Here is a 72,089-nt window from a genome sequence, read left to right as displayed (position 1 = left end):
AGCAAAGAGTAAATTTAGCTCTAACATTGGCAAGTTGGATCAATTTGAGAAATAATTCATCAAATTGTTTTTTTAGTTATGAATCGTGTCATGTGCGTTATTTTATCACTCATTAATAAGAGATTACAACCATATGAATAGACGTGAAAATTTAAAAAAAAAATAAAAAAGTATAATGTATTTTGTACGAGTCGGAAAAAATCCAAATATTTCGTTGAATTTAAAAAATATTAATCTCAAATTATATTATTAAATCGCATTTTTTTTAGAACCAAACTGATTCAGAATAAGGAACACAATATCCACATTTTATATTGATTTCTTAAATTGACTCAACTTGCCAATTTTAGGGATAAATTTTCTTTTTGCTGCCAATGTTAAGGGTAACATTACCATTTTAAGCGTTTGGGGTAAAATTTCTTATGACTGTCAATGTTAAAAGTATTTTTGCACCTTACCTCTTTTTTATTTGGATTTTTTTGTAGTGTTTTCTTTCAAACAAGACGGTTGATTAATCTCAATCATTAAGTAAATTTTAATTTAACGGTTGATCTAAATTCTAATCTAACTAAAAATGTAAAACTAAATAAGAATATGAAGAGACGTAAAAGTGTAAGACGTTAACAGAATTCACTCATTCTCCACTACCTCGACATAAGAAACACAACCAGCAAAGAGCTGGAGAATTTGCTTAATAGTTTATTGGGATAAGTTAGGTTAAGAATATGTCTCGATAAACTTATTAACTTGGTGTTTTTTACATTTAATATTATGCTTTTATTATGTAATTTTGTTTTATTTGTGTGCTTATAAGTATGTCTTTGGTCATCGTGACTTGTGTTTTAACTAGGAATAGAGTATTAGTGATATTAATATCGAAAATTGATATTTAAATTTTGTATATATATTTTAAAAAATTTATGCGCCTCCTGTTCACACACCTTACGCGTAGGCTCCAGGCTCTCTTAGCGCCTTAGTGCGCCTTTAATAACTATGGTTTTCTGACACGATTTATATAGATAATCTGTTGAATATACATGATTATCATTGTTTGTTATATTTATATATTGTATATAATCATGTGGAATATACATTACATAACGCGATTATGAGACGACAATCGCGATTATGAGACGACAATCCGGTTTGATAGATACCTGAATAAGTTAAATGCACAAACATTCTAGAATAAACAAACTTAACATCGCATCAACTTTACGTGTCAAAATCGATACTAACTAACCAATCTCTTTACATGTAAACCTTTAAACCTGACACGGTTCAAATTGATAGTAGGTTAGACTAAGCTTAAGGGTTGTTTACTCCGTTTTCTTTTCTCTTTCTGTTTGTCTTTTCACTTTAAAATGAAGATTTTTAGGTGTTTGGTTAGTGACTTTTTATTTATCTTTCATACATGAAAAGTAGTTTTTTGGGTTAAATGCATCATTGGTCACTGAACTTACATGGTTGTCTTAAAATGGTACTCAACTTTGAATTTTGTCTCAATTAGGTCACTCCACCGATTTTAATGGTTAAAAAGCATCGAAATAATAATATGGGTGACATGTCAACATGAGTTAACTCAAATCTCTGACCGAAACGAAATGTGACAGCCACGTGTCGAATATTTTTATGAAAAAAACTAAATTTTATTTTTTTTCATAAAAATAATCGACACGTGATAGATAGCGCATATGTGGATGTCATGTGTCATTTCGGTCACAAATCTGAGTTGTCACCTATGTCATCATTCCGGTGTTTTTTAATCACTGAAATCGCCATAGTGACCTAATTAAGACAGAACTGAGACAAATTGAAATTGAGTGACCATTTTGAGACAACCATGTAAGTTCAGTGAGCAATGATGCATTTAACCTGTAGCTTTTTTCAAAAGTAGAGAATCCCTACTTTTTGGAAAAGCAATTTTTCCAAAAGCAAACAGCAGGTAAACCAAATGACCCTTAAACTAAGTGTTTCATTTAGATGTAAACCTGTAAGATCAGATCCAACCCGACTCATAAACATGTCTAGTAATAATTGAGTGATTTTAAGTGCATATAACTTGAATGTAAGTTATTGAGAGTAAGAGTTGTTTGTTATGGTTGTTGAGTTCATTGAATGTAAATTTATAAATTAATCGATACAAAAAAAATAGGAAAAAATGATAAATAAGAAGAGAAATGAAAGAGTACCTTGAGAGGACCATGGTGAGAAAGAAACAGAATTTGGATCTCCTGTATTAGTAAGTGCTGTTATTGATGAATATTCTGGAGGTGCCTTAAAATCATGCATCTGCATCGTATAAAACCCGGTTAACAGAGTGATTAATCTAAACAAAAATTAAGTGAAAGTATGTGAAAGTATATGAAACATTTAAAATGGAATCAGAAGAATAAAGTTAGACAAATCCGAGGTCGGTATTAACAATCTCCTTAATACAGATTTCGTCTATTGACAATCGTTGATACAACAGATTGCGTACACAAATTCTTACTGTGGGTAAGGCGCATCATTTAAATTTGAAATTTATATTTTTAAGAGTTTAATTTTTTTTTTTATGTTTGATGAGGTTTTAAAAAGATTGTACGAACCTTATTTTGGATTGAAAAATACATTTCAGACGTAAATGAAATGAGTTATGTTTTTTTTTTAACTGAATTAGATGTTCGTAAAAACATAATTTAATAAGCATGATTATAATTGTTTGAGGATATAATGTGCCTGAATCATGATGTTTTCAAAGTGTACGGACTAGGAAGCACCGACACGGATACAGGTACAGGTGCAGGTGTGGTGCGGAAAACAATATTTTTAAAAAAATATGAGACACATATAGTAAGAATAAGCTAATTATATATATGTAAACTATAAATAACATCCATAATAAGCAATTAATTCATAAAAAAATATATTTGATACTCTAAACTACTTATATTACCCGTTTAATTGGGCAGTTGCTATATTCTTTTCTTTAGATTTTGCTTTCGTTTTTTAATGGTTTTATTTTATTTTTTTTGTAAATGTCAACCCATCTTTTTTCTAAAATTATTTAAAAAAAACTCTTATATTTTATTTAATTAACTCAGAAGTCGTGTTCCTCAAGTGTCCCCATATTAAAAAAGAAAAAAAAGAGGATATTTATTTTGAAGTGTCAGGTGTGTGTCCCTAAGTGTTCCGACACTCGTCCTACACACGGAATAATCAGCCTCTTAATTTGAAGTTAGTAGTGGTGGTGCCAAAAACAAATTCTTAAGTGGTCAAATAGTAAAATATAAAAACTTAGGGTAAGATTCATAAATTGTAAAACTTAAAACAACAAGAAGGAAAAATCATAGCGCCACCTGTCACAGCGGTCCAACTAATTTAATTAAGATGGACCAGATTTTAAGATTATTTTTTAATATTTAGTCCCTAAACTTTATAAACTCTTCATTTTCAGACTTTTTGGATATAAATGTATTTAAATAAAAAGATATAGTGCCAAATGCATGAATGATTCGAAGCTCAGGTATCAAAATTGAATTTTGCCAATACATACCCAACTAGGTGCAGAAGCAGCAGAAGCACCACCATCCCAACCTATATGAGCCACATGCTTCACATCTGTTGGATACCCAATTTCCATCTCTCTTTCCTTCACAACTGCAATCCAAAAAGTTCGTGTCGTAATCGTGTTAACAAAAAATAATAATCGTATGAAATAGATTGTATTAGACGGGTAATTTCGGTAAATCATGTCAGAAATTGACACTCGTGTCATTTGCATAGAGAGAATTTAGAAATAGAATCAAAATCTAGAGGATCTCGAGGGTCTGTTGACTCTTCAGCTCTCGGGAGAAAATAGCGAAAATTAAATTTACCACAGAAATTTCTGAACCTACACATAAAAATTCCATAATTTCAAAATCTCTGACAAATTTAACGTCACAGACAAAATAGGGGACGAACATTACATCTTAAATCCCCCAAAAAAATTGTTTTTTTTTTTGCTAAATTTTTGTTCATTGATCCTCGGAATATTTGGCTATGATTCCGCCACTGCTAATATAGAGTAGTCAGAGAAAGCTTCAAAAAGTAATATATAAAAGTGGTTTATACATTACTCCATACGACCTAAAATTAATTACACTCATGATCATCCAACCATCATAAATAAAACCGAATTAGCAGAACTAGAAATCCTCGCAGTTTGACTTTTGTTTTTTCGTTATCCTTTTGATGAGAGATTACCAAACTCATCATTTGCCGAATGTACCACGTGTATGTGGGTGTTGTTTTTAACCACGTGAGTAGTGATTCGAGACTCATCCAATATCTCTGACAAATGGGTTTATTGATTTCTTACCAAAACGACAACAGAAGAAACAAAAAATTTCTCGGAAATATTATGACAATTCCGTTTCATTTCTGACCTCTAACCTATGGAGACTCCAATAATAAAAATTAATGATCCTCTCCACTAAAATGATGCCACGTGAATCCAACCTCATGTGGCATTATCTGAATGGAGGAATCAGTATTGGCCATGTTCCATAGAAATCAAACCCGGATGGAGTGTCACAAGAGTCGATTCCAGCCGAAACTTCCTTACCCCTATGCCTATCCTCGTACAAACATATATATACATGAATAGAAACATAGGACTTACCAAAGATTTGTGCAATGTACTTGAAGCCCTTAGAATAGATGCCTTTGATCTTAGTCGCCATGAGAAAACAGATAAACTTAAACCTTGCTTTTGATTAAATGTCGTTTAGCCTGTGAAAAAAGAATACAAACATAATTTGCTAATACGCGCAGTTTCTCACAATAATCCGCTAATGTGCGCATAATCTGCTAATATGCGCGGTTTAATTAAACCTGTACTTTGCTGAGATGTTCGTTTTTGCCTGCGAAGAGAAAACAATTTGGACTTCCAAATATTATTCTGCTAACATGCGCAGTTTTCTTTGATGAAATATTCATTCGACTGTGAAGAGAAAACATTTTGGACTTTCATACAGTAATATGCTAACATGCGCTTTTTCTTAAACACTGATTTGCTAATATGCGCTTTTTCTTAAACACTGATTTGCTAATATGCGCTGTTTCTTAAACATTTCTTTGACTTCGTTGTGCCTGTGAACAGAAAACATTTTGGACTTCCAAACATAATTTGCTAACATGCTAACATGCGCAGTTGCTTAAACCTTGCTTTGATGATGAAATGTTCGTTTTGCCTGTTGAACAGAAAACATTTTGGACTTCCACACATAATTTGCTAACATGCGCATTTTCAGTCAAGAACATTTGCAAAAAGACAACAAATAAAGACAATATAACCATGTGAATCCCAAATTAGAGCTTATAACAACAATGGAAATAAAAATCATTAATCAGAAAACAAAAAGGAAATAAAAACCATTAATCAAATGGGTATGAAATTAAGATACATACTTGTGAGATTCTCAAAAGGAAATTATTAATCTCTTCTTCTCCATCTCCTCCTCCATAAAAGCTATGCTCTCCATTTCTTCAAGAACCCATCAAGAAGAAAATGAATCCAAAGATGCAAAATTCAGAAATGAAATTGAAATTTAAGAAATGGGTTTTGTAATTTGGGTAAAAGGGTGTGAAAAAAACAGTGCTTTTGTTGTTGAAGAAGCAGAGGTTGGGACTTTAGAGATTGGATTGAGCTTTATGTCTTAAAAAGGAACTTTTGTCTGAGAAAAAAATTCAGAGAAACTATCTTCTTAATATGTGGAAAAAAAGAAAAACAAGATTCAGAAGAGAGAAAAAGACAACTGTTTTTTTTTAATTTAGTTTTTTATTTTTTTATTTTTTTTTTCTTTTTGAGTGTTTGACTTCTAACTGTACCTAGGAAATTGGGATGTGTTTTGATAAATAGGATTAAAGTTGTAATAATACATACAGCTCAGAAAAAAAATATGTGAAAAAACTAATTCTGTTTTGATTTGTCAGAAAAATGGTTACTGTTTTTTTTTTTTTGGAAAAACAAAATATTGCTTACACCAAAAAAAAAGAAAAAAAGGAGGAGTGGTTTAAACCAGATCGCGTATTAGTTATTGAATCGTGCATGAGTATACTGATTCGTTGATCTTTTAACAAAACTATAGTTTTGTAAGTCTTGAAATATAGACTTAAAATCATGAATAATAATACTAAAGTTGGTCGTACTAGAAGAATTACTATTTACAGCATTAACAAGGAGTTGTGAATCTGCATCGAAGAGAACGACATTCCATTTTCAGCACTAGGAAAGTAACGGCCTCTCGACAAGCTAAAGCCTATACTAGAACCACGTCTTGAGCACTTGAAAGAATCTCATTACACCCTGCAATAAAAGTGTCAGCATGATCCTCACAACAATACAAAAAAGCATCAAAGCTGATTTTGAGGTAGTGAACTAGCTGCGGAGACTAGCAAGAAGGAAACGGGCCGGAGGGTGAGATACACCATTTGTAGAGGGCTTGCGCTAGCTTCCATTTAGAGAGGAAGGCAACAACTTTGTTGAAAGCGTTAGATGATGGCAATTACGCTGGTTCCAAACCCAATTATTTCTATCCATCCACAAAACCTAGCAAATTGTAGTTGCCAAATTTACTGCTTCTCGGCTAGAATTATCAAGAACATGTTTCCAGAAATCATTGAAGGTAGAAAACAAAGCATTGCGACACCAATTTATGTGAAGTTCCAAACATGTTGCGCCTTGTTACAATCAAAAAGAACATGGAAAGTTGGTTTCTTCATCATTAACGCACAAGGGACAAGCATTAGAGATTGGCACAAAGCGAGACTGCAAGGTACTCATAGTGGGGAGGCAGCCATGAATTGCTCACAAAATGAGATATTTGGCCTTCGGAGGAGCTGTCAAATTCCAAATCGAGTTCCAGTTCAAATCGGACGAAGGATGAAGTTGAGTATTAAAATATGTCATAAGCTGCAAGTAGCCACTTTTAACATTGTACTTCCCTGAGCCATCCTATAGCCAATACTAATCATCGTGGAGCTATCGGTAGGAAAGAGGAATGGCTCTAATAATTAACAGTATCCCGCTCAGAGAATAGATATTGAAGAGTTGCTTCATCCCAAAGACCAATCTCTAGATCGCGAAGGCTAGAAACTTTATCAAGGGGATTAGCCGAGATAGGGACGTGCTCGATAAAAGGATCATGAGGGTCAGGCAGCCAAGGTTCTACCCAATGTTTAATATCATCATTGCTTGCAACAGATCTCCATACTCTAGAAGTGATTAAATTTTTTGCTGCCATGATGTACGCTAAATGTAGCTTGGATTATTCCTCACTTTAGCTTCTAGGAATGAAGAATTGGGATATTAAAGGGCTCTAAACACACGGGCAACAAACGAGTCGAGATTAGAGAGGAGGCTCCTACTCTATTTAGCTAGTAGAGCCAAATTGAACTCATAGAGCTTTTTAAAACCCATTCCTCCAAACTTCTTAGGGACACAGAGCCTATCCCAAGACTGCCATCTGATGCATTTCCTGTCAATCTTATCAGCTCCCCACCAAAAGGAATTCATCATTTTTTTTCAAATTAGAGCAAAGTAATTCAGGCACTAAAAAGAGACTTATAACATAGGAAGGCAAAGCTTGAAGCACAAACTTAATTAAAACTTCTTTGCCAGCATGAGAGAGAAAATGAGACTTCCAACCCTTTAAGCTATTTGCAAATCTTTCAACAAGATAATTGAAGACTTGCATTTTATTCCATCCACCAGTGAGGGTAAACCAAGATACTTCCCAGGCACAAAAATCATCGAAATTCCCAAAATTGAGCTCAAGGATTAACTAACAAAACTGGAGCAGTTTTGGCTAAACAAAATTGAAGATTTTGAACAATTTATTTGTTGCCCTTATGCTTTCTCATACTCGGACAAACAATTCATTATAGCATCAACTTCGGAGGACTTTGCTCGAAAGAAAAAATAACTGTCATCGGCAAAGAACATATGAGAGATAAGAGAAGCTTTATGGGAAATATGATAGCCATGAATCGTCCCATTCCTTTCTAACCTAGAGAGGGTCGTAGAGAGGACTTTTGCACAAATAAAAAACAAATACGTGAGATTGGATCCCCTTGACGAATGTGCATTAGGGCACAATAGGACCAATTGATGATTGTCATTTACAATATGGTACATGGCTTTGTTAACGCACTGCAAAATTAAATCAATCTAGTTACCATAAAAACCCAATTTTTGCATCATCAGTTTAAGAAACACCCACACAACTCTGTCATACACCTTAGTCATGTCACGTTTCAGCAAAACATAACCTATTTTTCTTTGAGTCTTTATGTTAAGATAGTGGTTAACTTTAAATGCAATCATAACATTGACAGAAATAAGATGCCTAGGAACAAAAGCACTCCGGTATTGAAAGATAATAAGATGAAGGACCTGCTTCAAATGGTTGGCTAGAGTTTTTGAAATAATATTTTAAATGACATTGCATAATGCTATAGTGCATAAATCACTCACTAACTCAGGTTTCAAGACCTTTGGAATGAGCACCAAGGTCGTGTTATGAATAGTATTAGGGAGGATACTTGTATTCAGCCATTCTAGGCGGCATCAATAAAATTTGAACCATCAATATCCTAATAATGCTGGTATAAGCAAAGATTAAACCCATCGGGACTTGGGCTCTTATCCATATTCATACTGAAGATTGCTTATTTGATCTCATCTACGTAAAAATGGATGCATTAAAACATCGTTAATATCATCGATGACTTTAGGGAAACACTTTGAAGGATATAATCAGCATCAGAACCATTGGAAGCAAATCGAATTGAAATAATTCATAAGGTGTAAATCAAGATCAGCGTTCCAATCAAACCAATTACCTGACTGATCATGAACCCGATGAATAAGATTTTTCTTCCTCCTATTTGTTGTTGAGGCATGGAAATATATGGTGTTCAAGTCCCCTGTGCTCAACCAAAGTTGTTTAGGCCGGTGACGCCAGAAGGTTTCTGTTAAAGAAAAAGAGAGTCAATAAGTTTTCGAGATTCAAGGAAGGAAGCCTACAAACTATAATTTATTCGCTGCTTTAAATGATGGAGCTCATCGCGGCAATCATTGATCTGAGATTTAAATTTTCTATTAATCTTCTCACCCCAAACCAAGAGCCTACAAACTAGAATTTATTTGTTGCTTCAAATGATGGAGCTCATCGTGGCAATCATTGATCTGAGATTTGAATTTTCTATTAATCTTCTCACCCCAAACCAAGAGTTTTCCCCACAAGTGTGCTTCCTACTAACTAGGTAACTAGAATAATTAAAATTACAGGCCACTTTAATTTGATTCAGCAATCAGATTCACGCACCCAAGAATTTTCAAAGCGGAACCGACGGAGACTATGAATATCTGTTGGCAATGGAGTAATGAAAAGGGGCATGTGATATGAAGTATGAGCTTCCTTATTAATCACTTTAAAAAATGGAAACAGATTAAGAAAAGAATAATAAACGAAAGCCCAGTCAAGCTTTTCCTTAGTAAAATGGTCAGTGCCCCTACCCTTTTCCCACGTGAAACGGTGGCTAAAAGCTTTTATTTCAAGCCCACATGAGTCAATAGTATTCGATAAGCCATGAAGAAAAGAATTATGATGTCTAGCGCTAGCCCTTTTTATCCGAATGAAGAAGCATGTCATTAAAGTCTCCGATTATAGCCCATGAAAGAGAACAACTTACATAAAGATTTTTAATAAACTGTCAAGACTCAGTCCTATTAGACCTCTCTAGAAAACCATAGAAACCGATGAATCGATACTTAGGCAAACCTTGGGCAAAGAATTTAGTATCAACATCGTTTTTAGAGAACCCAATGAGACTAACAATATCAGAAAGTTTCCAGAGAAAAGCTAGACCACCATCCTGATTAATAGGATCCACCAAGAAAAGATGTGTGTAAGGAAGTTTCTTCTTTATTGCTTCAATTTTTAAATGATTACATTTAACCTCCATAAAAAAAATCAGACCTAAACTTGGACACAAGCTCAACCAGAATGCCCATCCTCTGACAGTTCCAACTCAAAGCACTCATGATGACAGGTGGGTCTAGATACCAGAACCCGCTGAATACAAGTTTTTTTTATAGTATCATTCTTTGTACCACCTACCATGTCACAATCCATATTGGAAATGGTTTCATTCTCAAGCCCACCAGCCACATCATCTTACCATCTTCTTTCAGACTCAATAATGACCACCTCATTTTCCTTATGATTGGGAATAACTGATCCCTCAACCTAATATATGACAACTTGAATTTCCAAAGTTAACTCTTTGTGAGCTCCTATAATCGTGGGATTACTAGAATCATTAGAAGGTTCCCCATTTTGTGGGTGTTGTTCCGGAAATTTAGGAGCTTCCTTTGGGGGAGGAACACTAGCAGTCGAAACCCTAACAACAGGCCTTGGAGAGATCACAATGGCGCAAAAAGTAAGAACCTGGATTGTTGAGGCATAGAACTCCGACGAGACTAAGCTCTCAACCACGACCCTCATACACGCCCACCATTATCATTGCTTGTATGCTTAAGCAAATTAGCACAAATTTTATTGGCATGGCCGATCCTACCATAGTAGAAACAAAACATGGGCAACCCTTCATGCTTAAAATGTATCCATGAGAACTCCCCCCTGCTTTAGTGATCTTCATCTTCCTCTTTAATGGCTTAGTCACATCAATTGAGACAAGGATCCTCATATATGTTCTTCCAATACTAGAGAAGTTATTTTCATTTTGAACAATTGAGACACATATTCAATATAGGAACCCAGAAAGTTACCACACTAGTTGCTAACTTCTCAGACATAAAACCCACTAGGAGATCAAAGATTTTAATCCAGAACTCTGTTGAATTTAGTACGCATCGGCAGTGATAACTTTTGTACCCAACTTATTAATAATCAATTGTTGTTCGTAGGTTCATAGACCTCATTTGAGCACCCTCTCCCTTTCCAATGGATGAAAACCTCGAACTTTAAAAGATTCGACCTTACCTCATCGATGCACAATCCCTTCGCGAACCTCTAGAGATCAGCAAAAGTATTTTTCATGAAAAGCAACTTAAAACCGCGATTCGTAAGCAAATGCTCAGTAAAATCATAAAAAATTTAAGGGTTTAATTATAGATTTAACCGGTTAAATACTCTCTTACTCATTTTAAGAACTATAAATATATTTTGAAAGTATTGCAATATTAGATTTAATATATAAATTTGAAATCAATTTCATACTTATTGCTAATAAGTATAATTACAATGTTAGTCTAACTAAATCATTGTCAAAAGTTATGCTTCACATTCACATATTGTGTACACCTATATCTGCATTTATTCAATTTATTAGGTTTTTTTTATAGTTTGTTCGGTTCGAGACTCGCCAGGCACCTTTTAGGTGGATCCTCAATTAAAGCTTTCCGCGTACACTAAGACACGAATTCGAGAGTTTAAGCAACTTGAAACTCGTAATCACTAAGTCAACCTTAATTGGTAATTTATTAGATTATTTAGACTAAATAATGGTGTAACTATAATTATTGAAGTGAAATATATATCAAATATAAATGTTAAACTTAAGGGTAAAATACGAAAAAAATGCCCGTGGTTTGCCTTATTTACAAATAGATGTTCGTGGTTTAAAAGTTTGCAAATAGAGGTATGTGGTATGCTTTTTTACAAAACAAAGTATTTAAAATTAAAATTTTAAGTAATTGATGACAATAAGAGCATTTTTTTATTTTTTTCGATTACATTTATATATTAACAAAACACAGATCCCAAAATCAAATCGCAACTGTGTAAATAAACTTAAATATCAATTTAGTTCATAAACTGTAAAATTAGTAAAAAACGTAAAATTTCACCATATTATTTATTGTTTCGATTTAGAAAGTTGTTTTTTCAGGGGTTGTGTTTTGCTGATATGTAAGAATAATTTTTTTAAGATAAAAATATTTTTAGTTGTAATTAGAACTTAATTGTGTAATTATAATACTTTCTTTCGTAAATAAAACATATCACAAACCTTTATTTGTAAACTTTTAAATCACATGCCTCTGTTTGCAAATTAGGCAAACCACAAGTATTTTTTCGTACTTTTCCCTAAACTTAATATTGAGGTGTTTAATAAAAAAAAATTTTAGAAAAGTTGTTTAATATATTTAAAATTCTAAAAAGAAACAGTAGGAATATATTTGATACTTATTCCAAAATTATAGTTGGGTAAAATAATAATTAAAAAAATAGGAAGATAATTTATTTGATTTTATCTAATTTCATTTATTTTTCTTTATTTTATCTATACCATTATTTTTCTTTATTTTATCTATATCATTACCAAATAGACCGAGGTGAATCTAGAAAGTGCGTATATAGAAATGAATCTAGAAAGTGACGTAGTCTATAATTATAGTTATCGGATCTTCTTTTTAACTTATCCGGTAGTTAGTTTAAATATATTACTATTTGTATCGCTTAAAACATTATTTACCATATAAAACACATTCGGTTCTGATAATCATCGCCCAAATAAATTATTATAAACGTGATAATCTGTTCGGTATAAACTCTTATATATAAGCTGAGTTAGTAAAGAAAAAGTATTTTATAATGATAAAAAAAATTCCAAATTTCTAATATTTGTAAAAAATAAATACCTTTAAAAAAAATATAAAACTCATTAAGAAAACTACTAGTAAACTCTTGTAAAATGATATACAGAAAAAAAAAAACAATACATTAAACATATAGTTTAATTTAAATAGAAATTTTAGAATTTATTTTTAGTTGATTTTGTCTTTTAAATTCGTGCAACCCACATGGAAAATAATTACATCATCAAATATTTATTTATTTTTTTCTTATTTTTTGTCTTTATTTTTGTAAATGAATGACACATTTATGGGGTAAATTACATTTATGGTTACTAAATTTTAACCATTTTAACATTGTAGCCACTGAACTTCAATTCTTAACGGTATGACTACTGAACTTTACACATTTTAACATCAGTGGTCACTAAATTCTAACTAACTCCTCAAAATGACTGTTAACGATCTCAAAATGAAAATATTGAAGAATTAAAGTTGTTCAGAACGACATTTACCATGACACCACATTTTTTATTTTTCAAAATCACATTTTTTGAAGTTTTCTCTCTCTAAAATTCAGTCTCTCTTCTAACCAAACAACACATGAATGACATCAAAACGAAAATTTTCAATAATTAAAGTTCGGGTAAATTACATACATGACCACTGAACTTTATCCATTTTAACATTGTGACTACTCAACTTTAACTAATTCCTAAAAATGACCGTTAACGACCTCAAAATGAAAATATTCAAGAATTAAAGTTGTTCAGAACGACATTTACCATGAAACCACATTTTTTATTTTCCAAAAATTACATTTTTTAAACTTTCTCTTTCTAAAAATTCAGTCTATCTCCTAACTAAAAACACCTAAATGACATCAAAACAAAAAATTTCAAGAATTAAGGTTCCTTAGAATATCATTAATTCTTCGAATTTTTTATTTTGAGACCGTTAACTGTCATTTTGAGGCATTGAGTGGTCACCAATGTTAAAACGTACAAAGTTCAATGGTAATATGGTTAAGAATTGAAGTTCAGTAGTCATAATGTTAAAATGGATAAAGTTCAATAGCCATGAATGTAATTTACCCCACACATTTATGGTATGACTGAATCTGATCCGATTCATATATGATATAAATCATTCTAATTTTAATCTAAATAATATTTTAATATGTCATTCTTAATTATAATCTTTTTTTTTTTTTGACCAAATAATGATTTTTATTAGTAGAATATTAAATGATAATTTAATACGTCATACATAATTAATAATTAATTATTCTATAAATGGATGGTTGTCTGGCAAACCTGGCAATTGTTGGAAGCACGTTATTGGTATAGCTGTTTGTTAGAGGGAAACATAATATTGGAAATTAAGTTAATTAATTTGATATTTATGGAAATTGACTACTCAGCTTTACATAATTGTTTTTTTCTAGATTAGGAAAATCTTTGATGATATTATTATTTTTTATTCAATTTAGTTATTGAGCATAGTTTTGACATTCTTTAAAAAAAAAAAAAATTAATGACAATGTATGATTATTTATTTTTTTTTTATCAAACAATAAATGATTATTATATGTAAGATGTATAATAGATTAGATGAAACAAGCGATTTTACTGTAGGTTATTTACATGAAATTCATAAATATAATAATATTTATTGTTTGTTTAATATTGGTAATTTAATTAGTATAATATTTTTTTTGAATAAAAAAAATAATGCAGGAGCCAGATCATGACAAAATTGTAACAATGAAACAGAAACAGAACTCGGTAATAAATTAAAAAAAGAAGGGCAAGTGGATAAACGAGAAGACTGTGCTAACACATGTACAATCACATTCGCTTGCCACCGTATCCATTTGACTAAGTAAGAGTCATTTGATATTAGAATCGATCGTATTTGAATAATTATATCCCCAAATTCAGAATCATCAACAGAAGTAGAATTTATTGCATCAATCACCTGTTTAGCATCAGATTCGAAAATCACATTCCTTATTCCATCAGCTTGTAGCCATTGCATAGCTTGTAATAGAGCTTCAGCCTCACATTCTCGTGTTGTCGGACAACATAACAGACCCGCACATCTCCCCATTACAAACTGCCCATGTGCATCTCGTACTGCTGCTCCCATCCCTGCACGACCATCAGCGTTAAAACATGCAGCATCAACACAACACGAGAGAAATCCTTCCGATGGCAGGTGCCAAGCCGTGCAACCAGCAGATGAAATATTTCCTACTACTATATTCCTGATCTGTTGTTCTCCCGTACCAGTCCGATTTCTCAAGGCATTTGCTTCTGACCAATCATTAAGTACTGTGGAAGCTTGAGCTACTATTTGATCTATTGTACGAATCTCATACTGTCAAATACGGGTATTTCTAGCCTGCCATAAACTCCAAAGGTGCATCAAAAATATTTTCACAATTTGTTCCGGTGCTGCTCTAATCATATTATGAAACCATGCTGTCAAGTTCTCAGCCACCACCGCCTCCGCATTAATTCGATCCAGAAGTCCCGCCTTTTGCCACACTCTTATTGCTCCTGTACATTCAATAAAAAGATGCCATCCATCCTCCCAAGGTTCGTTATATATTACACAAGTACTACATACCTATAACCCGCGTATTTGGAGATTCACCCGTGTTGGGAGACAATTGTGTGCTAGTTGCCAACCAAAATGCCAGACCTTGTGTGGAATTTCAGCATACCACAATTTTTTCCAAACTCCCTGAACATGAAATCTCTCTCCTGCTTCCAGCGTTGTAGCCAGTCGGTAAGCACTTTTTACTGTATAACGTCCTGAAGAATGGGATTTCCATATTAACCGATCCTCACTACTCAAAGTACCAACAGACAGTTTATGAATTTCTGTAATATCTCTATGCTCAAAAATTTCCTCCAACAGCTCTTCATCCCAATCCCTGGAATTATGGATAAACAAATCATTGACTTTCAAATACTCTAACCCTTCCACCATAGGGGTTCGTATATAGCCACCCTCCTCATCACGCAACCATCTCTCAGTCCATACATTTATTGATTGACCGTTTCCAATTTTCCATCTGATTCCTTCTTTAATGATTAGTTGGGAATTCCAGATACTTCGCCATATAAAGCTTGGTGAATGTCCCAATAAGGCCCCCATAAAATCCCCTATTGGATAATATTGAGCTTTGAAAACTCTACTAACAAGCGAAGATGGATTAGTAAATAACTGTCATCCCTCTTTTCCCAATATAGCAAGATTAAACGCTGTGAAATTTCAGAAACTCAGTCCTTCCAACAATTTTGGAGCATATAATTTGTCCCATGCCATCCAATTTAGTCCTCTTTCACCTGACTTTTTATTACCCCATTAATTAGTATAATATTAAAAAATATGAATTTTTATTTTACAAATGTCAAACTCTTTAAGTGGTTTAGTTGGTGAAATGATGATGGAAATTGTTAACGGCCAAACTTGACATAATGTAATTCAAAATATTTATTAACAAAGTTATAAATAAGTTTTAGATTTTGTAAATTCCCCTTTTAGTATTAAGGAATAAGTTATAAATACCATTAATTGTTATCATGCTTAAACGATATAATTGAAAGCTTAAATTTGATGAGTTGAGTTAATTTTAGATATTGGTAGATCTATAAAAGGCAAGTTGCATTCACAATAAATGTAAGAATAAAAAAAAGTAAGTGTTTATGCAATTAGTATAGTTGGCATTTTGTTAGCGAACTTGACTTGTCAGATGAATTAGAGAAAGACATGAACCACACGTGTCAGAAAAATAAGAAGTTAGTTAGTATAGTTTTTTTTGTTACATAGGTAGAGTTAGGACCCTGTTAGACGAGGTGCCGCGGTCTAATCTCCCGGACGGACCGGGGGGTGGACAACCTCATGGCGACGTAAGCGGTGATTGGCGCCGAAAGCAACCATTCGTGGAATCAAGCTGCTCGGCAGGACCGGAGCTCGGAGATATGGAAGAGTCGCCACCCACGAATGGGAAAATGAACACCGATCCCTTGCGGGAGACCGGTGTGGGTTCGGGAAACTTAGGTACGAGCCGAGAAGGCTAGCTCCTTTCCGGAGAAAGGCTACTAGGCACCCCGACATCGCCCGGTTATGAACCACCGGCCTCCTACTCAGCATGTTAGGCGATAACGGACTAATCGTATACTTCTTTAAGTTTAAAATTCATTTGAAACCCTTTTCTTTCTCTTTTTAGAAACCATTTTGAGCATATATTATTGAAAAGCCACATTAGTAAAGAATCACCCATTTATGTTTATACATACACAGAGAGGGGGGAAAAAGAAGTGATTTATTTACAACCGTATTTAAATGTTATGTTGTGTGTTTATTCTACGCTAACTTATTTCCCCAAAACGAGTTTATTTACATGGTTCGCACTTTAATCGCCGTTGGAACGATTTAGGTGCGTTTTAAAACCCCGTTTGATGAAGCTTACCCGAATCGCCGTTGGAACGACTCGAGTAATTGAAAACGTTAAAGTAAAAGCCTTTTAATAAGAAAACGTGGTTAAACATACAAGTCAATTTTATTTTGTACAAATTCATTAAGAAAGCGATTCAAAATCTCCATTATTAACAAAGAAAACGATTTTGATTACAATGTTCGCTTAATCCGTCGTTGGAACGGACTAAGGTTTTAAAACGTGGTGTTTTGAATACGATTTGAAATATCAACCAAAATGACTCTATTTATCTACATTAGAGATCTAAGAAAGCTCATTAGCTTAAATAATTTAATTGAAAACTCTCTTTTTGTGATTTATTTTCCCCACTTATTTAATGGACTCTCTAGCTATTATAATTACAATAAGACACTTATTTAAAGCAAGACTTATAATCAAACAAGGCCCATTTGAGACATGGACCCATGAATGGGCCCAAAAGAATAGAGAAAATAATTTAGACATATATATATATATATACAAGTAAATAAAAAAGGAGGATATGAAAACTCAAAAATTAATATAAGAGGAACTTTATGTATATGGAAATAATAGGTACTATATACTTATACTTTAAAAATGCTAAAACAATAAGTAAATCTTATGGATAAGAAAATAATATTTACCTAAAAATAACTTCCCTCAATAATCAACAAAATAACCCAAATGTTCCCAAAACTATACATATATATACATAATTAATATAGTTTAAATACCAAAAATGACATATACTAATATCCATCCATTATTTCTCAAAATATCAAATAACTAATATTTAAACATAGCCTAAGTTAATAAAAAGGAAATACTTATATATATATTTATACTTATATTATAAAATAAAATAAAAATGATATACCAATATTCTAAAATAAATGTATATACTAAAATTCTAAAATAATTTGAAAAACATGTATTACATAATTATATATATATATATATATATATACTAAGGATTAAAAGTCTAAAAGTTAAGAAAAAGGGACCGAAATGACATTTTTTACATTTTGGCAGATTTACCGACGGAAAATCCGTCGGTAAACAGCATTTAGTGACAGAATTGACAAATTACAGCAGCACTCCAATATTTTCCAGATTTATTCAAAAGCTTTAAATTAAATCTAATTCAATCGTTTTGGACTTCCGAACTACCAAAGATGGATCATAGTCGAAAACGGAAGTTCCTAAAATGATGTTTTTATTTTAAAACGTTATTTGGAAACCTCTTTTAAATTAAAAAAAACTTATAATTACAACATTTTCGATACCCGAACTACCTTTTTATCGGATCACGGTTCGTATTGGGATATCCAAAATGAGGTTTTTATTTTAAAACAAAACCGAATTTTATTTAACACGAAACGAAAATTAAATAAATACGCTAACTAAATAAAACGTGACAAAATAAATAAATAACTAAAGGAATAAGAACTATAGCATAAAAAAAATAAATAGAAGGAGAGAATAAATTAAATAAAATAAAGAGTCTAGTCCTCGGATAATACCTTTAATTCGGTATCTGACAGTCGAAGCCGATTGATTCCACGAACCGCGAGCTCCCGTTTTTAATGAAAATTTAGTAAAAAATTGAACTTAGGAAATTTGGAATTTTTGAGGAAAAAAATATTTTTCTCAAAAAATTCACTCACTCTCTCTAAAAATGTTTAGAGTGAGAAAGTTTATCCAAAAATCCCCCCACCAAAAGCCTCTCCTTCACCTTGGGATCCGTGCCCTTATATAGGGAAACGGATCCCGGAACAATGGGCGACGCCCAAAAAAATTTGGGCGTCGCCCATTGTGGTTGGGCGGCCACCCAACCTAGTGTTGGGCTACCGCCCAACAATGTTGGGCGATCGCCCAACTTTCGTTGGGCGATCGCCCAACGGCGTTGGGCGAGCGCCCAACGCGAGGTTGGGCGCCCGCGCCCAATCCTCGTCGGGCGTCCGCCCGACGCGTTGGGCGTTCGCCCGACGTGGTTGGGCGCCCGCCCGGTGACCCTCGGGACGTGCCCCGCACCGTCGGACGCGTGCACTCCGTTGCCGCCGAGCGCGCGTTCCGCGCAGCCAGACGCTCGCACGTCGCGGCCGCCGAATGCGCGCCTCGCACTGCCAGACACGTGCGCTCAACGGCCCACAAGGGCGCGCACCGCCAGCGGTCCCAGGCATTGCTCGAACGTCGAGAGCGTGCCACTCGCGGTGCGTCCGACGGACGCCGCGCGCACGTCTCGAGCCGTCGAGCGGGCGTTCGACCATCGTCGTCCGCGTGCGGGATGCCGTTGCGCGCCCGCGCCGTGCCGTTAATTTTCCTCCGCTTATTATTCTTTATATATTTTTTAAAACTTCCGGAATCAATCGCTTCGACCGTCTTGTTTTCAGGTTTTCGTCACAGGTCCTCCGACTCGGTGTCTACAACCCCCAAAACAGAACAAAAATATAAAGATACACTAGCTTTGAGTTATTCGAGAAAGACATGAACCACACGTGTCAGAAAAAGGAATATCTTGGATGCTTGTAGGAAGCACATCATACTCGTGGCAAACGTCCTGCATAGTTAGTCATCCAATCGGTAACTCTACTACCTTCACGAAGAACATACATGATCTTCACCTCTCAATCCCGAGCAACCATCTCACGACATTTACTAATATTCCAATAAAAATGATGTCCATGCTCGTGCCATTATTCACCAACTGAACCACAATCTTGGAATCGAGCTAAAAAAATCGCGCATATAACCTTCAGCCCAAACAAGCTCCACCCCGAAGAAAATACACTATAACTCAATAAGAGCATTCGTTCACACTTCAGTATTAACCGCAAAAGCACAAAGCCACCCATAATGAACATCCCATAAAAGACCACATGTTGAGGCAATCCCCGAGTGCCTTTTGCTAGCACCATCGCTATTAACCCTCACCTAATCCAAATTCGATGGCTTCCAACCAACTGACACCACTCTCAATGCACCTAATAGTTGAGGTGTTGAATAAGCATGAAAGCACATCGAAACTCGTTAACTTGGGACCGAAGAAAACCAAATTTTATCAAAGGTACTCACATAACCTGGTTCAAAAACCCTCGTATGCCTCCATTTTCACAACCACAACACAACAGTAATGGAAACAATAACCCAATTAGCCATATACCATTGGCCCCTTCTCAAAAGGTTACTATGGAACCGACCCACCATATCATAGTCAAAGAAAATAGGCCGAGCATTAATCGGAATCAACTCATTCCACACAACCTTTGCTTCTCGACAATCTCAAATGATATGTAACAAAAAAATTGAACATGAAGCATCAACACTAAGATGTCGATTCAAGTTGGAAAGAATGTCATTTTTGAAAATCAGTTAGAGAAAGCACTGAATCCGCTCAAGAACCTCAAGGCGCAAAATAACCTACCACATAGGCAACTCTAAACTATAGTTGAACTCATAAGAGATAAACAATGTGCCAAAGCCACACTGAATTTTCCAGGATTATCTAAACGCCAACACCAATCATCCTCCACCTCGGCATCAAGAAATAAGACTGTGGAAGCTACACACATCAAATTTTATATATGTAGAAAAATCGATAATACTAATCAGTCCCAACCCCCATCGACATGCCAATAAGAAGAGACAGTCCGCTATAAATCCATTGTAGAAACAGGGGTACAAACTGAATTGGACAACAGAGTATCGTCAACCTATGGATCCAACCAAAATCGAGTATTATTCCTATTGCTAACTAAATGATCAAGACCCTTCTTCAGCAACCCTGAACCCTTTACAACACACTTTCAAATGTGACTTTGAGCCAGATGAGCATGGAAGACATCTAGACCAGACATCCCCCAAGCATAACAATTACGTAAAACATGAACTCATAAATTAGAATCCTCTGTAATTGTAAGCATTGTTGAATTCAATAAGAAAGTTACAGATTTCTTTTTTTATTCTAGTTTCTAATTTCCTATATTGTATAATAGTTGTATTGTTAGAGTTTCTTTTGCTTCATATTTGCAAAAGGAAAGCATGAGTTATTTGCAAGAACTACAAACTTAACAAGCACATGATTCATCTTGATCCACAACAATAATGAGTAACAAACTTAAATTGTTTATGTTTGAAAGAAAATACGTGACTAATATTGCCTGATAGGGTTGCAAATCGAGCTATTCATATTGGTGATATAATTTTTAATTATGGGTTTCAAATTACAAACTTGTTGTATGTTCCTAGATTTAAGTACAATTTGATGTTATTAATTAAATTGATGCATGAGCAGTCTTTGAAGGTGTCCTTTGTGACTAAGAAATGCGTTTTGCATAAATTGAAAGTTAAGCAAGTGATAGCAATTGGAAGTTTGCATCATTATGGGTTATATTGCGTTTATAATACTTCCTTTGATCAAGAAAATTTAAGTTCAGTTGTTTGCAATTATATAGCCATAGATAAATTTGCTTTATTTAGTACTGATATCAGAGACAAGACATAATTGTGGCACAAAAAAATTAAGTCATATATTAGTAGGGAAGTTAAGTCATGTATTTTATTTTTATAAATTTGTCACAACTTGCAATTTGTGAAGTTTGTCGTAGATCAAAATAAGAAAGAGAGCCCATTTTTAAGCAGTATCATACAGTCAATGAAAGTATCTAATTGTGTGTACATGTTGACTGTTGAGAGACATGCAAACAAACATCATTAACAAGAGAGCATATATGCTTACAATAGTGAATGATTTCACTAGAGTAATATGCACAATTTTTTTTAAAACAACATATCAAGTTTCTTGTTTACTTGATTGTTTAATTACGTTGATTAATACACAACTCAATATTTATATAACGATGATTGGAATAGCCAATAGAATGGAGCTCTTGGGAGAAACAACTTGGTAAGTATTTCGAGATTCTAGTATTATTCATAAAAAGGCATGTACATATACTCCACAACAAAATGGACTGGTGGAAATGAGACATAAGTCCCTAATGATGGAAACCAAGTCATTGCTTAAACAAGCAAATTTACCACATCATTTTTAGGGGGAAGAGTATGTTTCATGCTACAACATTGTTAAACATCATTCCAACAAAGGTTCTATAAGGAAAATTCTAATTGGAGTTTTATATGGAAAGCCACCAATGTATGATCAACTAAAGGTCTTTAGACGTTTTTTTATATATGGCAAACACACATCAGCAAAAAGGTAAGTTTGATGATAAAGCTTACCAAAGTGTATGTGTGGGAGGTTCTGCAGGGAAAGAATGGTGGAAAGTATTTAATTTTCACTCATAATAGTTGGTAGTCTCAAGGGATGTTTAGTTCTATGAAGGTCATTTCTCATATGCCACCAAAATACCAAATTTTACAATTCAACGAATGAACATTGTTTAATACCTATTATTTTGCCTAATGAATCTTCTCTGCAACTTGCTTCCAACAATCATCTATTACCAGAATCTCTAGTTGCAAGCTTATCGTGACCATGACTAGGGTAGTTGCAAGATAACCAGAAGACATATTACAAGTTTAGATATTATCTTTGGATCCTATATGGTGCTTGGAACTCCAAAAAGCAAAATGCAGTCAATAAACCCTCTGTTGAGACAGAGTACAAATCCACGTCTACCACATCTTTTGAACTAAAGCGGTTCGTTTACATTTTAAATGGTATGAAAATCAAACATCTACTACATGTACATATGCATTGTGACAACCAATGACTTATTCATATAGCAGCAAACTTTGTGTTTCATGAAAAAATGAAACATGTTGATGTTGATTGTCACAATGAGCTCTTGAGTCTTTTCTTCATTCAGTAATCCCTTTAGGGGTTCTTTGTACTTGGATCAAAATTCAATTGGATCTGTGAACATTAGAGATGTCTCATTAGCCGTGAACTTACTAAAAGTGATATATTGATCCCCAACTTGCTTAAAATGACATGTTAATGCCTAATTTCTTTGAAGTGACCTATAGTTCCTTGAACTTGTTTCAACTGATACGTTCTTTAACTTGCTCAAATCGCATCATACTTTATAACGTAGCATTAGGGAATTAATAATGACACTTTAAACAAGTTCGAGAGCCTAACGAGTCATCCTTGAACTTTAGAAGGTCGGTCGATATTTTTGAACCAAGTTTAAAAGCTCCTAAAGGATTCGACATTTTTTTTATCTTTTTTTCACAATGTATTATGTATTATGTTATCACTAATCATAGTTCAAATACATAAAGAGCCGTTTGAGTCTCTCCTTCATGGAGTGTTTTTTGTCTTCTCTATGTGAGATGCAGCCCTAAATCTAGTTTTAAATCCATAATCACAAATTATCCTTATCTATTCCTATTCAATCACCGCATATCACCCATTGGAAAACATACTTATATTCTTTTGATTATACAATTTTAAACCTAACCTTATTCCTTTGATCATCGCACATCATCCCATCCACCTAACCTATTCCTTTGATTATCCCTGTTTAAATAATTTCTGATTATACTGTTAAAAATCGAAACCTATCCCTTTGATTGTCGCACACCATTCCATTGGAGCCATATTCGGATTTACTTTAAACCTAACACCTAGCCTTTCCTTTTTCGCCATTCACCTATTTTTTCAAATAAAAAACACATTGTGAAAAATTATCATGGAGAATGCCAAGGAACTCACAGCCACGTACGCCAGATTACAAATTAATCCGTCTTAAACCGACGAACTGGAGGTTGGGGATGAAGCTGTAATTAATGAGGAAAGACAATTCTGGTTTGTGGTGGGAAGATTTCTGGCTGCACGTGCAATTCACTTTGAATCTATGAAAAATACATTGGCTTCAATCTGGAGTCCAGTAAAAGGAGTTACCATTACTAAAACTGGTGAGAAAGGACGATATCTGTTTCAATTCTATCATGAACGTGATGCTGCTAGGGTGTTAAATGATGGACCATGGACCTTTAACCAAAATGTATTGATCATCAGAGCCCTAGACATACAGGAACAAGCAACACAGGTGGATCTATCAGAATTGATAATATGGGTGCAAGTATCAAACTTGCCTATTGGTTTCCAAACTCCGATGATATGTACTATACTGGGAAATAAGTTAGGTACTTTTATAGAAGCAGACCCAAGAAACTTCATAGGTCAGCGGAGAAGTTATCTTCAAATCAAAGTTGCTATTGATATTACTTTGCCTATCCGCACAGGTCAGAAGATGAAGAGAAGTGGAGGAACCTGTTTTTGGGTAGACTTTCGATATGAAAGATTACCACAATTCTATTTTTACTGTGGAGTTATTGGACATACTGATAAATTTTGTAGCTTGTTGTTTGATAAACCTAACAATCCTACAGAAAGAATGTATGGCACTCACTTACGAGCACAATTGAGGAAGACAGGAGTGCAAGTGGGTCGGGAATGGTTGAGAGAGCAACCTTCAGATGGAGAAGTGCATTCTGAAACTGATGGAGAGGCACAAAATCGAAACCAAAGTGATAAAGAAATGGAGGAGGCTATAACTATTGATCCTAAACGAATTAGAAGAGATGGAAATACAAGTAACAACACCACAAATTGTACCGTACAGTTAAAACACGGTCAAGTAGCGGGTTCTGGTGATCAGACCCGTGAAACCTCATGAGTTGTTTAAGCTGGAACTTTCATGGAGTGGGCAATCCACGAACAGTAAATGTCCTCCGGGACTTAGTTCGAGCCCACAAATCGTTGATTCTATTTCTTATAGAAACAAAGGTTAAATCAGAGAAAATAAAAAGAGTATGCACCCAATTGGGATTTCAACAATATTTTAGTGTGGATAGTCAAGGAATTGGAGGGGGTTTAGCTTTGATATGGAAAGATTCAGTATCAGTACAGATTTTATCCTCTACACAGAATTATATTGATACACTGATCTCCATACCTCAATTACAATCGTGGAGGTTGACTGGTATTTATGGATTCCCTGAAAGAAACAGAAGGCGAGAATCATGGGATTTATTGAGATCTTTAAATTCCAATCCGGATCAAGCATGGTGTTGTATTGGAGATTTTAATGATCTTCTATCATTTGATGACAAGCGTGGAGGTAATCGACATCCGAATTGGTTATTTGAAGGATTCCGTAATGCTGTTGCGGATTGTCAGTTATCAAGTTTGAATATGTATGGTCACCCATATACGTGGGAAGTAGGGAGAAACACGAATCGTTGGATTGAGGAGCGACTTGATAGGGCTTTGGTTAATCCGGCTTGGAAGGAACGGTTTGCAGATTCGAAATTACACAATCTGACCACAATAGCATCAGATCATTCAGCCCTATTTGTTGAAATAAGAATATGGATACCAATCAAAGGAACTAAACGTTTTCGTTTTGAAAATGGTTGGTTACGTGAACAACATTGTGGCGATGTAATTAAATCGACATGGGAAAAACTGGGTACTGCAGATTTACAGACCAAAATCAATGCCTGTCAGGAAGCGCTACAAACATGGAGCCGAAAATTGGCACTGAATTTCCAAACTGAGATTGACATATGGCGACGTCAAATGGAAAGGTATCGGGGCAGTAGGTATCAGTATGGAGTTGAACAATACAGAATCGCATCAAAGGAATATGATAGAGTGATTCAACAACAGGTCGATTTCTGGCAATAGAGAGCAAAGTTATTTTGGTTACAGGGAGGAGATACAAATTCCAAATATTTTCATTTATATGCTTCATCAAGACAGAAACGAAATAACTTCACTCAACTACGTGATGATAATGATGAATGGCGGGGATGGAATACCGGAATGCCGCAACTGCTCAGCGATTATTACAGTGATATTTTCACCTCTCGGGGCTGTTCAGACACCTCAATTCTCCCATTAATCTCGTGTAAGGTTACTAGGATGGATAATGAAGCCCTTACTGCAATAATTACTAAGGAGGAGATTAAAGCAGCCTGTTTTTCCATGCATCCAAACAAAAGCCCAGGGCCTGATGGGTTGAATCTGGCCTTGTACCAACACTTTTGGGGGATAATCGGGAATGATGTAGTCAAAACTTATCGGATGATACTACAAAATACACACATGCCAATGCCGATGAACGATACATTAATTGTTCTAATACAAAAAAAAAAAGTGGCTATTGACAAGGTAACTGATTTACGCCCTATCGCTCTATGTAATGTTGTTGTTCGGATTCTTTCTAAGGTTCTTGCAAATCCCTTTAAACAAGTTTTGCCTAAGCTAATTTCAGAATTTCAAAGCGCTTTTTTATCTAATCGGTTGATTACTGATAACATCATTGTGGCATATGAAGTAATACATAAGCTGAAAGGCATGAGGCAAGGGAAGCATGGTATTGCTGCCCTTAAATTAGATATGAGTAAGGCTTATGACAGGATAGAATGGAAATTCTTACAGAATATGTTGGAAAAAATGGGTTTTTGTACAGAATGGATTAATTGGATAATGATGTGTGTCAGCTCAGTTAGATATACTATTACTCATAGCGGTAATGAGATTGGTCCAATTATACCTTCAAGAGGTATACGTGATGCGCCTCGCGGCGTTCACCGCAAGGCTCACTAAGGGATAAGTGTACCCCGTCGTTATCAAGTAATAAAATTCTGGAAAAGTCCAGGTATCGTCCATAGGATTTATTTCTGCAAGTATCAAGCTACTTGGTCTCAGGTGTTATCTAGGTTTTGTGGGTTTTGAGTTTGGTTTTGTTTAAGTTAATCTACTCCTAGTTGAATTATACTACTCCTAGCTAAGTTATTCTAATTCTAGCTAAGTTATTCTACGCCTAATTAAATTACTCTACCCCTAATTAAGTTAAACTACTCCTAGGTGATGTTTCACTAGTGCAATTACCCGAAGGAACATGGTATGAACAATAATAATGAAGATAGATTATTAGGTCTATTGATTAAAAAAACCTAATCTAAGTCACTTGTATTCAAGGCGATTAACCCTACTTACCCTCCTGATGTTCCTAGTGCGTGATTCCCTTGTAAGGCCGAAACTAGGTCTAAGGCTCGGCAATTTGGGCTTAATCAACTAAGAGGTCGTCAATCTCCTAGGCTCTGACTAGGTCAGATTCAGCTCGCAATATGTGCCTACTAGGTTTTGGGGTTTTTGAACGAGTTAAACTAATTGAATAAAGCGTAAGACAAAGATTAAACAAATAATCATAGAATAAAATAAGAGCTAAAATATTATTAAAGGCGAAGAACAATGTCACAGGATACAATTAGCCTAGGATTCATAGACTGTATCAAAGAGTACAAACAAGGAAAGATAAAAGGAGATACGAGAATCCCTTTCAGGGAACCTGTCTACTCTGCAGCCGGCTTCCTAGGTCTTAAGGACGGACCTTGAATATTCCTCGGTGAGCGGAGCTTCGAAGGTGCTTCAATGGAGGTTGAAGGAGATGGAGGAGGTGGAGAGGAATCTTCAAGGGTGAAGGCTAAGGTAAATTTACAATAATGAAAGATATCTAATTTACAATTGAAAAGTCTTATTTATAGCTGCGGTTCGGGCCCTCATTCTGACCTAACTTGTTTCCTTTTGCAGGTGGGAAGTCGTGGGACCGATCGTGGCTTCGTGGGGCCGGGAATCATCTTTTTGACTGAAAATTATTTACACAATAGTTAGGACAAAAAAATTATTTACAAGTGTCTCAAGTTCTGAAATAAATTTATTTAAATATCAAATTTGATGGTTTTTTTAAAACTTTCTTTTATTTCCTGCAACTGATTAACTGAAAATTTGACAAAAATAAAAATAAAATTATAATATTTTAAGATTTAAAATTATATAATGATAAAAATAAATAAAAATGATTTTTATAATTATAAATAAAAATTAAAATCTAATTTTTTTAATGTAATTTCCTCTATCAATTATATATTCTCAAAGGCCTTTTATAAAAGCAACCCCAGCAGACTTCAACCATGGGCCTGAGCTCTGAGACCAAGAGGGCTAATGTGGTCATTGAGATTTGTTTAGTACAGTAAAACCTCTATATAGGAATACACTTGGGACCGAACTATTTGTATAACAATTGGGAGGTTATTCCTATATAGAGGTTGGTATAACAAAGACTCTCAGCACTTGGGACCAAACTTTTGTATAACAATTGGGAGGTTATTCTAATATAGAGTATTCCTATAGAGGTTCTACTGTATTAAGGGAAATTTACTTAAAATTCACTTTAAAAAAATTATTTATATCAAATAATAATTTAAATTATGTCAAATTAAGTAAATCGTTATTTATGAGTCGGTTTGGACCGAACCTCATCAGTATACATTTAGAAAATATTTAGCTCAACTCTATCTTAGTCTATTAATAATTTAATTGGACTCCGTTAGACTAGACTTAGGTTTAAGAATTAAATCTCAAATCCAATCTAAACCATGGAGATTTCATATATTTTTCATTTTTAAATTATATATAATTCATATTAATAAAGGATAATATGAAAAAAAAAACTCTTAACGTTAGTAGTCTAGAGCAATTTTATTCTTATCGTTTAAAATTGTGTTATTTTGACCTCTAAAATTGGCAATTAAGTATAATTTTATCCCTAATTTTTCATTTTGATTGGATACCTCCATAATTCTCTTCTCTGTAACTTGAATCATCAACAACTTCTCAAATATATACAACAAAAAAGATGCCAAAAGACAAAATTCATCTACAGAAGTTATCTAAAAATGGCTCTTAAGCCGTTCACTGGTAAAAATCTAATCATCTCTGTCTTCAATTTTTTTGATTTCCCCCTTAAAAAGTTCATAACATTCAAAATAAATCCAGAATTTGAATGTTACGGGCAAATTTGACAATATTATGGGTAAATTTGGTCGGTTCTACCAACGTTAGGGGTAAAATTATACAATTTTAAACGTTAGAGGTAAAATTGCTCCTGACTGTAAACGTTATGAGTATTTTTACACTTTATCTCTATTAATAAATTTGACGGAATATTCGAAGAGCCTGACTCTATTTATAAACTCAAGACTAGCATAGAAATAGACGAGGCTCGCTTCTTACCAAAAAAAAAATAGACGAGGCTCGCTAAAGTAATCAGTGGAGTTCAGAATATTCTAGCTGAATTTTATCATTTTTCATGAATTTCATCAGTATTTACTTAAAAACGGATAAAATTAAACCATATTTCAATCATTCAGTCAATTCCATAATGTAGCACTAAAATTATTTTCCGCAATAATTATAAAGATAAATTTATATTTATTTTAATTTTATTCCAAAATGCTAATCTATAGAGGTAAGAGTCAAATTTTTCGTTATAGTTATTCGGAAAAATCAATTAACCGATATCATATTGTTTCAAAAAAAAAAAATTAACCGATATCATATAAAATAGCCCAATTTTGTTTTTATGGTAGAAATTTTAGCTCAATTTTACCCTTTTCAAAATAAATACCAACAAAGATAGTGAGAAAATTCCTTAAAACTGTAAAATTAAACTAAAATTTCTATCACGAACATAATGTTGAACCGTTTTATACAATAAAAGTAAAAGGCCTAATACACAAATAACCCCCTAAACTTGTCCAAATGTTGCAACTGCCCCGCTGAACTTTCAATTGTAACAACTTACCCCTTAAACTTGTCCAATTGTAAAACATAACTCCTCAAACTTGTCCAATTGTAAAATATAACCCCAAATTGCTGACATGGACTGCAATTGAAGAAACACGTGAAATACAAAAATTGCAACGCTCGTGGAGTATGATAATCAGATCTTTGGCATGATACGAATCCGGAGAAACGTTTTTACGGTTGCTTCAAGTACGGAGTAAAAAAATTCCCAATTTGGGTTTATATTTTACAATTGGACAAGTTTAAAGGGTAAGTTGTTACAATTGAAAGTTGAAGAGGGCAGTTGCAATATTTGGACAAGTTCATGCGGTTATTTGTGTATTAAGCCAAAGCAAAATTAACTTTTGCCGAAATTGACCTTTATCTCTAATTTATATATTCTCAAAGGCCTTCTATAACAGCAACCCAGCAGACTACAGCCATGGGCCTCTTTGAAGGAGCTCTGCGCCCAAGAGGGCTAATATCGTCATTGTCATTTGTTTAGTATTAATCAGTTGTATATAGATATATTTATGGACCGGCCCAATCCGGACTTCGTTGGTATACCTTTTTAATTATCAAACTAAATCATACAGTCAAACCTTCATAAATTAATACTCGATAAATTAATAACCTCTTTAAACTAATAATTTCTTCTGGTCCCGATTTGGACCATATTACTAATTTTATACTCGATAAAATTTATAGAGGTTTTACTGTATTATCAAATTTAATCTTTAATATATTATTTTTTTTTCTGAAAAATTTATGCACAATGCGCTTACATTAAAGAAAAAAGAAAAATCATCACCCCAGCCGGATGTGATTCGAACCCATGACCTCTCTAGTCATAGGCAAACTCTCAACCACTAGGCTAAGAGTTTCACCACAATTTTTTTTTCATATATCACTATTTTCTATATAAAGTATGATTTTACACTATAATTTAAAAATTCTAAACTCCAATTCATAAATCTTAAAACTCTAGATAATATATCATCGATCCTTAATTTATAAACTCTAATTTTCAAAATATATTAAAAATAATGATTTTATTAGTTTGATATAATTCAAAATTATGTCAAAAAATTATGATTTGACATAATTGTAAATAGTTTTTTATAAGTGAATTTGTATATAAATTTCTCAAAATATTATGCTCAAGTCTACCCTAATCTATTAGTAATTTAACTAGCTCCGTCAGATTAGATTTGGGTTGAAAATCAAATCTCAAATCCAATGGGATCGAAGGCCTGACTCTATTTATAAACTCAAGATTAGTATAAAAATACATAGTTGGACCTATTGTCAATTTTTTCTTGTCCAACCATAATTCTTCAGACGCGTTCTGAATTAATACACGGATCCATAAACATGTTTAATTATATATATAGCTCAGATATAGAATGAAATATATGAGATTCACATAAAAAATAATTGAACTTTATTTTCTTTCAATAAACTATAAAGTTCACATTTGATTTCACGAAAATCATTTCAGATAACTTTTATGAAAAAAAACCCATCAAAATTTTGATGTGACATATAAGAAAGTTGATTACATGTCAAATATTCGCCATGTTGAATAAGAATGTAACCTTTCAAAAAAAAAAAAAAAAATTTAGTTTAGGATGTGCAATGTGAGAGACATATTAAATGATCTAACATGACTTATAGTTTATACCATGTTAACATTATTGAAGTTTTGTAAACAAATTAGTTCATTCACTTTAGTGTAAATAATTAAAATTAAATACTATATATTATTATTATTATTATTATTATTATTTTGATAGAGGATAATACTATATATTATTACCTTAAGAGAAAAGTATGTAAATAAATCTTGTAATTTGATTAATTTGTAAAAAAAACAATTCATGTGGTTTAAAAATTTGAAAAAAAAATTGTACTTTATGAATTTTGCAGTTAAAAGATAGATGAGTCAATTTTTTGACCAAACAATACTTATGCTTAAGTTATTTTATAAAGTTAAACCGTATATTTTGGATAATTTATAAAGTTAGTCTTTCTAATTTTCCAAATCGCTTAATTTTATGATAAATAGTTATGACAACAATTTTTAAAGGAACAACTGAGTTTGTAAACTGTAAAAAACACAGACCCTCATTATGGAGGATTGTTTTGCAAATCGGCCGAACCATAATGTTTATTTTTATAATTTTTCCATATATATATATATATATATATATATAGGGTAAAGGTTATGGTTACTTTGTTTTTTTTATAAAGTAAAGCTTATTTTGTGTGTTTTCACTATTAGATTAATTTTATACTCCATTATCCAATGGTAAAAACACACCAAGTAATGGTACTTTGTCAAAAATAAAGTAACCATAGAAGGCATTATGATTACTTAGTTTTTGATAAAATAATACTATGATTACTTTGTTTTTTATAAAGTAATGGTTACTTTGTGTGTTTTTACCATTGGATGATATTATGTAAATAGAAATTTTTTTTTTTTCATAAACAAAAGCAAAAGATATAAAATTACTGATTTTTTTGCCTCATTTGAATTAACATTGCCTTTATTTTATCCAAGTAATTAAGGATAAAAATTACAACTTTAATTTGCCAATTAACAAATAAAAATCAGCCGTAATTGAGACGAAACATGTCATTCTGCACGAACAGCACTCCTTGTATCGAAGGTACCAAGTGAAACATCTGTCAATATTTCAACAAAATTGCTACATTAGTTACTAAGAAAATCATCATTTTTAATATATTTTAAAGACTAAGATTTATAAATTATGAGTTAGGATATATTTGTTAGGATTACAATTTATGAATTGAAATCTAAAATTTATAAATAAGAGTATAAAATTATATTTATTTTGTGAAATATAAAAATAATGCTATATTAAGAATTAAGTTTTGTGATATGATGTAATTATAATTTTTATATCTAATGTGATTTTAATGTAACCAGCTCAATAAAAAATGCTAAGCCTGTATCGGACCAAATCCTTTAAAATGGGTACATCATCTATCTAAATAAAATGGGTCCATTGATTTATTAATATTAATTATATATATTTTTATGAATTATTATTTATGAAATAAAAAATATTTAAAATTTAAATTCTAATCAATATAATTTTTATTTTTATTTTTAAATATAAATTTAATTTCTATTATCATTATTATTATTATTATCCAAATCTAGACTAAAATTGTGAAACTAGATTTTGAATTTAATTTTCAAGCTCGGTCTGATTTGAGTCCATATTGCTCAGACTTGGTCTATTATTTATCTACGAATTAAAAGGTTGTTTGTTTACCTACTTTTGATTCTATATTTATTTTTTTATTTTAAAAGGGAGAGTTTTAGATATTTGGTTAAGAACCTTCCTTTTACCTTTCATACACGAAAAACAGCTTTTTTTATAGAAACAAGGAATCCCTTCTTTTTGAAAAAATAAATTTTTTCAACATCAAACAACAAATAAACCAAACGGAGTCTTAAATTTTTAATTTTAATTCACATTAAACTTTTAATGGAAAAAAATCAATTTTGAAATTCAATTAACAGTATATTATTCATTTAATATGCATTTGAAATTTATATTTTTTTACGGCTTCAGAGTAATTTTTTAATGTGTAAAGTGATTATAAAAAATTTATTTTAAACTGTAAAAAAATATAATTTCAAATAGAGATAAAATGAATAATATATTTTTAACTGAAAATGTTCATGGCTAATTAATTTGTTAAAGTAATGACTTAATTATACAAAAAAAAAATGTCTCATTTAAAACTCTATCAATTATAATAGTACACGTTAAGTTAAGTTTAAAATTTCCGAATACTATTTGTGAAGATAAATTTAATTAAAATAGAATTATCAGCAGTATTCATATGACCCTAATCACGAAATGAATTACTAGTTCAGTTCATTAGCTTGTTTTTATTATTTGTTGTAGGCTGATTTTTTTTAATGGAAATTTATTTGATTCCAAAAAAATGATAAATAATAAATTTATATAATATCTACAGAATTATAATTAATTGATGTAAATAAATAAATAATTTAATTTACAAAACCTGGCTAAATCTTAGAGGATGATCTTCTCCGAGAAGCTGGAGGCTACCACTGACGAAGACAACAATTCCACCGGCGAAAGAAGACGGCTGCGAATCAATGGTGCTAACTACATGCTTACATTGCTCAAACGGCAAGCCGTTTAGCTTCCCGGTGATATTTTCACCGCCGAGTATCTTCTGTCCTTCAAACGTAAGCATTGAGGTTGGCTGATAAAGAGAGGCAAGAGAATTCCGATCGGTGTCGAACAGGTGATAATAATGGTCGACGAAAGCTCTCCCCACCGTCTCCAGCTGCTCTTCCATATTTTTCCGATCAACTTCTCCGTCGTAACCTCTCTTGCAATGGTTTTATAATGTGTTACTTTCCATTGTTATGACGATAATGCCCCTCTGCTTTTTAATATATGGATGGGATGATGGAGAAAGGTGGAGGGTAGAAGGGTAAATTAATGGCGCAGAGAATCGTCTGATCTGCTGTATTCTTACGCAAAGTTAGAAGAAAAAAGAGGTATCAAAGAAAGAAAGCTTTTATTCAATGTTTTCATTTTTCAACAAGTTAATGATTACCGGTAAACATTAATATACGATAACACGATTTATAGAAATAATTAATTTGATGCAATATTAGGCGGCCTAATGAGTTATGAATTATAGGTATTAAGGAGTGGATAAAAAACCTGATCAAACCAGTAATTGAACCGAAAATTAGTAATTTGAATTGAAAAAAGCGGTTAACCGAACTGATGGTTTTTTTAATGGTTAAAAAAATAGATAGATATCAGTTTCGGTTTCGGGTTAGAGTTTTTAAAAACCGTGGTTAATGGTTAACCGAATCGTTTAATAAATATAATTTTTTTAAAAAATATATAGGCTTTTGACGACAAAAGCAACGCAAATATAAATATAAATACATAGATTATACTGCTTAATATAAATACATAGATTATAACATAGATTAATATAAAGGGTAAATAATTACAAGGTCCTTATGTTTTTACTTAACACGTTAGTAAGTCCATCATGTTATTATAAGGTCCTTAAGTTTTATCGTAATCAATTCTTTAGTCCTTCCATCTGTTTTTGTAAATGAAAGTCCAAATTTGCCCCTAGTTATATACATTAAAAAATTAATCTTTTAGTTTCAAATTTAATATAATTAGTTTTAATGGAAATTTTAAACTACATATACATCGAAATTAATATACTTGAAAAATGTATTATTAATTTTCTTAAATTATAATTATTTTTTTTGATATAATATCTTTAAACTAACATTAAATATTATTATAAATTTTTTATAATTTTTTAAAAATCATATATTTTTTTCTTCATTCGTAAAATTTATTAGAATTGTAAAACCTTTTTACAATGATAGTCTTACTCCTATTTTAATAATTTTTGAAATATTTTTCATTTATTTTTTTAGTCAACAGATTTTACGTTATTAAATTAAAGTTCTATAATTTTATAAAAATTAATAAATCAATTACTTTATATTGGAGTTTAAAATAAAGGGTAATTTTGGTATTTTAAAATTTATTTAGTATAGTTTGACCATTGACCCAAGCATAAGGACTAAGGAGTTAACAAAAACAAAAACTGAAGGACTATATAATTATTTCTAAAAAACATAGGGACTAAGTAGTGTATTAGGTAAAAACACAGGGACCTTATAATTATTTATCCTAATATAAATATATAATATAGTTTATACTGTTATATTGTAATAAGTACTCTGATGAAATATTATTTACATGTAAATTTGATGGATTGTTTTTTAGTTCGGTACTTATGTTAGAATTCTGAACTTTTTATATGAATTCGTTTCGTTTGAATTTTTGAAATTATGTGTATTTTAATATTGTTTAAAAATTTAGGTTTGGGTAAAAATTATGGTTAACCGTTGATTTTTGGTTAACTAGTGAGAATTGGTTAAAAACCGTTAACCGAAAAACCTAACTGAAATTAATGGTTAACCAGTTGTATGGTTAACCGATTAATATGGACCGATTTCGGTTTGGATGGTTAAAAAACCGTTGATAATGATTCGATTAATTTTTTTACCTAATGAACCGGTTAACCGAACCGTACCCACCCCTCATCCAAGGCCTACCAACTAAGGTGCTCCAAAATTCTTAAATAAAAAATGTAGTCGAGTAAAAAGACAAAACTCTTTACTTTCTATAGATGATAAGTAATAAAAGATTATATACATATTGCGTGGTAATCTTCTCCCAAATATCTTTTTATGTTAAAAAAATTTAGTATGTATAAATAAATGGGCAAAATTTGTTATCTCGATCTCGGCTTATAAAAGGTCACGACTAATGAGGGCATCGCCATTAGCAATCTGATATAAGGCTGAAGCATGGCTCATGTTGTGTGAGCAATTGAAGAAAGAAGGAATCAGTGGGAAAGGGGCCAAACGATATGTCAGAGAGACTACAAGTTATATGAACAAGCACCAAAGTTTTTGCCCAAAATTACTAAATTCACACACAATGTGTGACCTATTCAACACGTCATGTGAGTCAACTGAAGAATAGCCATAACGCATTCCAAAACTCATCAACCCGTTGAGTTAAGATCCAGCCACACGTCATGTCAAATAGACCACACTTTGTGTGGACTCAACTTCATGCCCAAATTTCTAAGCCTGCCACTTAGGGGTGCACGTGATCGGTTAACCAGTCCATTAACGTTAATTCGGTCGGTTAACCATTTTATCGATTTTTCAAAAACATTAACCATACACTAGTCCACTAAATTCGGTTAACCACTAATCGGTTAACCAATTATTTCGGTCGGTTAACCTTTATTTTGATTTCTAACCATTAGTAAATAAAATAATAAAAAATTTCTGATTTTTATTGTGAGTGGGACGACGGGTCAATGGCGAGTTGAAAAGATTAACAACGTAGAGGAAGATGTGCGTGCATTATGTACGTGTGGACTATGGATTGGACACTGCATTTTCCCTTTATAAGAACTCTTTAAGGCATAAAATTATTATGTGTTTTGGACCATGATTATTATCCTCTGTGTTATACCAGCTAAGCTTTGTCCAGGTATATTAATCTCACTAGTTATCTACTTTGTGATAAATTTGATAATACAACGATATTTAGGATGAAATATTTCATCGTTGAGTCTTAGTCACTGAAAATAATTAGTGTTTCTTATTAAATTTTTGCTATTGATTTCTTGTATTTATTTTAAGTGAGATAATATATGAATTTTTAAGATTTTGTGGTGAAGCTCTTAACCTTGTGGTTGAGAGCTTACCTATGCCTTGGGAGGTCATGGGTTCGAATCACATCCGGGTCTGGTGGGGATTTTTCTTTCTTCTTTAATGTAAGCGCATTGTGCGAAATTTTTTTTTTAAAAAAAAGATAATATCTAATTATATGTATAAATATAAAAATATATATTTATATATTTAATTGAATTCGGCCGGTTTCGGTTAACCGCGGTTTTTAGAATATGAAAACCGTAACCGTAATCATTAACCACTAATTTTAAAACTAAAAACCGTACAATAGTCCAACGATTTCAGTTAACCTTATTTTTTTGTTTGGTTTTTCGGTTTTTCGGTTTTGCGGATTTTTGTGTGCAACCCTACTGCCACCGATCTACCACTTGCTAATTATTGTTCGACCACTACATTATTGTTGTTTTGCACATATTTACGATGTTTTCATTAATTTAGTCCCTCCCCTTTTTTATCTGTATTGTCTAGGTCAAGTTTGTAATAAGTAGTAAGGTCATTTGATCTTTTCCTAGCTAAGTTTAGGGAGGTATTGAAGGCTCGTTTTGTAAGAATGAGAACTTTTTTTATTCAATCAAACATATTTTCCTTTTGGAAGTAAGGTTTTCAACTTTGATGGGAATCATTTCTTTTAGTTAAGCTAGAGAAGAGATTATTTCTTTATTGGTTTAAGATCAAAACCATCATTATCGTTATCGATCTGTATCAGTTGGTATCAAAGCCGATCATTTTGCTAACACAAGATATCTTTGATAATGGTTCAACCGAGGTTACTACAAGAAACAATGGAAGTAGTTGATAAAAAAATAGAGGATTTCAAAATCGAGGTGAAGGAGCTACTAAAGGATCATATTCGGGTGGAGACAAACAGAAGAGCAAATGAGAGAGTTAAGAGCCTCAATTGAAAGACTCCACATGGAGGTGCAAAATATGGCCCAACAACCCGCCATAGGCCATCAACAGAGAAATGAGGAGATTCTGATCCCTCAACCACATTGGGAACCAAAACTGCCACCTTCACCTCCACCAAAGAAGGAACCCGACACCACCAAACCCGCATCAAAGGGGCCCAAGGGCTCATGAGGTAAGAAGACCCACTTTTGTAGTTGTTCATAATGAAGATAATGATAGTGATGTGTATGATGATGTTAGAAATGTGGAACGTGTTGGTTATAATGATAATAAAAATGTTTGAATTGGTTAGGAGAAATCCATATGTTGATGTTGATTATGTAAGGGGTGACCATTTTAATAATTTTGATAGAGACGATGCTTTTCAAATTGAAAATTGATTTGCCTTTGTTTGGGCTGAATTAGATAATGAACGATTCTTGGATTGATTATCGAAAGTGGAACGGTTCTTCGAGTATGTCAGTATTCCGAAAAAACATAAGGTTCAGTTAGTGGCTTATCGATTGAAAGGGGTGCTTCGGTATCTTGAGAGCAATTGAGGGAGGAAAGAAGAAAGGGTGGAAGGGAACTGATTCAGTCTTGGATTCGGATGAATTCGGGAGAGGTGTTTACTGCCGGATTATGAACAATACATTTATAGCTCATATCAGGGACGTTCAGAAGGCAATATGAGCATCCACGAATACACTTCAGAATTCTTAAAGCTTTCAACAAGGGCTAACCTATCAGAAACCAAAAGCCAAACGACTTCGAGGTACTTTGAAGGCTTGAGGTACAATATCCAAGATCGGATAAAGACATAAATGGTGATCTAGGTGCAAGATGCTCGAAATTTAGCATTGAAAGAACTCTCAATTGAATGTATGGACCCAGTTTAGTTATTGTCGGTTTGGGGGAGATGGTCTGTCCATGGGATGGGATGTGTCTAAGTCGGTGAATAAAGGGAAGCAAGTTGCAAGTTCTAGTGGAGTGAAAGCTCTAATTTTGGGGAAGGCACCAATCAGGGATGTGGGGGCTTTTAGGGGAGCACCACCACCTTCTAGGGGTACAATCCTTATGCCAATATGACTATTTTTAAGTCCTTCCGATGCAATGAGTCGAGTCATCACTCTAATGAATGTCCAAAGAGGAGAAGAGCCAACACGTCGTGTGAGTCAACTAAAGAACAATCCCAACTCTGTCCAAAACTCATCGACCCATTAAGTCAAGATTCAGCCACATGATGTGTCAAATAGACCACACGCTGTGTAGACTCAACTTCATGCCTAAGTTTCTGCGCCTGCCATTGATCTACCACTTGTTGATTATTGTTTTTCCACTAGATAATTGTTGTTTTGCCCTTTGGACTTAGTTACTATTTTTTCATTAATTTAGTTCCTCTTATTTTATCCCTATGGTCTAGGTCAAGTTTGTAATAAGTATTAAGGTCATTTGGTCTTTTCCTAGCTAGGTTTAGAAGGTATTTCGTTTTTGTAAGAATCGGAACTTTTTTTATTCGATCAAACATATTTTCCTCTTGGAAGTAAAGGTTTCAACATTGATGGGATTCATTCCTTCTAGTTAAACTAGAGAATAGATTATTATTTCTTTATTGGTTTAAGATCAAAACCACCATTATTGTCACCGATCTGTATCAACGATAATGTGATCACATGGCACGATTATAATGATAATCTATTTTAACATCCCAAAATCAAATCCAACCAAAAAACCAAATTATGATTTTAATTGAATGGAAAAATGTTTTCAATTTGCCATTTTGTAGTTCAAAACACTGTGTAGGAATTATTCGCCCGTAGAAATTCGAATTTGGGTGGATTACAGATTCTGGTTTCAACTCATTTTGTTATTATATGATTAGAAATCCTAATTGAATTAATCTTATCTAATTAAGTAATTATTTAATGGATATTCTAGTCTAACAAGAACTTAGAATACTACTTGACCTACGACTAATATGGATTAATCCTTATGGAACAAGAAACCCTTAGTCTATATAAATGGAGTAAATTGCATATGTGGTGTACAACCTTTGCATTGTTTCACATTTTGGTGTACAACCTTTAATTTTGCACACTAAAATATATGATTTTATGGTTGACCTCTTAGTATAGTGTACAGTCAGTAAAAATGACTAGTCAACTTGGCACATCATCATTTTTAAGTCTTTATTAATAAAATGTTGACCCCCCACTTGTTGTTGAATTACTTTTTTACCCCTTATTTTTTCTCAAACTCATTCCTAATTATAACTTTCTCTCTCATTCTCCGTTTTTTTCTTGGAAACTCCTATATTCTCTTGTTAACTGTACAACTTCTTCTTTCTCTCTCGAATTAGAGATAATTTTCTCTCTCTGATTTTTATCTCTAAATTACCCGTGATTTCATTTGCATTCGGAGTTTATTTCTCGTTGATGTTCGAAAGTCGAAACCCAATTGATATTCAAGTAGGAAGGAGGAGAGAGAGCTAAGTCAATGTGCTTGCTGATATTGGTTTCTTTGCACTAAACCTGCCAAGACAACGATTTTTACTGGCCCTCAAGCTTGAAGAGTAGCTTAAGGAGGTGGGATCGAAGCTCGAGACACCTCCTACCAAGGATGCCCTTATTAAGCTTCTTAATGTACGCATTTTCCCTAATTCTTAAGTAATTATTTGAATTTTGTCAATTTAGGGACAAGTGGAGTGATTCATTCTCCTTGTTTCTCGAGAAAGGTTTGGAAATGAAATGGAGCAATGCATAAATTTTTGTTCGCCGTGTAGTAATTGTATTACTAGAGTTACTGAAGCAGTTGTTTAGGGCTCGTTTCAACTTGAGTTTGAAGACGACGAATAAAAACGAGTCCTAAGCAATTGCCTCAGTAACTCTAGTTAGTACGATCAGTAGACGACGAATAAAAAAAAAAAAAATGTATGCTCTACTTCATTTCATTTCCAAAGCTTTATTGGGAAACAAGCAGAAAGTAGAACGAATCACTCCATTTATCCCTAAATTGACAAAATTCAAAGAATTACTTAAGAATTCGAGAGAAAATGTGTACCTTAAGAAGCTTAATAAGAGCATCCTTGGTAGGAGGAGGTGTCTCGAGCTTTGATCCCACCTCCTTAAGCTGCTCTTCAAGCTTGAGGGCCATTAAAACTGTGGTCTTGTTGTCTTGGCAGGTTCAGTCCAAAGAAACCAACATCAGCAGACACATCGAGTTAGCTCTCCCTCCTCCTTCCTATCTTCAATATCCATTGGGTTCTTTCGAACAACAACGAGAAATGAAATCCAAATGCAAGTGAAACCACGAGGTAATTTAAAGACAAAAAATTAGAGAGATAAAATAATCTCTAATTAATGACAGAAAATTAGAGAGAGAAATGAGGAGTTGTAGAGTTAGAGAGAATAGAGGAGTTTCCAAGAAAAGATGGGGAAGAAGGATGATGGAGAGAAAGTTATAATTGGAAATGAGTTTTGAGAAAAAAAATATGAAGCATAAAAAAGTAGTTCAACAACAAGTGGGAGGTCCACATTTTATTATAAAGGGCTTGAAAAACGATGATGTGTCAAGTTGACTGAGTTAATTAGTCATTTTTCCTGATAGTACACTACATTTTTGTGTGCAGAGATTATATACAGAAGTGTGAAACATGGTAAAGTTTAAGTTTAGGTTAGACATAATAAAAGAATTAAGAGTACATTTTTTCCCTCTTTCTCTAGTATTCGACGTCCCTCGTTGTCTTGCTCTACAAGGAGACTTCGTTCTTAGATCATGGATTAATTGTTCTTCCTCCCGAATAACTTTGACGCGGGAATAATGTGACCAGTAATACAAGTTCGTGGTTCGAGTTCTTCCGCAGCCTACTTAACGTTAATTTGCACTTTAAAAGGTAACTTGATAATCCGTGTTTGAACCTGTATGATGAATTGAGTAGAAATTTTTCACGATCACTAAACTGAATCGTCTAAATTATTAGGTTTGAACAATGAAACAAAAAAATATATATATTGATATGTAAGAATTAATGTATAAAAATATTTTATTAATTCAAAAGGCATACATATGTTTTGTGAATTTAATTAACTTCAAGTCAAAAACTATATTATAGTAAAAATTAAATTATGAAAGAAAAATTAAATTCTAAATGTTAGAATATTATAAATAGTAAAATAGTAAAATGATGGATATTATTGATAAAAAAAAGTGTACTATAATTAAAGAAATAACTTTTGTTTAAAATATAAAAAATATTTTTACCAAACATGACAAAAGAAATATATTTCAAAATTTTATAAATAACTTTTCATATAAAAATTTAAAATATTATTATTAATAATATTTAACTTAAATTTTTAAATAGTGTTATAAGTAATTCAAAATAAATTTAGATAAATTGGGAGATGGAAACCTAAATATGGGCTTAAAAAATATGCTTCGCAGCAATTATTAGGTCTTTGCTACCCTAAAGCTGAAAGTATGGAATATATCCTAACATTTATGCCATGTACCCTTTTCCATGTGCATAGAATTTAGGGTAAATGATTATAAAGTCCTTATATTTTTGCTTAACATACTAGTAGGTCCATCCTATTAGTATAAGGTCCTTAAGTTTTATTTTAATCAACTCTTTAGTCCTTCCATGTGTTTTTATAGATGAAAGTCCAAATTGCCCCTAATTATTTACATAAAAAAAACTTATTTTTTAATTTCAAATTTAATCGAAATAGTTTTAATAAAGTTTATGAAGTATATATATACCGAAATTTATATAATTGTATATACTAATCGTTAAAAATGTATTTTTATTCTCTTAAATTTTTATTTTTTTAATATAATGTCTTTAAACTAGCATTAAATATTAATAAATTTTTTAAAAAATCATATTTTTTTATTTATAAAATTTATTAGAGATCAATAAAGATTACTTTTTACAATTTATATAGTTTTGCTCTTATTTTGATAATTTTTGAAATATTTTTCATTCATTTTTTTAGTCAATAAAATTTAGGCTACTAAATTAAATTTCTATAATTATATAAAATTTAATAAATTAATTACTCAATATTGTAGAGATTATGCAGGAAAAAGAAATATTGTAGAGACTATGTAGGAAAAAAGGAGAAAAAAACATAAAATAGGAAAAATGGATGTTTTATTATTAAAATATAGAATAAAGGGTAATTTTGATATTTTAAAATTTATTTGGTATAGTTTGACCATTGATTCAAACATAGGGACTAAGGAGTTAATGAAACTAAAAACTGAAGGACCATATAATTATTTCTAAACTAATGTATTAAGTAAAAACTTAGGGACTTTATAATTATTTACCCTAGAATTTATATAGTAATAAAAAATAAATTAATAAAATAAAAATGATGCGAATCTATCTAAATTTAATATAATATAAATTACATTCAAATTTAGATATAATGGTAATTACATAAAATTTAATAAAAAAACAATAATTTAATAACAGTATTTCATTAAAAAAAAAATAATAAAAGGCTTAATATCATAGAGTTGGCACAAAAAATCGGTTGACTCTTAAACTTATAAAATGTCTCATTAATCGGATAAAATTGTTTGATATGATTGATCCTCTAAGTTCGTATGGCAAACAAGAGAGAATTATAAACAAGAGGTCAATATAAACAAATTCAAGTAACCAATACTTACTTTAAGAAAATTCAAAAAACTAAAAGACACTATATGAATTTAGACAACAACCAGACTTTTCAGATCAAATTTTAAGAGGCTCCTAATATATTAAACCAAACTATAAACTATAAACAATGTAATGGACTTTTATCTAATGTATTGTATACATTGCAAAACACATTATATCATTACCAAACATACCTAAAATATCAAGGAGTGAAATTATTAGTTTCGGATATATTGATTCAGCTATCAGCTGAAAACTATTGTTGTTAGCTATTAGTAGACATGTTCACGGGTTCAGATACCCGTCCAGTCCGTGTCTCTTGAACCGGGTTTGGACATGTAAAATTATCCTTAAATCTAGCCCGGTCCAGACTAGTTAAAACGCACCTAATTTTTGGACGGGCTTGAAATTTATAAAAATATCACGAACATACCCAGTTCAACCCGTCTATTAATATTAATTAATAAATTTATATATTAATATTTATTTTTAAGTATAAATTTTATTTTGTATTATTAAAAATTATACATATATATTTAAGTGAGTTTATATAGACTAACCTTGAGATTTGACTTTTGAGTCCGAACACAGTCCGGTCCGAACCTGCCTAAATTAAGAGCGGACTGGGTTGGAATTGGACTAAGCATTTTTATATAAAAACCTGCTGGATCCAGCCTGAGCCCGACCCATGAACAAGTCTGACTGTTAGCTAGTAGTTATTAGCTAATTAATATGTTTGGTAAACTTGTAAAGAATTATTGTTGTTAACATGCGATAAGATTAATACAAATGTCATTTATCAATATAAATTAACATGTTATATGAATATTGATAAAAAAAATTTAATTCATTAGATAATTCAAAATAATATAACCGCTAAATACTGCTACGAACAGCTAAACCAAACGCTCTCTAAAGCTTATAATCCGCCAAGAAAGCTTTGGCCTTTTGAAGCCCACCAGACATTTGAGAGAGTTTTCAAGTGAAAAGTTTACATCTGTAATTTTAAAATATTTTCAATTTCTACACGACAACACGATTTACAACTTCCGTTACATCTATATTATCATATATAGTCATGTAAAATACAAATCACATACAGCAGGAGAATGAAAAGCGATTAATCATGTAATTCGTACCTACTGGAGCATAAGTTGCGAAGAAGCACATGCCAAGTGGGAGTGGCAATTTCTGACACGAAACACGAATTACAAAGACAATCCGACTAACACGATATGATTAACACGGAAATCATTTTTCTAGCATTTATATCGTATAAAACCATATGAAACATATATATGAGATAACACAATTTTGACACGAAACACGAAATTGCTACCTCTAGCCAAGAAGTAAAGAATTAGCAACTCTAATTGACATCTTGGAACCTAATGATCTATTCTAATAACTGTGTTTGCAAGTAGAAAACTGAAAATCCCAAAGACATCTGACATTTCAAGCGATCTATTCTAATAACTGTGTTTGCAAGTAGAAAACTGAAAATCCCAAAGACATCTGACATTTCAAGCGCTTAGGGGTGACAATTTCTAACATGACAGCACGATTTACCGACACAATCTGATTAACACAACTCATAGATAACATAACACGATGAGAACACACCAATCCAAATTTCCACCTCCACATGTGAAGTTAAGAAAACCCAAACATGCGAAAACCCAAGGGTTGATGCCTAGTCAAAATTTGAAAACTTAGGGTGGTAATTTCTGACACGAAAACACGATTTACAGAGACAACCCGACTGACACGACACGAGTGACACGAAAATCATTTTTCTAGCATTTATAACATATAAAACCATATGGAACATATATATGAGATAACACGATTTTGACACGAAACATGAAATTGCCACCTCAAAATGTTGTCCCTATGCAATAGCATAACCCATCCAAAACAACATTCATGAAGAGGGGAATCGTTGGAAGCTTTTCACAGTCATTCAATTTAGGCCTAATACATATGTTGCTTTCTGTATTTGGCCCAAAACTTCAACTGCTCCTTAAACTTTCAAAAGTTCCAAATGACCCCTATTTATGTCCAATTGCATTCAATAGCCCCCTATTTCTCAATAGAATTTGTTAGATGACGAAAATGGGAGATATGCTCCCTCATGTGTCAAAAACACAAATAATTAGGAACTTTTGAAAGTTTACGGGGCAGTTGAAGTTTTGGGGTTATTGAATGCAATTCGACAAGAATAGGGATAATTGAATGCAATTGGACAAGAATAAAGGGTTATTGAATGCAATTGGATAAGGATAGGGGTCATTTGGAACTTTTGAAAGTTCAGGAATACAGTTCAAGTTTTGGGCCAAGTACAGGGGGGCAACAGATGTATTGAGCCTTTAATTTACTTCTTTTCCAACTTGAATAACCAGATCATAAGTATCTATACATTCTAAGAAGACAACGTATGAACCTTAATCTAATCATATATCCGAACACAGGGAAAACAGAAGTATTCAATCATTGTCACATTTGTAGTATCTTGGTATCTAACTCTGCTACATAAGCCAGCTCAGAGTCTGAAAGAAATCCTATATTCTCCAGTATTAGTCAAAAACTTGCGAAAAAAGGGGTTGATTACAACCATGGTACTCCAAGCATCAGAAATGAAACAGAATTGCAGAACACGCTATTTTTTTCCTTTTGACTGTAAATCAACTAACTCGTTTATTGGAGATGCCACGTGGGTGTCATTGTCAACCATTTTCAACCATGTGGGAAGTAAAAGAACAACAAAAATTAATTCTTTTCTTGCATCCCTAGTACACACATAAAAAAAAAAGTAGTGACTTTGAGACCCACGTGACATCTCCGGCGAATGGATTTGCTGATTTCCAGTTAAAAGAACAATAGAAGAAACAAAAGTCAAATGACAAGGGGTTTCTCTTTATGAATTTAAATGTTATGGCAATTCTGTTCCATTTTTAATAGATGGAGGATCATGGGTGTAACTAACCCAGAAAAAAGATATTCAAGGAATTAAATTCCTTCATGAGGCTAATAACTCAGATCAAATAACTTAATCTGGCCAACGACATGTCCCAAACTTAAAATGGCTCAACAAAATGGAGGCACTCAGCATTGCCATTATCTTTTTCAAGACTAATGGAATGGTAATTTTCTAACTTCCAATCTAATTATACCATTCAATCTTTTCAAAAGCTTGAATCAAAGGCATACACCGCAATTAACTAGCCAGCCAGAGTTCGAATGTCTATCCTCATCAATGATAGAGAACAACAACTAACCAGCTCAATATCAATGGAACAGTGAATAATAAGTACTATTTAGATTAAAGAGAAGACAGGAGTTACAAAAGAGCTCTCAACACACAGTCACCCTACACAGGGACTGCGTCCCCTTCCCCAGACTGCTGCTACTGCAGTAAGTCCCAAAACTAAGAATATGCCCAATACCCTCTTTACAGCCTCACTCCTTTATCTAATAGCCTTGCTACAGGACACCCAAACTCCTAGCACCCCTGACAAGTCCTATTCAGCCAAGTGTCCCCCTTTCTTCCTTCTCTCATACACTCTCCACACTCTAGGGCCCACCCTATTGTTATTATCTCCTACAGCATTGTTAACAATCGACCTACCATTTTCCAATTAAATCAACACAAATGTAAAGTTAAGAAAAACCAAGTATCCAAAATCCATCAGTATCCTACTTCTAGCCGGGCCTATAACTTCAATCATCCTATTTCAATTATTTTCAAGTTCAAAACTAAGTGGAATTGAGTAACTATTCTTTAAAAATGTTACAATGTCACTCTCTACTGTCTCTCTCAATCACATCAGAAGAATTTCAAATCCCCAAAGCTTCTTATACATGTCATATACAATAGAAAAAAAAGACACTCATATGCAAACCAAATTTCAGTAACTCAATAGCATAGTCTGGCTCTTGGTTATACAAGCAAAAACTAAACAAGTAAAATCTTCTGCCCAATAATGACTCAATTTGCAGAAAAACATCACAACAAGTAAAAATAAAAATTGTGTCAAACCATGTTTTCCCGTCATAAATTGACAGCCCTAACTAGTTTTCAGTGCTCCAATTATGACGCCAAGTTATACGAGGGAACAAGATAAACAATCAGCAAATGCTATCTATCTATCTTGCAATTCTAAAGTTTAGAGATACCAAAATCATAACAAGACTAAACTAAAATACTCATGATTCTTAGCAAATTGCTAGCAATCATCTTTTGCACCAAAAATCATATGTTTGGCACAAAATGCTTGTTAAATGCAGCCATCTATTTCATAAGCAAAAAAATAATACACTGAAACATCTAAGTCTTATACAAATATAGTTTCACTAAAGCAAAAATGATCACCTTTTAGTTCTCGAAAACCAACAGGCATCCTCACTTCCAACTGGAAGGCCAGAATGTATGAACTCCGTATCCAGTCTTCCAATTGTCCAAAGAGATAACTTTATTCACAGCCCAAAACGAAACAACCAGTGAAATAATCATAATAGTTCTCTGCACCGTCACATTCTTAACCATTACCAGAACATGAGTAATAAATGCTAACAATAGCCCAACAATAGTGTACAAGAACCCAATCGCAAATCCCTCTGCTCCCAGCTGCATACCAGACCCCTGGTAAAAGAAAACAAGCTTGTTGGGGTCGTTCCGGTCAGCCAAAAACATAGGCATCTTACGAATAATGTTGTGCATCGCGCCGGAAACACTGAAAAAGTACACAAATATAGCCCCACCGAGCCAGATTTTCGGATCGTGAAGCAATGTCTGGCCGCTCAATACCTTCTTAATCATAAACGGAAACCAGATAAGCAAAATGACAATTATAAAAGCGATTTGATTCCTTGACACAATTGGTGGACGGTGGATTGGTCCAACGGAGAGCTTGGTCCTGGATTCAACGAATTCGGCCATCGATTCAGCCATTCTAGCCAAATCACCTTGATCCATAGACTCAGAATCTTTAGGGTTTTTAACATTGGGACCGATTAGGCGGATGTGAGGGAGGGAATTGACGCCAAACAGAGAGAATGTCGATTGAGCTTCCTTGAACTCAATATAGCAGAAGAAGAGTTTACCGTTAGATCCAGACGATTTATCCGCGTTGTTGGTGATGAAGGAAGAGGCGAGGAGTGAGAACTCGTGGTGAATATCTTGGAGGCGGAGTTCGCTCTTGTCATGGAGCTGTTTGGCGTCGAAGAAGATGAGAAGAGAGTAAGGGCGTGGGGCTTTAGTGGAGGTTAGGAAGCGAGAGACTTTGTGATCGTCTAAGTGGATTAGGCCGGAATCTGACTGCGATTGGAGGTAGAGAAGCTCGGCGACGATCTCTTCCGACTGAGAAGCGGAGTTCGCGACGGAGATGAAGAGGAGAGGCGTTAGGAGAAGGAGGAGGAGCGGGGAGGTGTTTGGCGAGAGAGCCATTTTTGGGCGACTTCCCACTGTGTGTGTGGGGGAAGAAAGTTCGTTGCTTTTCGTTTTTGTGTTTGGGGGTAAGAGCTGCTTCCGTGGATCCTCCAATGTGTTAATGACACGTGGGCAATCAATTTCATGTCATACGACCTACGATGTCGTTTTGCGTTATACGGTTAATATTAGGCCTAAACACTCACTTGGCAACATGTTATCTAAAATTTTGAAATTTGCGTATTCTCAAAGGTGGTATGTAACTCATTTTGGATATCAGATTTATTTTTTTTTTTTGGTAGGATAGGAAAGGGAAAACAAAACACCACAACAACAAAGACTTAGTCCGGGATCAGTTTAGGAAAACCGATCCCAACCATATCATCCCTCGGAAGAGAAGAAAGGAAGTTAGGAGGACAAGACTCTGTTCTTTATCGCTGAAAAAAACTGAACTGAACTGAACTGAATTGAACTGAACTGAACTGAACTGAATACTGCTGAATACTGAACTGAATTTAACTGAATACTACTGAATACTGAACTTAACTGAATGCTGCTGACCTTAACTGAATGCTACCGAACTTAACCGAACTTAACAATAATGATGATATTAGACTTTAAAATAATTTTCATGATAATATTGGACATTAATGAACTTATAATAATAATAATGGTTCTAATAAATTTAATAATATCAATAATAAATAAATATATTATTAAAGATAAAACTAAATTGAATATCAAATAAAAGCCCGGGATGATAAAATCTTGGCTCGATAAAAGCCTATGACATTAAATAAAAATAAGTCTAATTTAAATTAAAAATACAAATTACATACAAACACAAATTTATATATAATTTAAAGCCTATGAAATTAAATACAAATATTCATATGAATACAAACTCTTAACTTTTTATTTTAATTAAGAGTTAAAGTGCAAAAATAACGTTTTGGGTCAGAAGTAATTTTACCTCTAACGTCTAAAATGGTGGAATTTTATCCCTAACATTGATAAATTGGATAAATTTGAGAAATAATTCATAATATGGATGCAATTCCTAACAATTGTTCTTATTCTTGCAAATCGGCCTATGAAGCTTTTACCCCTAATAGGGCTTATACTCCCTTGGAAATTTGGAAGTCCATTTGGGCCCTCAAAGTCCCCTACCGCATTAGGAGTTTCCTATGGCTGGGAGTCAAAGACAGGCTCCTCACGAATGCAGATAGACACAGAAGGCACTTGGATGTATCTGGTGCCTGTAGCAGATGCAGCGGCCATGTGGAAACCTTGTGCCATGCTTTGAGGGATTGCCCGAATAGTAGAAAGGTTTGGGAAGGGGTCCTTCCTCACCACATCCTTCCTTCCTTTATGGGGTTCTCTGATATTGACTGGTTCTCTGAAGGCGTTAATGGGAATTTGTTGGCCAGTATGGAGCACGGGGCTATTCTCTTCGCTATTATTTGTCACCAAATGTGGAAATGGAGGAATGAAGAGTTATTTGCTGAGAAGACTGTCTTTATTCCTGACCTCCGGTTTTACTTCTCGAAAAAACTCTCTGTTATTATAAAGAGTTTTGAAGGAGAGCCCCTGGTTCACCCCTCCCCGGTTAAAGAGATCCAGTTAGTTGGTTGGAGGAAGCCCAGGGAAGGGGTTGTCAAGTTGAATACGGATGGCTCCTGCCTTAGTAATGGCAGAATTGCTGCTGGTGGAGTTCTTCGGGATGCTGGTGGCGCCTAGCTGGCTGGGTTTACCCATAACTTAGGTACGAGCTCCTCCTTTACTGCGGAGCTCTGGGGGATCTTGTCTGGCATTAAACTCGCCATTCGCATGGGTGTTAAAAGACTTTCGGTGGAGTCTGACAATTTGGAGGCTATCAACAGGATTTCGGATAGACAGGCTGTTTGTCTTAAGAGTCAGAATCTCATTAAAGCCATCTTGAGGCTTCGTCCTGCCTTCGATTCTCTTACCTTCTCCCATATTTATAGGGAGCAAAACCGCGTGGCGGATCGCTTGGCAGCTGCTGGGCATGGGGGGATGTTAGGTGTTTCTACCCTTTCCGTTCCTCCTTCTTTTCTGTTACCTTCTCTTCTTGAGGATAGGATTGGGGTCAGTCTTCCTAGACTGATCCCGGGTTAGGTTTTTGTTTGTTTGTTTTTTTTCTTCCCTTCTTACCAAAAAAAAAAATACAAATATTCATATGAATACAAACTCTTAACTTTTTATTTTAATTAAGAGTTAAAGTGCAAAAATAACGTTTTGGGTCAGAAGTAATTTTACCTCTAACGTCTAAAATGGTGGAATTTTATCCCTAACATTGATAAATTGGATAAATTTGAGAAATAATTCATAATATGGATGCAATTCCTAATTTTTAAATATGGATGCATACTTTAGTTTTATTTTTTTTATTAAACCATATATACTTTAATAAACTATCATTTTTTGACTTTTATCTAATTTATAGATAATGATAAACTATAAATAATAATAATAAATAATGATAAATTATAGATAAATAATAATAATAATTATAATAAATTATATATAAATAATTATAATATAATAAATAATGATAAATTACTGAATATTGAAACTGAATGCTGAAACTGGATGCTGAAACTGAATGCTGAACTGAATTGAATTGAATTGAATTGAACCGAACTGAACTGAACTGAATTGAACTGAACTGATTGTTACTGAAATTAAGTGATAAAGAACAGGGCCTAAGAGAAGGTAGAAACTCCCAGACTCCTCATGTGGTCTTCTTCTGCAAGATGGTCCGCCACCCTATTTTGCTCCCTGAAAATGTGACAGAAATTGATGGACTCGAAAGAAGAACAAAACCTTCTTATCCCTTTGATTAAGTTCTTGCTACTTAGACAAGTAGAATTCATATCAGAGATCATTCTGAAAGCTTCCATATTGTCAGATTCAACGATCAGCTTTTTCAAACCCAGATTAATAGCTAATCTGAGACCAGAATAAATCCCCCAGAGCTCCGCCGAAAAGGAAGACCCTTTACCTAAATTTTGAGTAAACCCATACACCCAGCCGCCTCCTGCATTTCTTAACACCCCTCCAGCAGAAATCTTACCATCTCTTAGACAAGAGCCGTCAGTATTCAATTTCACCAAACCTTCACTGGGCCTACTAAACGATCCGCTACCTGATCTGTTCTCTGAAAATATGGCTGAAATTGATGGACTCAATGGAAGAACAAATCTTTCTAATACCTTTGATCAAATTCTGGCTATTCAAACAAATAGCATTATCATCTCATATCATATATGGAAATATCTAAATATTAGCAAATGATATCACATTGGGTAAATTATAAAATTTTGGATACTAAAACCGCCAAATAATGCTTTAATCTTTAATATTATGGCTGATTATATATTTTTTTGAGATAATGACCAAATTTGATCCTAACATTTTCAGAAAAATACAGATTTAGTCCTAATATATAAAATTGTACAAATTTAATCCGCATGTTTTCAAGCAATGTCAATTTTAGACCAACATTACAAAAATTTGAAAAAATGTGTTGATTGTTATTTAAATGTCACAGTGGTTCTTCCAAACAAGTTTGTCGAAAAATTGAACAGTTTTATATATTTTTGGTTGGTTATTTGTAATTATATTAACAACACACTAAACATTTTAGATACTTTAAGAAAAAAAATTGTGATTAACTTATATGTGACGATATAGTGATTATCATTTCAACATTTTTTTTAAAATTGTGCTAGTAATATATTAAATATTTTATATATAATTGATGTTTGGAAGATCTGATGTAACAGTTACATAATAGTTAAATCAATATTTTTAAATTTTTGGTACCATGGTACTAAATTTTATCTTGCTTCTAAATGCTAGAATTAAATTTATATCATTTCGTACGTTTAGATTAAATCTGAAATCTGAACTTCGTCAAAAACATTAGGTTAAATTTAGCCCTAATCCATTTTTTAAAGGAAATGAAATACATTAAAAACCGGAACCAATTACATCATTGCTATCCAAGCTCAGCCTACTTGAATTCCAAAATCAACCTTTTGTATGCAGCTTTATCAGGTTTAAGCCCCAAATTCAACATTTCATCATGAAGTTTCATAGCTTTTCTCATTTCCTTGCAACGGCAAAGCTCCCTAATTACAATTGTAAAACTTGCACCATCAATCAAACCGAGTCCCTTCATATAATCGAACACCCTGATCGATTCTTCGCCCCTTCCCGCCTTAACCAATCCGCTGAGGAACATATTGTACGTTTCAACATCTAAACTCGCCCGCAGCTTCTCCAATTCGTTATGCAATTCAACAGCTTTCCCAATCTGTCTGCTGCAGCAGTAATGCTTAACAATGCTGCAGCATGTCAATGAATCCGGAACAATCCCTTTCTCAAAACCCGCCACCAAAACCTCCTCTGCTTCTCTCCACCTTCGTTCGTTACACAACGATGAGATGTACTTCGACAAACTCGATTTTCGTGGGCTAAAACCACTCCTGATGATCTCCTTCAGTATGTCATAATTCTCGTCCGAGTGATCTTCCTCGCAGAGAAGATCAACGAATGCTTCACGAGCATTGTTCTTTATCGCAATGTCTCTTTCGAGGATTAGTCTGTGTATTCCAATGGCGTCCTCAAGTTGTCCCGCTATAGAATACGCTCTTAGCAAACAACCATAAGTAGCGTCCTGCAATTCTATTCCGTTGTCTCCAGCCCTCTTGAAGAACATTTTGGTAGCATTCACTCTACCCAAACTACAAAGCTTTTGGATTATCGAATCGAATTCGATCACCCGATGCTTAGGAAGAAACCCTTTATCCACCATTAATGACATTATTCTATCAATTACTTCAAGCTTTCCATATCTGCAAGCTCCATCAAGTATGGAGCTATAGGAACTAAAACCAGGATGAAGTTTTCTTTCACACATTTGATTTAAACGATCAAAAGCAGCTTCAAAATCCCCAATTTTACAATAATTATCAATAACAGAATTATACATCACTGAATTAGAAAAATCCATGTCTAACAATTTAACAATTCTCTCAAATTGCCCATTTTTGGAAAGAATCTGAGCAATCAAAGACCAAGTAAGTTTATCAGGCAAAATCCCAATTCGAATCATAGCACCAAACAAACAAAACCCCAATTTCATCTGATTTTCACTTCGTAAAACATCAAGCAGAGAATTACAAGCATGAATTGAAGGAATAGATCGAGTAATTCTCATTTTCTTATATACCTCCAAACCCCCAATTAACAAACCCTTATCCAAATAACACTGAAGCACAAAGCTTAATAGATCAGATTGACAGATTTTACCTCGAGAAGCTTCAACCATGGTCTTCAATAGGAGATTTACAGGGTGAGTTTGAACCAGAGAATCCAATATAGTTTTCGCGGGTTGAGTGAGATCTGATCCGAGGGAAACATTGATGAGGTAGCATTGAGATTTGAGATCGGGGTTGAATTTGAGATTTGAAATGGCCCAATTGAAGAAATTGAGAGAGATTTGAGGGTGAGATTGGGTTTTATGGAGAATCTGGAGGAAGAGAGAAGAGGTTAATTTAGAAGAGAGATTGAGATTTTGGAGGAGTGGTATCCAGTTGTGTCTTTGAAGTAAAATTGAAGAGATTTGAGAGACTAACTGGTTTTGCTTGATTTGGATTCTCCAAGTTGCAGTTGAATATGCTTTGTTTACGAGCATTTGAGATCGGCGGCAAGCAATAATCGCCGCCGGAATGACAATGAAGAAGAAGAAGATGGGATTCTGATTTTCACAACGAAATAAGCAAACGATGTCGTTTCAGTCATTAATATAAACCGGGTTCAAAATGTAACTGGAAAATAAAAATAAAAAAATTGACAGCTGTGGGATTTGAACCCACGCCCTTTCGGACCAGAGCCTAAATCTGGCGCCTTAGACCACTCGGCCAAACTGTCTTGATGTTTATATAAAAACAATTATTTTATACTAACGAAACATTATGCAGATTTGACCAATAAGGTAGCGGTAACTATTCATGAGTATATTGTCATTTCAGCAATTTTATTAGGTAAATTACACCTAGGACCACTAAACTTTACATATTTTAACATTATGGGCACTAAACTTCAATTCTTAACAGTATTGCCACTAAATTTTACATTTTTCAATATCGGTAGCCACTCAATTTTAACTAACTCCTCTAAATGACCGTTAACAACCACAAAATGAAAATATTCAATAATTAAAATTGTTCAGAATGACATTTACCATGGAACCACATTTTTTATTTTCCAAATCACATTTTTTGGAGGTTTGTCTCTCTAAAAAGTCACTCTCTCTCCTAACAAAATAATACCTAAATGATCTCAAAACGAAAATTTTCAAGAATTAAAGTTCCTTAGAATATCATTAACGCTTTGAATTTTTTATTTTTAGGCCGTCAACGGTCGTTTTGAGGCGTTGAGTGGCAATCGGTATTAAAAAGTATAAAGTTTAGTGGCCATACTGTTAAGAATTGAAGTTCAGTACCTATAATGTTAAATGTCTAAAATTCAGTGACCATGAATGTAATTTACCCGTTATTTTTTTTTTGGTGAATATTAAATCTATTATTTTTAGAGTCATTAAAGTCTCTTAAATCTTACGGCAACAAAATTAAAACTGGCCCAAACATAATTACATATTGATAGAGTGAGAAAGGGTGTGATTTGTAGATAAGGTGGGTAAAAAAAGTCATTAAAAGTTTAGCCGTGGGAATCTCAACTTGGTATCCTGAACTTTTTTAAATAAGATATCATACATTTATAGATGACTTTAAAAATCTATCACACATTTATAGTTGGCTTTAAAAACCTATCACACACCTAAAGTTGGCTCACTCGGACCTATTAGACACAAATCATGATCTATCATCTTTGACAGACGAGGTCACATGTGCATGATATTGAAAAAAGAAATCGTATTAGTTCGTTTTGTATGTAACGTCATATGTCAAATATGACAAATCAATAATTTTATGTGCAGTAGGTCCTAATGAGAACTTTAGGTGTGTGATAGATTTTTAATGCCAACTATAAGTATGTGATAGGTTTTTAAAGCCAACTATAAGTGTGATAAGATATTTAAAAAGTTCAGGATGTCAGTAGGCAAAATTTGTCAAGTTTAAGAGTGTAAACATGCATTAAGCCAATTAATTATATTCTTGTTTCTTATTTCAAAGGCAGACCGACGTGCTCATCAGCGATAAATAAGAGTTTATACGTTACGGTAAATAACATCCATGATCACTGAACTTTATTCATTTTTATAATCTTACAATTAAAATTCAAGATATAACATAAACGCCACCTAACTGCCTTAATTTAAAAGGAATAATGTATAAAAATATCCCTAACATTTACAAGAACGAACAATTTTATTTTTAACATCTAAAATGATGCAATTTTACTGTAACATTGGCAAGTTAGATTATTTTCAAACATTAATGTAAAACACATATATGCTTTCCTATTTTGCACCAATTGCATGTCAGTTGATGATGGTGGCTTGATAAAAACTTGGTTTCAAACGATTTGGAAGCTTGAAGAAATCGAAAATGGCTGCAAAAGAGAGCTTGAAAGAATCGAATTTGGATTGCAAAAGGCTGGTTATTCCACTACAAGAAAAAACGTTATCACCGACGGATTGGACCGATGGAATATTTTGTGTAGGAAATACCGACGGAATACCTACAGAATATATGTGTCTGATCACCAACACATTCACCTACACATTCTTAGAATGTGTTGGTAATTATAGGCGGGAATAATCCGCCCCTGTCCCCGACAGAGATTGTCGGAAATTATATTTGTCCGTGATAACACCAACAAATCTTGTATATAGACCGACATAATATCTATCGGTAATTAAATATTAAAAAAAATCTATAATTGATAAAAAAAAATATTCAATTAAAAAATAAAAATAAAAATAATATATAAATAGATAAGGATATTCAGCCTTAACCCTAATTTCTGCCTCTCTTTCCCCCTCTGCTTCCCGATTGAAATTTGGTTACCTCACCCTATTCTCTCGCTCTCCTCATTGCCTCCACAAGCAGCTGCACGATTTCCACCAGCACCGGCGGCGCTACGCACCTCCTCTCCGCCACTCTCTGCTACACTTCTCTCTGTTCTGGTTCTCTCCCCCATCTCCTCAATCTGCTCCAAAACTCGATCTACTCTCTTCAGGTACCAAACTCGCTTCTCTCTGTTCTGGTTCTCTCCCCCATCTCCTCAATCTGCTCCAAAACTCGATCTACTCTCTTCAGGTACCAAACTCACATTTCTCTTCTTTGCATTTGCTTTTGATTTGAGGTTTATTATGGGTATTGATTTATCACGATTTGTGAGTTAACTCTCTTGATCTGCCGCCACCACCAGTGGATCTGGCGTTTTCCATACCAGACTTGACTTTGGACCGCAATTGGAGCTCCAGCACCACCATTTGCAGCTCCTCCGTTCTCTATCACAATCTGGCTTCTAGGTTTCAATTTAATACATTTTACTTCTTCTCTTTCCTCCCTTTTTTGGTGTGATGGTATAATGCTATGAACCTCACTTAAGGCATCAATGGCGGATGATACCCATAATTGCATATTATTTTTAGGTTATGATTACTCCTTTTTGTTTTAAAAGATTTTGATCTTGAATTAATGATTTCTTTTGTACTATTTAAAAATTGAGCAGAGGCAACTACTGCTAGTCCACTATTTGTGAGGTGGGTCACATGCACTTTGTTTAGGAGATGATGAGCACACAACAAAGAAATTACACACAAAATGATGCAGGTTGGACCATGAAAGCATATTAGTTTCATGTAATGAACATTGAAGATTAATTTTGTATGATTCAAACATGAGAATAGGTTTTGTTCTGATCATTTTATAATATTAGCTAGGAGAAATGTAAACAATAATATTAAAATTAGGTAGTGGTGTTAATGTTAATTAAATTGAAATAAGAGAGTGTATAAATAGTGAAAAGAAAGTGACATATCTAGTATCTAAGGGTGAATTGTCAACATGTAGTATACTTTCGTGGTATCTAATCCTAATTTCAATATGCAATGTACTTTTGTGAATTGTCTACAGGTCCTAATTTCAATATGTAGTAATCTTAATCCTAATTTCAACATGTAATAAGAATCATAAGTGATATGTTTCAGGAACACGGCATTCAATACTTATGAGTTATATTTCAATATGCAGATGAAGAGCTCCAAATGTGCTATATAAATGCAAGTATGGATCATGATGCTAGACAAAATATCTTGCTTCATGGGTTTGGTTTTAAATGCAATTATCTGAAGCGCTCATGAGTTAATCAAGTGCCTCTGCTTGTGTCTTTCAGTTTTTCATATTCCTTATGATTCTGGAAAAAAGGAAATTTTAGAGTAAAATGTAGTAGCATGTTGCTTTCTTTGTTTAATTTTATATTAACATCGTTGATTTTCATTATGGGTTTCATTGCTGAAATATAAACTATTGGCATCTCAGGCAATGATATCAGCAAAGACATGTACATTCACTACTTCTCTTGGGGTTTTCAACAAATTCCAAACCTTGAATATGCGAAATTTCAAGCTTTTTACTGTCAGAGCTTATATCCTGATGATGATAATTGTAACGATGAAGAATGTGCTCCTGATAAGGAGGTATGTTTCATAATTTATTTAAAGCTTCATGCTTTTCCTCTTTAATTTCACCCATTCTCTAGCTTTAATTTGGTTTTATGTTATATTATTGTCTTATACAATATGTGTGTTTTTTTTTATTTTCCATTAGGAGTAAAATCACCCGAATTGGAATGGATAGCAATTTTAACGGGTCACAGGTATTGAAGTTCGACTCTCTTTTACTTCATTTTCTTTGCTGATCTTCAAATTTACATTTGATTTGAATAAAGTTATTCTAGCTAATTTATTTACATTTATTACAATATTGACACGGCAGAGAACGTAAGTATCTATATGCCAACTAAACGTGATGTTGAACATACCTTACTTTTATTTATTACAATTGCACTCTGTTTGGTTTCTGAGCTTTTTATTGAGTATTTTCCTATTATATGAATTATTTTTGGTATGGATTTACTTACTATTAATGAAGTCACTTAAATTCATTTTCTATCTCAATTCTCTCATGTTTTTGGAGCAACCAAACATGGCTTTGTGCTAAAATTATAGCAGAAGAGATACAAAACTTCCATGAGTTGTCAGACTGGTAAGCCTGTTTTATCTAATTGGTAATTCCTAAATTTGTGAACCCTGTATTATTAACCATGCATCTGTGATTTTATTTTCCGTTTGCAGTAAACTCGAAAAGCTTACACTTGCTAGGTTGTTGACTGCTCATGATGCATTATTTGGTTATATGTAATATATACCTATGAATCTTGGAGTGCTAAAGACTAGTGAATTACATTTTCAGTTGCCTGCACTTCAGTCTCATGTGTCATAGCAGACAAATTATTGCTTTTTTTTTTTTTGTTACCATGTCTATTTAATTCAGCTTGAGCAACTCGTTATGAGATACATCAAATTAGTTGATCATTAGGAAACTCAGAGCTTTTTCACTAATGGAATTTTGTCATTGAACATGTATGAGTTTCCTTCAATCCAAATATAATGATTTAAAAAATATGAAAATTAATTTTTAAATAATTCTGCATTTCCGACGCATTTCCGTTGCAGTATCTCTCGGTAAAATTGTAAATAAATGTTCCGAAAAATTGATCACCGATACATATGGGTCGGTAATGTTGTCGGAATCACCGACACAAGTCACCTACTAAAAGTAGTTGGAATTTCCGACGGATAAGGCCGACTAAAGTTTGTGTCGGTGATATTTTTGTCTCGGTAAAAATTTCTCGGAGCGGCTTACCTACGAGGTCAACGCCGACAAAGATGAATCTGTCGGACTTCCGTCGGTGATACCGATCACCTACGCAAAATCGTCCATCACGACGGAATTTTGTCGCCGGTGATAGCGATTTTTCTTGTAGTGTTCTATGATTGAGAAGTTGAGGTTTTTGTTGGATTGGCTGAGTGGGTGGGTGGGTGGGTTAGAATGAGATTTGAGGTTGTATTTATAGCAAATAATTCTAGCTCCATGTCTCATGATTCCTTATCTTTTCTCCCATCATTTCCACAAATTGATATTGCAGAGATGGAGCAAAAAAAAAAACGTGGATAGTGGATGCGTGAGTGTTGAGAAAATGACATTTAAGACACCGTCTCCCCGAGATCTGGAACAATCTTGCTGATACAGGGTATGTCTCACCAGGACATGGTCCGATCTCATTGAGACGAGACAATCGTTAAAAGGAAAAAAACTTCCAACAGCCTATCTCACCGAGACAGGCTAATTATATATATATATATATATATTGCTATTTTTTTGGAATAAAATATTCTTTTTTATAAATTTATTATTTTCCATGTCTTTCTAAACTATATTTATTTTATGGAAAACTTTTATTAAAAAGAAGTTCTTTTGCTTTGTACCTTTTTATTCTTTATGCTTTCAACCAACTGTCAATCTACCTGTGGGTGTTGATTGATATGAAAGAATTGTCATTAATGAGCCGTAAAACATAGACATTACCAGACATCTGAATATTTGGGGGAACTTCAAAGACAATATCATTGACGCTATTATTTATCGGGACAATTTCAATTATACGATTTACCGTGTCCGTGGGAGTGTCGGACTGAATAGTTGTGTGCTCAGAATTAGCTAGAAGCGCATCAAAGGAATTTATTAGTTCAGGCTCAGGGCTATAATACTTCCGTGTCCCAATATTTTTGGGGAAGAGAATGAATCTGAATCCATGTGGGAGCATTAGTTGATTTCTATTCGTTATGGTCGAAGTCTAAGACCAATTGATGTAGTCGGAAGAGCTCTAGCTTTAGGTTCAAGGTACCACGTCCCCAACCAAGATTCTTCATGGCTGGAGAGGTAAGAAGAATCCGATAATAACCACGACTTAATGAGATTAGCCTCCACAAAATGGTTAATCCCCATGCTGTTGATTAAGCAATCTTCAATTCCCTAGTTTCAACGGTTGATCCCCATTGGACATAATTAGTCGACCAATATGAGCATTATCAAAGCTGTTCAAACGATGACCAGAGAAGCTTCCTACAAAATCATGACCATTTTATATTTGACATCATCGTGCATCACTACATGTTTGAAACCCCACCGAAGAAGACACTCGGCTGGGAAGGATGGAGCAAGAATTTTTTGGGTATTGACTGGACAGTTCAGTTATTATGAAGAATTTTAGGAAATAATTCAGCGGCGACATATGCAGCTAGGCTATAAAGATATAACTGGAGACCTTTAGTGTGTAAGACTAACGTAATAACCACTACACAACAACAACTCATTGATTATTACATATACATGCCGAATACAAAGCTCAAACTAAAGATAACATTCGTGTGTAACATTGCAACTTTGATATGTTATTGCTTTATTTGGAGAAAATAAAGAGCTTTAATATTCTTCTTTATAAACACATCGTGTATATATATATGGATGAGTGAGCATTTTACTTTTGAATAATAAAAGGGGATAGGAAGTACTATCCTCGAACTGTGGAGATCCCCACCTCTACCTCAAATAAATATTTGGGGAATCCTTGAAAATTACCTACAGAAATTCTCAAATATTTATAATATTATATATGTATTTTATTTATCATTTATCACTCTTCCATTACAATACTAATCTAATTAATTCAATAAACTCGATCTTAACGTATGTTCTAAAAACTAAACCATATGTTCAAAAACATAAAACATATATTCTAAACACTAAGGTATGCGTTATGAATCTTACATCTCATTAATATCTGGTGCTTTAAGCTCTGGCCCAGTATTCTCAACCTCTTGTGTTGACTCCATACAATCTTGCAAATCTCTCAAATTCTAAAGCAGCAACATTTTCAGCAATATTTGAATTCTGGCTAAACAGATTAAAACTTGGATGAGATATTACTCCAACACGCTTCTTCTTCATTTTGCTTTGATATTTCTCCATGACTTTAGCCATTACATCATCCAGCTCTTCCATAAATGCAGGCTCATCAAACAATAATTTATCTGTAATTACTGAAAAGAACAACACACATATAATACACATACTTATAGTAGCAAGATTGTTCTAAAACAAATGCTAATATGTTCTAAAATGAAACTAAATATCATAACATAACATATGTTCCAATGAGATCGACGGCAAGCAATAATCGCCGCCAGAATGACAATGAAGAAAAGAGGAAGGAGAAGATGGGATTCTGATTCTCACAACGAAATAAGGAAACGATGCCGTTTCAAAATGTAAATGAAAAATAAAAATAAAAATATTGACAGCTATGGGATTTGAACCGACGCCCTTTCAGACCAGAGCCTAAATCTGGCGCCTTAGACCACTCGGCCAAACTGTCTTAATGTTTAATTATAAAGATCATTTTGTACTAATAGAATTTAATGTAGATTTGACCAATAAGATAACAGTAACTATTCATGACTATATTGTCATTTCACTTGTTTTTATTAGGGGTGCACATGGTCGGTTAACCACTCCATTAAGAAAAACCATTAACCAATCCATTTAATTCGGCTAACCATATTTCGGTTAACTTATTAATTTGGTTGGTTAACCTATATTTCGGTCGGTTAACCATTAGTGAATTGGCATAGAAAATATCACTTTAAATCTATAATTATTCACTTAACAATAAATATATAATTATTAAATGACGTAGTTTCAAGAAAAATGGTTGTGATTTCTAGATTGTCACACCCGACCCTAAATGACATCAATCGGCATCGGGCGTGAAATAGAAAGATCATAATCAATACTTAGGAGTCTCCAACCTCGCCTAATCTGTCGACAACCTTCTCTATATCCTGTACTTTATCACCTAAAAACATTAAAACATTTAAAAACAGTGAGACAAAAATCTCAGTAAGAAACTATCAGCCATAAAAACAACATTTCCTTAACATAGCTACATATATACCTTTATAAAAGGATTTAAGCAAAACCTTATAAAATATACTCAAAACCAAAATACATAATATAATCAAAGTAGTAAACCAAAAACCAAAAATATATAATCTTGTATCGATTCTTGAGTTCAAACCCTTATAAAATATTATAATCAAATAAGCGTTTTATCAAACCAAATCGTAATCAATCATACGGAAAACACATATTACTCTAAACTTTTAATTTACTCATTAAAACCCTTAAATTAACTTCAAACTTTTTCTATAACACTAAATAAAAATCATACACCTAATAATTATAATATATTTTACTATCAAGGTATAAATTCTAGAAATTTAGACCCGGACGTGACAATTCTCCACACCTTAAGAAATTTCGTCCTCGAAATTCACATTCTCCAATCCAAATTTTCTTCCTCAAATATCTCCAAGATCACAAAATTATTTCACATCATCAAGATTCCTCATAATTATCATAAGACCACAAATTCTAATGTTTCCTTCTATTAACTTCATCATTTATCAATATCGACATCTTTGTAACACTCATTTCAGTATAACTCTTAGTAACTCTAAACTTCAATATAGTTAATTTCATCGCCATAATCCACAATAAAACTTCAAATATTATTCACATCTTCCTAACATACACCAAATCTCACTTTAATAAATTTAAATCACAATTGGTCCCATCAATTGCATATATAACAAATATATTTCACCTATCTCCAAATTCTACAGACTTCAAAAATATCACTTTTGAACCGCTAATATGTACGATATTATATTTGCCTTAACCTCTAAATAATCTGAATCAATGATTTGGATCAGCATATAATCTTACTTCATCATAATAATAATACTTATATCTATAATTTTTCACTCCAATCATGATGAATATGAACTCTAAGTCATCATCATCAATCAAATATAAACCTCTATGAATATCACATTGACTTATTTATTTTCGTAAACCTCTATAATCAATTCCTTACAATAAGAAAAATCAATATAGATCATTCTTATACCCGTCATCCTACATCCCCTTAATAATTCCAAATAAATTTAAGTTTCTCATCAAACTATATTGATAACAAATACGATTTACTTAAATCGCAATATGAAAGTTTTTGCAATCTCCAAGCAATATCCTCAAACACAATAGCTCTTAATTTTCTAGCTCAAACTGTGCTTAAGATCAGTAAAATTTGTCCTCAACATTCATATCTTAATTATTTCCTCAAACACTATTTAAGCTTACCAAATTTTCATATTTAATCATCAAATCATGAACTCCAAATATATTCTCCCACTTTACTTCTTATTGATCACTAACATCGGTATCTCTCTAAACATCATTTATATAACTCTCAATAATTCTAAACCTCAACTCCATGAAGTTCACCAATAAAACAGTAATTTAAATTTCAAATCTCCTTCTATAATACACTAAATTCATGCTATAATCACCCAATCATTATTCAACTTCCAAACTCATTAATTGAAACCTCCATAGTTTAGCTTTCTCAATTCCATATCTATTATCATCAATTGACCACTTTCTCCTTTCCTCAATTTCCTATATTCCTAAGAAGACCAACTTATCATGTAAACCAGTAGCAATGTCTCTCAAATAAGGAGAAAAATCAAAGCAAAAACCAAATTCTGATTTAACGCTAAAATGACCAACATATGCCGTTTTCAGCATAACTTTTTCATACGGAGTCCGATTAAGGCGATTCAAAAACTCTTGGAAACGTAAGACAAAAATAAAGAACTTTCATTTAGGACTCCATGACAGATTCAGCCTCTATTTGGTCGAAAAATGTATCACAAGATTCAGGTACGAATCTATATAGACAATTCTCTATATCTCTAGCTCAAAACCCATATCACCAAAATTTCGTACACCTAGATATTTCTAACCATAAAATCTTATTTTTACACCTCATTAGCTAGTTACTCAATCCTCGAAAAATTCCAAATTATTTCTTAGCTATCACCAAATATTCATATTCCTCAATGATTATCGATTATTTCTTTGCTATCACCAAATATTCATACTCCTCATTTACTATCAATTATTTCTTAGCTATCATCAAATATCGATATTCCTCCATTACTATCCACCTTAGGTCCGAAGAATTTAACCTAGAGCTCTGATACCAAACTGTCACACCCGACCCTAAATGATATCAATCGGCATCGGGCGTGAAATAGAAAGATCATAATCAATACTTAGGAGTCTCCAACCTCGCCTAATCTGTCGACAACCTTCTCTATATCCTGTACTTTATCACCTAAAAATATTAAAACATTTAAAAACAGTGAGACAAAAATCTCAGTAAGAAACTATCAGCCATAAAAACAACATTTCCTTAACATAGCTACATATATACCTTTATAAAAGGATTTAATCAAAACCTTATAAAATATACTCAAAACCAAAATACATAATATAATCAAAGTAGTAAACCAAAAACCAAAAATATATAATCTTGTATCGATTCTTGAGTTCAAACCCTTATAAAATATTATAATCAAATAAGCGTTTTATCAAACCAAATCGTAATCAATCATACGGAAAACATAATCCAAATGAACTTAAAACATTGTATCCATCCTCGAGTTTCTCCCCTTAAGTATCAATCCATAACCACATATATGATCGAGACGTCTCTTAATATTGCCTATCCCATATGGTCTTACCCGACACTTCTTTGCCATACCCAATAGGTCTTTCAAACTGTGTACACAGGCCATGTCCCTTACTGAACATGGTCTTCAAATATGGAACCACCGATCCAGATAGCTCTCGATGGATATAAAATCATAAAATCATAACGTGCTCAAATATCCTTTCACAATCAAATTCCAAACTATCTCATAACCAAAAATCATTTGGCTTCAATTAGCCATTTTGTATCATAAAAATCATATTTGGACTTCAATCCAAAATAATACTAATAACCGCAATAGATTTTTCAATCCAAACACAATTCGTAAGAAATCATCAAATTCATTTTGTTCATGATAGATATATATTGAAACCAAAAACATATATGTATATATGTAAATCAACCAAATTAAGCCTTAAATCAACATAATCAAGTAAAATCCGAAATTCACATAGAAGCATAGTCAATAGCTTCATTTGACCTATAATTTCACAATAAAAAGCAAAATCGTGTAAAATCCAAATTTTACAAAATTCCTGCATAACCCTAAAATATCAATTTCTGAAACTTGTTTGATTATATAGAGATATCGGTATACATAAAACTCAAAATATAGGTGATAGTTACTTACCTTGGCTCTAAATTGAGGGAAATATACCCGATCGATTCTTTTCTACATTCTGTCTAAGCCATTTCCCTCCAAACATTGTCGAAACTCAAAAACTCTTTGGTTAGGACTTAGATCTATACATAAGGATGCTATGTTTCCAATTTCGAGTGATTCAGACGATCGAATCTCCGTAAATCAAAGAAACGGTGGAGAAACAGTCGATGAACGGCGAAGAAAAGAAAACAGGAAAGAAAATAAAAGAAAATGGTGATTCATCGCCGTTCACCTCTTCCAAATTTGGATATATATCCAAATTTATAAAATATCTGATTTGGTCCTTCATCTTTATATAATCTTTTACATATTACTCTAAATTTTTAATTTACTCATAAAACCTTCAAATTAACTTCAAACTTTTTCTATAACACTAAATAAAAATCATACACCTAATAATTATAATATATTTTACTATCAAGGTATAAATTCTAGAAATTTAGACCCGGACGTGACATAGATAACCAACTATCATCGTGCTATGATTCCTAAAAAGATGAGACGATAGAGTGTTTCTAAAAATATCTGCTCCTCTTGAGAGCGCTACTCCACCTGAGAGTTCTTTTGATTTGCCGGCTAGGGTTTCTAGCGTTGATATCATTTATTCAACGGTCGCCTCTCGAAGTTTCACTCACCCTCTCCTCACCCCGTCTGCTGATAATCCACTGTGATACTGAAATACCGACATGGAGAATCAATTGCAACAGCTAAAAATTATCGATGACGGGTTCAAATTTGAGACGGCTCCATCAGAGGCAGCGACGGTCGATTACAAATGGTGCTTGGTGGGATCGTTGATTATTGATCGTAACATCAATTTTCAGGTCTTCAAGCATCGTATGGCTAGCATCTGGCGTCCTGGTAAAGGTATGATGATCTCTGAACTTGGGGATGCTGCTATTCCGTTTCTTCCATCCCTACGATATGAAATGGGTAATGGACAACGGGCCGTGGACATTCGATAATCACTTACTCATCCTATACCAATTGAAAGAGAATGAGGAGCCTTCTGATGCTCAATTGACTCATGTCGATTTTTGGATTCAAATCCATGGCTTGACTCAGCAACTATTCACAGAAATGGTAGCTAAAGCTTTAGGGAATTTTATTGGGTCGTTCATTATGATGGACACCAAAAATAAGTGGATGAATGTCCTGAGTTACTTACGGGTCCGAGTCTGTGTAGACATACGACAACCACTGAAAAGAGGGAAGAAGGTTAGGAGGGCTGGTGGGGATTGGCTACACTGCAAATTCAAGTATGAGAAACTACCAACCTTTTGTTTTATATGCGGGCTAATCGGTCATCTAGACCGCCACTGTGAGATCTACTTCAACAGTGAGGAGGAGGAAGTTGTTAGAGAATGGGATGTTTCCCTAAAAGCCCCCATACGACGCTTGAATCTCTTGGGAGGGGAGAGATGGTTGAAGGAAGAGAGTGACACTGGCACAGGTGGTTTGAATGATGCAGCAGGGGAAGCAGGCAGTCCATCTGCGGGGCACGAAACTAGGCCGAATCAAAGACAGAACCTCACCCACTTATCTCGTAACTTCGGGGCTAGCATTTTTGAACACACGGCTACTGACAGCGAAACATCTAAGGGCAAGAAAGCAGAGATGGGCCTGGAAGTGTTAGATGAGAGGAAGAGAAGGAGGGGAGGAGAAAACTCAAGCAGTGCGCTGACCGGGGAAAAAATTCAGGAAGTGATGATACAGACGATGGATGTAGACTCGCCTACCAATATTCCTAGTGGGGAGAGGGATACAAAGGCTGATGATCAGGAGCAGATAGATCCAAACCTTCAGGATAAGGGCAAGCAACAACAATGTAAGGCGGACCAGCCGGTTCGCCCGAAGAAATGAAGGTATTCAGCTGGAACTGCCAAGGTCTGGGCAACACCAAAGCAGTTCCTATACTGTCGGAACTCATACGAGTTCACATGCCCGATATCATATTCTTATACGAGACCCTTGTCTGTCAATCCCGTATATAATACATTAGAGCAAAGCTAGGTTTTGAAGGTTGCTTTGCAGTTGATTGCATCGGAAGGAGTGGGGGGATTAATGCACTGTGGAAGAAGGAGAAGTTATGTCATCTTAACTCTTTCTCCTCCAATCACATCGATTTGACTGTAAAAGACACTATTGCTGGAGACTGGCGCATTACCGGGTTTTATGGGTTTCCGGAGAGAGCTAGACGAAGGTCTTCTTGGGATTTACTAAGGAGCCTTGCTGCCGCCTCTTCTTTACCCTGGGCTATCATTGGAGATTTTAATGACCTGCTGGTGCACAGTGATAAGGTTGGTCTACACGAGCACCCGGAGTGGTGTTTTAGAGGGTTCAGAGAAGCTGTTGAGGCTTGTGATCTCATTGATATACCTCTACAGGGATATCAATTCACATGGATACGACACATGGGGAAGCCCAATGAAGTCCAAGAGAAATTGGACAGGAGTTTATGTACTGGTATGTGGCAAAATCGATTCCCCAACCACTACTGCAGTAATATCACGGCCCCCACATCAGACCATTCTCCTATAATACTGCACACGGCTCCAATGGCAAAAGTTCACTACCAACGCCAATTTCGTTTTGAGAATCATTGGACCAGAGAGGAGGATTTCAGATTGATTATGAACAATGCTTGGAGATCGGCTGGTCATCTACAATGGAAGACCGACTATCACAAGTGGCAACGTCACTTACCCGGTGGAGCAGGAACTACGGTTCGAATTTCCGTCAGCGTATTGGTGAACTACAGGTTCGTTTAGAACAGTTAAGACTAGTAAGTGGGGAGGAGGCCATAAATGAGTATGAAGCAACTAGAACGCAGATGATTCAGATTTTGGTCCAGGAAGAGGATCACTGGAGACAGAGGTCAAAGTTGCTTTGGCTTCAAGAGGGGGATACAAACACCAGGTTCTACCATTTGTTTGCAAATGGCAGGCGAAAGATGAACCTCTTGACCAGATTGAAAAACGAACAGGGGGATTGGATTGATGGCACACCAGAAATCGGGCAGATAGCTGTATCATACTTTGAAACAGTTTTTTCAGAGAGTAACAGTGAGTGGAAGGAAGTAGTGGATCGTATTCAGCCGAGGGTCTCTGCGCGAGACAACGAACACCTAATGAGACCTCTTATGAAATTTCGAGTTCAGAAGAGCTTTATTTGAGATGCACCCGGACAAAGCCCTGGGTCCGGACGGGTTCAATCCAGGCTTTTACCAGCACTTTTGGGACCTAATAGGAGAGGATTATTTTGCTGCTGGAGTTAATTGGTTTGAGCAAGGTATGTTTCCTTCTGATTTAAATAAAACTATCATCACTTTGATCCCAAAATGTGATAGTCCAGCTACCATGTCAGAACTTCGCCCTATAGCCCTGTGCAATGTACTTCTGAAAATCTTTACAAAAGTCTTAGCTAATCGACTGAAAAGCCTACTGCCTGCTTTGATTTCTGAGAACCAATCTGCTTTTATTAAAGGTAGATCTATTCATGATAATGTTCTAATTGCCTTTAAGCTTATTCATAGCATCAACAAAAATGTGGTAAAGAAAATGGGTAACATTGCTTTGAAGGTTGACATTAGCAAAGCCTATGACAGGGTTGATTGGAACTACCTGAGAGAATTAATGCTAAAATTAGGTTTTGCAGAGAAGTGGGTAAGGATGATTATGCACTGTGTATCCTCTGTCTAGTATATGGTAAGGGTAAATGATCAATTAATGGGACCAGTGATTCCTAAAAGAGGGCTCTGGCAGGGGGACCCCTTATCCCATTACCTATTTTTACTGTGTGTTGAAGGTTTGTTGGCACTGTTGGCTGAAGCGGAAAATCGAGGATTAATTCATGGGTGTCGAGCAGCGAGGGGAGCTCCGTCAGTGACTCATTTACTGTTTGCAGATGATGCTTTTTTATTCTGTCAGGCTTCGCTAAGCGAAGCTAGAGCTATGAAACAATTGTTGAAAACATATGAACTTGTGTCAGGACAAGCTATAAACTTTCTAAAGTCAGGGATTATGTTTAGTAGAAATGTGGCGTCAGATTTAGCGGCTGGTATCTCTAGCATCCTGGGTATTACCGCCCCACTGAACACCAGCAGATACCTGGGACTTCCCTCACTGGTGGGGCGATCAAAGAGGGAGATTTTTGCACATTTTCGAGATAAGCTTTGGCAACGCCTTCAGCGCTGGAGAGGGAAGGGTATATCGAAAGCGGGAAAGGCTACACTCATCCGTGCTGCAGGTCAGGCTATCCCAATCTATTTTATGAGTGTGTTTTTACTTCCTATTTCAACTGCGGATGAACTGCAGAAGATGTTAAATTCATTCTGGTGGGGAAATAAGAAGTCAGGAGAGAGAGGTTTAAATTGGATGTCCTGGGAAAGGCTATGTGCACCTAAACTATTTGGAGGTCTTAGTTTCCAAAATTTCACGACCTTTAATCTTGCTATGTTGGGAAAATAGGGGTGGCGCTTGTTCACCAACCCATCTTCGTTAGTCAGCAAAGTCTACAAAGCAAAATATTACCCAAGAGGGGATTTCATGGGAGCCACACTGGGACACTCCCCAAGCTTTATATGGCGAAGTATCTGGAGTTCTCAATTGATCATTAGAGAAGGAGTTAGGTGGAAAATCGGGAATGGACATTCAATAAATGTTTGGAAAGAGAAATGGCTTCGGGAAGAGGAGTATGGTTTCATCCGCACTCCTATGATTGAAGGGCTTGAGCAGCTGAAAGTCTGCGACCTTTTTATCTCAAACTCGAAAGAGTGGGATGTGGAGCTATTAGAGGAGATCTTTGTTGAAGAGGATATCAGAGAGCTTCAGAAAATCGGAGTAGCAAATACGGAATCAGAGGATCGGCTGATTTGGTAGTGTCACCCCTCTGGAAGGTACACGGTTAAAAGTGCCTACCGTCTGGCAACCACACTAGAGGATGGAGAGAGGTTCCATGTATAGGAAGCTTGGAGGAAAATCTGGTTTGCAGAGATTCCGCACAAAGTCAGGTATTTTGGATGGCAATTAATGAGGAGCTGATTACCCTCTCAAGTTAATCTACAGAAAAGGGGATTACCGATTGGTAGTAATTGTGTCTCCTGCAACGGTACCTGGGAGGATGATTGGCACACCTTCATTGAGTGTCCGGAGGCTATGCGAGTTTGGAATAAGGCGGGCTTGTTACCACGGATTAATACAGTTGCTGCTACTGCAGAAAATATATCAGATTGGGTTAGTAAGCTGCTGATCTCAGTTCCAGACCAAGTATCAGCCTCAATTCTGATGTACCTTTGGATCATATGGCAGGCGCGCAACATCCGCCTCTGGAAGCACGAGGTACGATCCGCGGACCAGGTCGTAGCTACGGCAGTAACAGTTCTGAACGACTGGTATGCAGCCAAGGCGTTGAAGCAGAAAAACCCTGCGGGTCAGGAACAGGACAGTAGCGCAAGGAGGACAGCAGCTGGGAATTGCCTGAAATGGCACCCACCGGTATCAGGTCTGTTGTGCTGCACGGATGCGGCGTGTTTTTTGGATGAAAGACAGGCAGGAGTCGGGGCGGTGGTTCGCAACTCAGAAGGGGAGGTGGTAATGTGTCGCAGCGCTAAATTGACCAGCTGCACACCGATTAAAGAAAG

General features: G+C 34.1%; 4 protein-coding genes and 2 non-coding genes across 6 annotated transcripts in view; all 6 read right to left on the bottom strand.

Annotated features, from left to right (window-relative positions):
- Nucleotides 1-5,731, bottom strand: part of LOC136233374 (CRIB domain-containing protein RIC9-like) — an 8,619-nt gene extending 2,888 nt beyond the window's left edge. Inside the window, exons 1-4 of the mRNA XM_066023007.1 lie at nt 5,437-5,731; nt 4,649-4,758; nt 3,539-3,642; nt 2,193-2,292 (exon numbers count right to left, since the gene is read on the bottom strand). Of these exons, the coding sequence (XP_065879079.1) occupies nt 2,193-2,292; nt 3,539-3,642; nt 4,649-4,709 (265 nt within the window). The 5' untranslated portion in view covers nt 4,710-4,758; nt 5,437-5,731. The remainder of the gene's footprint in view (nt 1-2,192; nt 2,293-3,538; nt 3,643-4,648; nt 4,759-5,436) is intronic.
- A 26,482-nt stretch (nt 5,732-32,213) lies between these two features.
- LOC136233263 (nuclear transport factor 2B) lies at nt 32,214-34,141 on the bottom strand. Its single transcript, XM_066022874.1, has 2 exons — nt 33,781-34,141; nt 32,214-32,400 (listed from the first exon to the last, which is right to left on the bottom strand). Exons 1-2 carry the CDS (start codon nt 34,081-34,083, stop codon nt 32,326-32,328), a joined length of 378 nt encoding a protein of 125 aa, XP_065878946.1. The 5' UTR covers nt 34,084-34,141; the 3' UTR covers nt 32,214-32,325.
- Nucleotides 34,142-47,884: 13,743 nt separating this feature from the next.
- LOC136233924 (probable dolichyl-diphosphooligosaccharide--protein glycosyltransferase subunit 3B) lies at nt 47,885-49,099 on the bottom strand. The gene has a single exon (XM_066023657.1). The coding sequence runs from the start codon at nt 49,054-49,056 to the stop codon at nt 48,013-48,015; it is 1,044 nt and encodes a 347-aa protein (XP_065879729.1). The 5' UTR covers nt 49,057-49,099; the 3' UTR covers nt 47,885-48,012.
- A 3,845-nt stretch (nt 49,100-52,944) lies between these two features.
- On the bottom strand, nt 52,945-54,858 carry LOC136234276 (pentatricopeptide repeat-containing protein At4g21170). The gene has a single exon (XM_066024100.1). The coding sequence runs from the start codon at nt 54,761-54,763 to the stop codon at nt 53,078-53,080; it is 1,686 nt and encodes a 561-aa protein (XP_065880172.1). The 5' UTR covers nt 54,764-54,858; the 3' UTR covers nt 52,945-53,077.
- Nucleotides 54,859-54,919: 61 nt separating this feature from the next.
- Nucleotides 54,920-54,999, bottom strand: TRNAL-UAG (transfer RNA leucine (anticodon UAG)). The gene has a single exon. It is a non-coding gene; the product is annotated as a tRNA-Leu (tRNA).
- Nucleotides 55,000-62,458: 7,459 nt separating this feature from the next.
- Nucleotides 62,459-62,538, bottom strand: TRNAL-UAG (transfer RNA leucine (anticodon UAG)). The gene has a single exon. It is a non-coding gene; the product is annotated as a tRNA-Leu (tRNA).
- Between the last annotated feature and the right edge of the window lie 9,551 nt (nt 62,539-72,089).

This window comes from Euphorbia lathyris, chromosome 6 (assembly GCF_963576675.1).
Source record: "Euphorbia lathyris chromosome 6, ddEupLath1.1, whole genome shotgun sequence".
NCBI classification, from domain to species: Eukaryota; Viridiplantae; Streptophyta; class Magnoliopsida; order Malpighiales; family Euphorbiaceae; genus Euphorbia; species Euphorbia lathyris.
Note: the sequence above shows the minus strand (reverse complement) of the source record. Positions and strands in the feature narration are given on the sequence as shown.

Bases quoted from the DNA above. Each gene is read 5' to 3' on its own strand.
- LOC136233263 (XM_066022874.1), bottom strand. From the start codon at position 34,083: ATGGAAGAGCAGCTGGAGACGGTGGGGAGAGCTTTCGTCGACCATTAT. The intron at 32,401-33,780 runs GTTTTGTAAATT...AAATATTGACAG, and splicing joins ATCCTCTAAGATTTAGCCAG to ATGTTTCACTTGGTACCTTC.
- LOC136233924 (XM_066023657.1), bottom strand. From the start codon at position 49,056: ATGGCTCTCTCGCCAAACACCTCCCCGCTCCTCCTCCTTCTCCTAACG.
- LOC136234276 (XM_066024100.1), bottom strand. From the start codon at position 54,763: ATGCTCGTAAACAAAGCATATTCAACTGCAACTTGGAGAATCCAAATC.